Raw genomic sequence first — 72,089 nt, forward strand, 5'->3', positions numbered from 1 at the left:
AAAATTAAGTCAATTGACAGGAGTCGCCACTCCAAAAAGTACAATAAGTATAGGTCGCCACACAAGGAAGTTAATAAACTTTCGTAGGATTCTAAACGGGAGATAAATTTTAATATTTTACGTCCACATTTTCGTAAATTGATAAACTTATTGAACTCACTCGTAAAATAATAAGTAAGCAGTAACCAAACGCTACGCGCGATCTGATTGGTTAACAGTCACGTGTCAATTCTTCTACCATTTGTGTGTTTTATAAGAGTATCCCTGTATTTTAGTTAGTAACTGTTAAATAGCTTATTGATACTGATAATAGAAAACTCAACTCACTACATCCGTGCCAGAGAAGAACCAGGCATTGTTGCTTCATCAACAGTCCATCTTCGTCAGTCGTCTTTTGTCCATAGTCAGGCAGTCTATGGACAAAAGCATTGCCATATACAATTAGCAGTAGCTGTAGATAGGTACTTTACTGGGCAGGAATAATATTACTAATCGAACGACCTGCGTTTCTAGCCCTTTTGTTGTTTTTAAAGAATATAGGCTATAATATGTAACTAATTTTTGTAAACAGCAAGTCGTCCTGTGAAATTAGTAATGGTTTTGACTTTATTAATTTTCAGCATTTCAGTGGAATACACAGCCTATGGAATGTGGTGATGTAGCACTTGAGCCTGCCATCTTGAGTATGCCTCAGCCAAAAGCCAGCCCGCCTCCGTCAAACCCACAGTCTGTATCCGTAATGCTCGCCAGCCAACACAGTCAGAAATATCTCGCCAAATATTTCTGAACTGTGATCGTAAGTGGGGGGTGTTAGGGAGAGAATACTTGGGCTGTATAATAATATAAAAATATAATAGGTACTGGTTTATTTATGTACAACGGATTACAAAACGGTATGAGAAAAATATGAGAAAAAACAAAATAATAATTTTGATGCGCGCGACGCGTACATGTGATGCTTACAGCTGCTCGGGCGAAAGTGCGAGTCGCGATCCTCCCTCTGATGCCGTCACTTTTTCAAATTCTGATGCCGTCGCTAGCCAGCAAACAAAAAGTATTTATGTTCGAGAAGTTTTTATGTTCGGTTCGGAGAAGTTTCCGAACAGGGGGCCTTAATAGAGGAAAGGGAACGCGAGCACTTACGGATAAGGGAAATGGAACTTCAGTAGCAAGCTCGATGGCAAGAGCTATTTCAACAACTGCTCGAAACAATAAATCAAGCCATTGATATCTTTAAAAATAAATAAGTATGTTTTTTCAATTTATCTACTTTATTATTATACATTTATTCCACTAATTCTCCTGGCAAGTTGGTCTCGCACAGCTCTTCCCATTAATAAATCACTATTGGATCATTGACAGATGTGTCTGTAAATAAAACAAATATACATACAATCGTATTTCATCAAAAACTTGTGCATTATTATAACATCCGCGGATGATGATGCGGATGCGGATTCCAGGGGGTAAACATCTGCGGATGCGGATGCGGAAGCGGATCTTTACAAAAATCAAAAGTTATGGGAGAAAAATTTAAAAGACAAGTCATATAATCAGTAATTATATTATATTTCATAAAAAGTAGAATGGCTGCCTTTTCGGGATCCAGTCTGTTTCGCAAGGGGTCGTATATCAACCCAGAGCTCCTAAATAATTGTTCACTAGGAACCCTGACTGGTGGAGCTGATAAGCATTTACGTGCTATTTTATTTAGATAACAGTTTGAACTCGTTTCGATTAACACTCCACCATTTAAGAGGACTCTCATCTACATTAACTCGCTTCTTATTGCGAAAAGCAAGTAACTTCTTTTTGAGAATCGAGTCAGGACTGATAATTTCTGACGAATCATGACTCTCATCTTCACTTGATGAATCGAGCATCATGACAAGATCAATCTTTAGGCAATTAAAATAATTGATTTCTTATTGGTCAATTAGCACGAGCGCGCGACAGGCGCCACTCGTCGGACCCCGCCACTTTCTTTCTTGTCCTGACCTGCAACACATTCGCATCCGCATCAGCTCCGCATCGATTTTTTGCGGATGCAAATGTGGATGCGGATGTCTAAATCGATGCGGATGTTTCGCATATGCGGATGCGAATGCAGATATTCGCAACATCCCTGATACAAACACGTGCATTTTGCAACTAACCTGTCAAAGCAATGTCGCCTTCACTGTCCTCAGGGTCTGGAATGTTATAATCGGTGGCAATGTTGTGCAGTATTGGCTGGTACTTGGCTGGTTTATAGTGCAAAACCCTATCTTTGCACACACACTGCCACCGATTTTTCAATTGACCAAAAGTATTTTCTATTACAATTCTAGTCACACTATGTTTTTTGTTGCAAATTTCTTCAATTGAGTTAGATGATTCTGCATAAGGCGTCATCATCCATGGCCTTTGTGGATATGCAGAATCACCTGTAATAAAATATAATCATTAATTTTAAAAAAAAACATAGCATCAATGAGTTTTTTATTGATGGTACTACTTTGGTACATTTGATACACTTACCACCACGATGATTCATTATTTCTATGCAATCATTGTATGTAATCATTGACATCGCTATTCCCCCATATAAAGGCATCATGGGTTGCTCTACCAAACTTTGCATTAACAGACATTATTCTACAGTTAGAATCACAAATCTGAAATGTAGCAACAACATAAGAATCAACAGTGCCAGGTGATTTAATATGTATTACATAATATATATCAAATTTAATACATAATTAAATAAATACTATTTGGACATTCAAGGAGTGATAATGTTTTCTGCAGTAAAACAGATGCTGCACGTCACGGTTTAAAAAAATTAAAGTGGCTGCCTGCCATCTATGCAACCAATGACTCCAGGAATTTGATATTTCCTGTAAAAACTAAACAGAATCCTTATTTAGATGCTATAATATTAAAACTGTGTGTACCAATGGCAAACCTGTAGTAATAGTTTTTTACCCTTGTTTAACCAAATCTCGTTCCTGGCGCGTCGTAGGGAACTTTATGAAAATGTTTGCGATAGATGAATGGTTTAAAGCTGTAGTGACTTCTTGAATGTATACACTCATGGTTTCTTGGGAAAAATGGTTTGCCTCCCCAACAACACGCTTATAGACCCCGTGAGCATAAAATAGTAGAGCAACCTGTAAAAACGATTAGGAAACTTACTAACCTATTTGTTTCTATGGGGTTATCAAAGCAATTTTTCTAAGATCTAGGTTAGGCTTACCTTGGATTCTAATGAAACCCTCTGAGATGATTTCAAATCCGTGTGTTGGCGTAACAAATCGCACAATTTTTTAAAAACTTATTTTGTGAGCTGATATAATTTTATAAATTTTGTATCACTAATATTTTCGAATTTATTTTCAAGTATTTCACGCATGTTGCTTTGAAATTTTCTCTGTTCCTGTCGATCATCTTCTAATGCAGCAGTTTCTAACATATGGTATGCAAAATATGTTCTACCAAACAAAGTTAAAGCTAGTTTTAAAAAAACAAACAAAAGTGAAATCAAAAATATTTATTATTGAAAAATATAAATAGATGCTTTCACTTACGTAAAAGTCGGTGAGTGCTGCAACTACGATAGTAATAGTTTGTCGCTATAGCAACTGCTAAATTTGTAACTCATGGTACAGTACCGTTAACGTAACTTGGCGCGTCTGAAGTTAGGCTTTGCGAACTTTCGCGCAGGTACATTCGTGAAAACTATTACTGCAATATTATTTTTAAAAGCCTACGGTCTTACTAATAAACATTTATACACGCTGTATACACGCGTTATACCTTATTCATTACTAATAAACAATGAATAGGGATTGTCATCTTATACACCCGTTATAACAGTTGTGTAAGTGTATGTCACTTTGTACAATCCTTATTCAGTCGTATCAGCTTGTTTAACGTGTGAATAACCTACAAATTTCTAATTGACATGTCTCATCTCGTGACGTATTTTCTTTCATTCAGTGGTTATTATCACGGAATAGAAAATATTATGGATTATTTGCATTATTTCGATTATCTGCGTCATTTTGATACTCTTGAGTTAGAAGATGAGGAACCACCAAGAAAGAGAAAAGTTTATAAGACACGGTTTGATCCCTTTTCTTTGGAAGAAGATGAATTTAGAAGTAAATATAGATTTACTAAGAGGTATGTCAAATATGTAGTGGATTTGATCCGAGAAGACATAAAACAAACGAAGAAGGGTGGCGGCATCTCTGTGGAACTTCAAGTTTGTACAGCTCTCAGGGTATGGGCGCGGCAAGAAGTTCAAGACGATGCAGCTGACATTCATGGCATGAATCAACAATCGATCACTGTTGTTTGTCGCCGCGTTGCCGTCGCTTTAGCAAAAAGAGCAGCGCAATTCATTTATATGCCACGAACACTTGATGAAGAGGAAGTAGTGATAGCTGGATTTCGCAGTATTTGTGGGTTTAGACATGTGGTAGGTGCAATTGATTGCACTCACATAAAAATAAAAAAAGTTGGTGGTGACAATGTACAATAATACATTAATAGGAAGGGAGTATCCTCAATTAACGTGCATGTTGTCTGTGACTCAAAATTGCAAATTAGAGATATTGTAGCACACTGGAGAGGTAGCACACATGACTCTCGAATATTTAGAGAAGCTCGTATTCGACAAAGGTTCGAAAATGGAGAATTCCATGGTCGTTTACTCGGAGATGCAGGTTATGGGCTAACTAATTATTTATTTACACCTGTCCAAAATCCTAACAATATAAAGGAAGAAAGCTACAACAAAGCCCATATCCTTACCAGGAACCCTATAAAGAGGTTCGTCGGAGTATGGAAGCAGAGGTTCCGATGTTTGTTGCATGGATTTAGTGTTTCTTTGCAGAATGCAAAAACGTATTTAGTTGCACTTGCTGTACTGCACAACATTGCGATGAAAAATCCGGAAAATGCGGAAATTGAACATTTTTAAACTGGTAATCAACCACCACATCATCAAGAACAGAGACAGGCAGCAGACAATACAACTGGACAAATTGTAAAGCAGTTGTTTATAAGAACTCATTTTTAACAAGTATTTCTATTTTTTTTCTATCGCTTTGACTGAATATTAGTTTTACATTGTTCTCACATAGTTGAAGCAATCGAAACAATGTAACCAAGAATTGTATTGTGAATCTGATTGAAAAAGGGTAACCTATGGAGTTTCTTGCTCGTTTTTCTCCATAGGATTCTCCATTTAAGTGTGGGAGAGCCATGCTTCAGCATGAATACCGGAGGCCCAATTCCCCCCTTCCCAATCTTCCCCATCCCCATTCCCGAACAACAACCCTTTAAATTCCTAACTCCCAAAAAGCCGGTAACGTACTTGTAAAGCCTCTGGTGTTTCAAGTGTCCATGGGCGGCGGCGATTGCTTACCATCAGGTAAAAAGTCTGCTCGATTACATGTTTCATAAAAAAAATGTGGCATGTTTCATAAAAAAAAAAAATAGGAATCTACACTTTGGAACGAGCAAATAGCTTCACTAGAGGGCTGACCGACATACAGACGTTATTTATATTATTATATTTGCTTTGACGTTCAAAAGTGCTTTCCTGATCTACAGGGTGTCCCTGAAGATGATCGGCAAGGTTCCAAATGTTACAGAAAAATATAAAAAAAAATCTAAGTAGTTTTTAAATTACAGTGACTGATGTGTTATCCACGAAAAAGTACACCCTGTGCCAGTCTTTTGACCTTGTTGCCCAAGTCTTCCTTACATTATCCTGTATAGTGCTCCCATAAATTCTTAGCCAAACTGCTTTAGATTGGAAAACATTGTTAGTTTTAGAGGAACCAAATATTCTGAATAAAATTTTCACCCCTGTACTGAATAAAATGTATGGCGCTAGCAGTGGCAAATTTCACCAAAGTTGGCGCATTTAATAAGGATTCTAAAATGGTATAGCACTTTGCACATTATTTCCGACACAAAAAAAGATTTTTCAACGAAACTCGGTTTCGATGAATTTATTTGAACTTGCTAAAAATTCTTCTAGTGTACTCAAATCATACATTATAACCTCGTATGCACTAGACAGTACTTTGCACGCTATTTGTTATCATCATGTTGAAAATCAGCGAGGATCTCTTGTCAAACAACATTGTCTGTTTACCCGTGATTTCGCTTGCAGCATTCGTCGGCAATATTATCGCTAGAAGAACTGGTGTTGTGCATCTCGAGCCATCGTACCCGGGCTTCGGCATTTTAGCTGAGCACTGGCTTTTTTGCGCCGTGTTGATTATTTATTTTTTAAATTATTTTTTGCTTTACCTGCAATTCCTTGTAACGGTGCAAATAACTCTTTCTCGACAAACTAAAAAATATTTGATGCTTCATCCCGCTTTTGATCACAAGGCACACGTAACTTAATCGGAGGATTCACCCATTTTTTTTTTATGCGGATATGACGAGTGTGCGTAAGGGCTCATGTACACCATACCACTACCGCGTCGATATGCTGTGTACATGAATCTGCCGCGTCCGTTCCTTTTCATTTTACTACATTTGTTAATGTGTTTGATGCACTATGAACATCATATTGCAATCATTCAATATTATTTAGTGAAACACGATACACAACATCAGTTCCTCTAGTAAGTCTATTAATATTGCCAACGAAAGCTGCAAGCGAAATCATGAATAGACAGACAATATTGTTTGACAAGAGATCTTCGCTGATTATCAACATGATGATAACAAATCGCGTGCGAAGTGTTGTTTAGTGCATACGAGGTTATAACGTATGATTTACACTTTGGAACGAGTCAAATAGTGCTTCATCCTAGAGGGCTGACCGTACAGTCACTTAAAGTAAGGTGAAAAATTTATTCAGAGTATTTGGTTCCTTAAAACTAACAATATCTAAAGCAGTTGGCTAAGAATTTATGATTCCATATTACTGGAGCACTATACAGGATAATGTAAGGAAGACTGCAGACGAAAAAATAAAGATTTGTAGCAACAAGAGTCAAAAGACTGGCACAGGGTGCTTTAAGTCACTGTAATTTAAAAACTGTAGGACTTAGATTTTTTTTTATATTTTTTTGATAACAGTTGGAACTTTGCTGATCATCTAGTGCCCGTTGGACGTCGATCTATATGAAATAAATAATTTTAACTTTGACTTTAAAATAAAAGAACAAGTTTTTACTGAGAATTTATTTTATTAATTTGGGTTGTAATAAAATATTTTGTAATTCTAAATTTTTTAAGCGAAGCTCATGTTCAGCTCGTGCTCACTCATGGGCTTCTAACATATTATGTTTTATTTTTACGTCATTTTCAGCCTTTATAGCATCAATGTGTTGGTTGGTTGGTTGGTTTTGCATTGTCTGCACATCCTTATGCTGAAACAAATGATAGTAATTAAAACTAGTAATTAAAACTGTAGCAGAACTTGGTAAATAAAACTTACTTTAAATGGTAACTTCTGCTTTTCTCTTCGCGTAGTTATAGCACCTTTAGGTATTTCACATTTATCCACCATCTAAGGAAATGGAATTTCAAATATTATTATTATGTGAAGTCAGAATCAATAATGAAACAATGGTATGAACATAATTTCTTATTACATAATATTAATTTAAAAAGGGAAAGAAATTAGGAAATTATTTAATAACATTTTTTCTAAATAACAGAAATGCCACATAAAAGCTGCTTTTGCAAGCGAGTTCACCCATAATACTTTAGGAAATTGTACATATTTTGTACATACTTTAAATAAATAAATAAATCTCCCTCTTGAATCACTTGATTTATTTAACAAACTCATCTAAATCTATTGCATAGTTTTAAAGATCTAAGTATTCATACGGTCAGACAGACATATTACAGGAAGCGACTTTATTTTATGCAATGTAGATATATAATTATATTTATATTTCTATCCTTCAGTCTGTTGATACAAACTGTAATAATGACCAACAATGTAATAATGTAACTGTAAACGAGGCCCGCGTTGCTCTATGACAACGACAGTCACTGTGTAGGGTTTGGCATGAACTTTGTGCTCTGGACACACACAACACTTCACAGTACAAATATTAGATTCTCTCTTTAGTTGTACGTATCCCACGGCATCATCGCCATAAGATTCTCTTGATGATCTGGAATAGAGGAAATAAGAGCTTAGGTTAAACTACATATTATAACTTTGTTTACAACATAGACAAGGTACATAACCTTACTTATAATATTTCTTGGTTAAATATGAGAATTCGTTCCATATGTTATAAATTTGTATGTAATTCGGGTAAGGTGTATTTTGAATGATAAATAAATGTAAATGGGTCATACACATACGGGTGTTCAGATAAAATAACTTGAATGTCCATATTTGAAGATTTTTATTTTAAAAGTCTCGTCGTGTGGACTGTTCGGATTCCTGGTATGTGTGTTTAGATAGATGTAGGGAATTATTTTGTCACATATTTATAAAACATGACTGTTGTATTAAACTAATATATAATGAATATTATTTTTCTAGATATTTTTTTTTTATTTCCAATAAACATGGTGTTATAGGAATTTAGGTCATTTTGGTGGACCTAAAAACCCACTAAATTTTTGTGTCTACTAATGCTACCGTAAAATGAATATTTTTTAAATTGACAAAACCAGATAGCCGTCGTTTGTTGGAGTCGTTATAAGTACAAGTACGGATTATTTTCTAACTTACGAAATTTTAAAATAAAATTTAGTTTTTTTTTGTCCAAGATCATTGCGTCTTTTCTGTTCAGGTTGTATTTTGGAGAATTATTATTTAATATTTTAGTAAATATTTTGCCGATATGTGACTTATTCGTCAACTCGGCCGCAATAAACTCGTCCGCGAGGTCGAGTCGGGAAATTCAAACATTAATTATTTTTCTCTTCTCTCTTGTTTGTCTATTGTTTCTCTTCTAACCTTAAAAACAAAATGTCTGCTTTAAATTTAGTTTAAAATCTCTCTTTGGTGGTCATCTTTCCTGTGACTTTAAATGTCCACAGGAAAGAAGCACGTCCACAAAACATAACATTTTCACTGGTTTTCATGCTAACAAAGCTACAATGTTGTTCAAACAAACGGATAAGTGGTGTGGCATGATTTAAATACTGCATTATTGGCATCGACGCCCAAAACAAGTGCTTGATATCTATTTTTCCAAATGTAGGGCGCTTAGCATGGTGTGGTTCGTTTTAGGTATAATGGGTCGATTAAACTGAACTAGGTCCTTAACTGAAGAAGAAAAACAACTACACCATTGTAAACAGACATCTTTCTGTACGGTTTAGACACGAGAGAGACATCCCGTTCTTATTTACGTAAATCTGACGCCTATAATTGAAAACAATTAAATGATCTCGCCACACTTAAAGGAATAACATATTTTAAGTGCCTACAACATAATTTCGGAACAAAACTATGTTTCATATAATTTTAAGTTGCATAAGCAAAATTTCCAATGCAGAAAGGATCGTCTGGTCACGGTAGGGTAACATATAATAATTTTATTTCCATAGAAAAGAGATCTAAAATATTAAAACTTATATCAGTTGTTTTAAGGATAATTATGTAAAGTATTAAGTGTATTAGCATTAGTAAATTATACCTATTGATGTTACCCATGTTTCTGAAATACAATAAATAGCAAAAATAGCAAAATAAATAATAAAATATAAACCTAAATTAAGAAAATAAAAACAACCCTAAATGATTTATGTACCTATTTTAGGTAATTTTTATTATTAATTTATATACCTATTTTTATATTTGTTAAATTATATTTTAAATAGTTTGACGTTGTATTCATTCAGATTATGATAAAAGACTAAAATTATCGCAATATTTCGAATATTTTTAGTTTAAAACCTTTATTTGACACAATATAATTTATTTAGAATCTCCAACAAAGGATATGTTAATATCCTTTGTTGGAGTTAATTATACATTAATAAAGTATATTGGGTAGTTTGTAGGTGTACTCCTTCATTTATAGGAGACCACAGCATGCGCTAAGATTACAACTAAGATGAAGTACTTATAAGTAATAACTAACTATCAAAGAAAATGATAGATTTTTTGTTTGTATTTTCCAAAGTACTTATATAAGTACAGGGCTGAATAATTTTTGTTAATTATAACAAATTTAAAAAGCAAATAAATGAAAAATCAGACTAATAACTTATCTTCTGTGGAAATGAAACTTTCCTGTGGACATATAAAAAAAGTTAAATAACTTACTGAAATTTAAATAACGATCTGGTTTTTGACTAACATCTTATTACTTGTAACATTACCCAACAAATGAGACTATTTTGAACAAAAAATAACGACTTTTTATTTCTAATATTTTTTTAAGCCGTTTTGTGTATGACCCAAATCAGCATACAATTTAATACTTACAAGGATATTTTCACGTTTCTGAGCTCCGATGCACAAAAGTCTTTGTTTGTTGCAAAGAAATTTGCTACCGTCAAAGAATCTATCTTCGGTAAATTACCGCTATTTGCTTTGATGAAACCACTCTCCATTATACGAACAAAATATGAGGTTTTATAGTCGTACTATTCAATAGTAAAGATATAAACAGTTTGCCGGTCGTACTTTTAGTATTGAATAGGACACAGATGTCAGCTTGTTTTTCGACCAGTGACGTCACCGCGCTCTGATTGGTGTTCGCACTCGGGTGATCACCGATAAAAATTAAAGCATATTAAATTATTTTTATTTAATTATTTATTAATAATTAGGTTCTTAAAATTTTATTTTAGGTTTTATATGCTGTATTTAATAAGTGAAAAAAGAATTAGATGGATTTGTAACCTTAGTGAACATACTTATTCCAGACTTCGTGCTATGACTGCGAAATTTTTGAAGAACTGAAAAAAGCCCAGCAGTACTTTGCCGGGAATTGAACCCGAGACCTTTTGACCACTCGACCGAAAGGACAAAGGACAAACATCACAGCTTTACCTTATATGCTTAAGCTTACATAAGCGACATGTTATCTTAAAAGTTACAATATGTGTAGGTACATTGTCTCTATTCCAGAATACCTTGTATTGAAAAATAAATATTTTTATTTCTCAAACCTTTGAGTAATTTTCTGCCATGCTCTTAGTTCGGCCTTGTTGGTGTTTGTATCTGTATTTTTATTTTCAATCACCGAGATATGTTCTTTAGTGCAATTAAGTAATAAATTCTAAAATAATGCAATGTTAGGGAACAATTGTTGAAATAATATTTTGTCAATTTTTGTTTGCTTCCTCTTTTTGCTACAATATAAAAGTTTTCAATTTCCATTGCTGAAAAAATTGTTTAATAAAAACAACACGACCTGGGTTTGTCTATCTTTTTACATTTCTTGCGGAAAATGACATTTGACGTTTCAAAGCGCGTTCAAAACATTAATTAAGATTACATTACATATTATAGATAAATATAACAAATAAAATAATTTCAATATCTACATGTATGTACACTGAAAATATTTTGTAATAAACAGAAATTGTTCATTTCTTATTTTCTAGTCACTGGTAAATAAAAGCATGTCAAAATGAAAGAAAAATAGAAATAGAAAAGTGTGGTGTTTTTAACGTTTTAAGGTTTCGGAATAGTTCTCAAAATGTTACCAGCGGTTAGTGTTATAACAATTAAATAGTTACACAAGGCTTACACACTGTTTATTAGTAAAGTACTGTATATCTAGCTATTCACGCCTTAAACATTGAATAAGTAATTAAACGTTAAACAGTTGTTTAATATATTCTTATTAGTAAGACCGGAAAAGTTTTGTAACCGAGTGCACTCAAGACAGAGATAGTGACACTAACACAACGCCGATGCTAACGTGTGACAGAGACATAGTACCGGGTACCGAGTATTGCCGAACAAGCACGAAGATTCACGAAGTAACCAAAAAGGGATGTCCAAGTGGCGTGCGTGAGGGTGTTGTTTAATCGATTTTCTTAAAATCGATTACTACGAAACAAATTACTTATCACACAAAAATATATTTATTTTCAATGATATATTGATGTTTTAATTTTTCTTAAACAGTCGTTACTCAAATAGTCGTTAATGATAATTGATTTGATATTCAAGTAAATCATAACTTTCAATTGAGAAAATACTTTCTTTTAGTTTTATTTTCATGTCGAAATATCGTTTTTAATGACAAAATATTTGTAAATTTTATTTCGTTTACTATATCATATAAAAAAAACAATAAACTCTAAATAAAAATATCGATTGCGATTTTAATCGATAAAGGGTCTATTGTACTTAGACATGGTCAATCTCTAGCCTAGATCGCCGCCCGCACGTCGCTTCACGCCACCATTTCGTTCTAAAAAAGTCTTATTGCGCAGCCTTCTGGACGAAGTTCAGACTCGCCAAGTTACGTTGACAGTACTGTACCAATATTGTTTGAAATTAATGAACGATCATAACCAAACTACAGTCATTGTAGTGTAGTAAACTATAACTAAAGTCTGCCTTATAAAATTTCCGCAGACACTGTACTTAAAAAAATGTATGCAAACTGGAACAGCGCCTCTAGTGGATAGTTGAAGTACCAAAGTAAGTTGGTATTATGAGTAGCTCTAACTTTTCTTTTTTTTAAATACGTTTCCCCACACTAGGATTTCCTCCTGTGTCGTGGGTACGTTTACAAACATACAAGTTCATACACATGACACCCAGACCCGAAACAATTTGTGGATCACGGAATGGCAGCAACGACTGTCGCAACCGAGGGCTGGGCTCGCTGTCATTGCAGCGACATGTCCCCTCTTTGAGGAGTGGCTTGAGAGACGCCACGGCGTCCTCAGCTACCGCCTGACGCAGGTGCTTACCGGACATGGAAGTTTCGGTAGGTTCCTGTTTCTGATTGGGCGGGAGGAAACGCCCGGGTGTCATCACTGCGAGGACCGTCCGGAGGACACAGTGGAACATACGGTGGCGCTGTGCCCTGCATGGGCTGAGCACCGCCGTGTCCTCAGGGATGTAGTCGGCGACGGCGACCTCTCGCGTCCGGCATTGGTACAAGCCATGGTGCGGAGCGAGGGGGACTGGGATGCCGTCTCCTCCTTCTGCGAAGCAGTCATGCTAGCTAAGGAGGAGGCGGGGCGCGTGAGAGAACGAACCTCCTCACGCCCCAGCCGTCGCGAGAGACACTCCGGGCGTCGGGGATCGCGCGACGATCTCCGACCACCGTAAGTGCGGGCCTGCGGACGGTGAGTAAGGGTAGTTCGCCGCCCGACCAGAACCAGACCCGTGCGTGCGGCGCGTCGCGTTCCGCGCGCGCCTCAAAGAGCCATCAGACCACCACAGATGGGGCCCAGTAGGGCTGAAGGCTGATCCGGAGCTGCGGACTACCTAGCGGGTTTACCGGGGCTCCGGCTCGAAAAGCAGGAGAAGGAACGGGGTGGTTTTTAGCCAGTAAGAGTCTGACACTCCCCCTCGCCTCGCCCAAGGCGAGTAAAGTCATTGGATGACTTTCCCCACTCAAAAAAAAAAGTGTGGTAGAGATTATTTTCGAATAACTAACACTATATTTGAAAATTTATTCATGCCAAATTTTACATATAATTTTACATGTTATTTATTAGTGTTATAAGTAATCTGAAGTAGTAAAAAGCTCGTATACTCGTATACCAAAAAACATTAAATATACATGTACATAAAAATTTGACTCAGTATTATTTATGTCAAATGTGACATTATCTACATTGTTAAATTTGTTAATAACAAAGAGTATAAACTGTGAATGAAAATGGTGCTGATTGAGCAAAGATCGGCCCTTATTGATTACCTAAAAAACAACCATGATCTGGCGCTTGGCCACTGCAGCCGCACCAATGAAGGGCTGGATGGAGTGTGCCCAAATTTTAAATGCGGTATCGGTGGACTGCCCTAATAAAACGCCGGCAGAGTGGCGCTCAGTGAGTACCTAACGGTATAATTAGGGATGCATTATAAAATGATAATTGTACCATTATTATAATTTTTGTTTTTTTTTTAGTTCTACAACGAATATAAAAGTAAGGTATTAAAAAAAATTAAATCATAGAAAAGTGAAATGAGTGCTACAGGTAAGCTATTCTTTTTTACCCGACTGCGCCAGAAGGAGGGTTATGTTTTTCGAGTGTATGTATGTATGTGTGTATGTATGTATGTATGTATGTATGTATGTATAATTGTTTGGCACGCTCTACAGCCTAAACGGCTTGATGGATTTTGGCTTGAGAGGTGTCGTTGGATTCGTATTTACTGTGAGAGTGACACTGGATATATCAAAATAGTAAAAAATCAAAATGGCGGATTTTTGGCGCTAAATTTGAATATTGCTCACTCTTTAGCCGGAACGACTCGATGTATGTCAGCTTGATAGGGGTCGTTAGATTCGTATTTACTGTGAGATTGACACTGGATATATCAAAGTAATAAAAAAATAAAATGGCGGATTTTTGGCGCCAAATTCAAATATTGTTCACTCTCTAGCCTGAACGACTCGATGGATTTCAGTTTGATAGGGGTCGTTTGATTCGTATTTACCGTGAGAATGACACTACATACCTATAATTATCAAAATATAAAAATAATAAAACTAAAAGAAAGTAAAATAAAATAATGTAATTTAAAAAACTAAAAAACCCGACTGCATTTCTTCATAATATGAAAATTAAAAAACCCTAAAACAAGAAAGTCATCGTAAAATTAAAGCAGTCGGGACCCATTCTAGAAAGCAAGCCGTATGTGCCCTCACTAAATCTTCATATTTAGAATGGGTCCCGACTGCTAAAATTTTACGATGACTTTCTTGTTTTAGGGTTTTTTAATTTTCATATTATGAAGAAATGCAGTCGGGTTTTTTAGTTTTTTAAATTACATTATTTTAATTAAATTCATTATACCCCAAGCGGTTACCGGGGTTCGCTCTGCTATTGCAAGATTCTAGTGTGAAGCATTAGTAATCATTTTATAACACTTATTTAAGGTAGTGGTCCTGTAAAAAAAAAAATATTGATCCCGCTCCAAGAGCGCTTATACAACATCCTAGGGCGAGATGTAGGAGAGCCACTTCAAGGTGTCCGACATAACCCACTCAGTGTAAGCATTAACATTCATTTTTGCACATTTGGAAGTTATTCTAACTTGTGTAACTAATATGTGACAGTTGTATATTATGTTCCAATGTGTTTTTACCCGACTGCGCCAGAAGGAGGGTTATGTTTTTTTTCGAGAGTATGTATGTATGTATAATTGTTTGGCACGCTCTGCAGCCTAAACGGCTTGATGGATTTTGGCTTGAGAGGTGTCGTTAGATTCGTATTTACTGCGAGAGTGACACTGGATATATCAAAATAATATAAAAAACAAAATGACGGATTTTTAGCGTCAAATTCGAAAATTGCTCACTCTCTAGCCTGAAGGCTAGAGAGTGAGCAATTTTCTAAATATGAAGACTTAGCGAGGGCACATACGGCTAGCTTTCTAGAATGGGTCCCGACTGCTTTAATTTTACGATGACTTTCTTGTTTTAGGGCTTTTTTTTTTCATTTTCATTTTGTGAAGAAACGCAGTCGGGTTTTTTAGTTTTTTAAATTACCTAATTTTATTTATTTGCTTGCTTGTCTGTATTATTTTTTCACTATCACATATTGTTGATTCACTTGCATTATTAATTGCATGTTTTTTTTTTGTTAATTAGCCAATTATCACAATTCCTTTGGTGGATGCTAGTCCTACTAGCAACCATTTGAACAACTCCTGCTCGTAAGTTTTGCTAGCTTGGTACTCTGTGCTTAATTTGCTTAGCTTTTATACTTGAATAAAATAACCTTGTTTCTTTTTTAACTATTATGATAATATTGCATTTATTTTAACAGCCTATTAGACAATTATGAACATGAGCTCGTGGAAACTGTGCTACAACAAGAAATAAGGTATACCTACTACAACTTTTTACAGATGTGTTGAAATAATTAGGATAATTAAAAACTAGTGTGATTGTAATTATTTTATTTTTCAGCTTGGATCAGGAAAACTTTGCTCAGACTTCCACCAGCAACAGCCTCCGAAGCGACGCAAACGCCAAAAATCCACACGGCGTTACGCAGCAGAAGGTAAAGATCTTGCAATTATTTGTTATGACCATTAACTCCCTACCCTAGGGTAAAGTATATAGCTTGATGTAACAAAATATTATTCTTTTTATAGATACAGCAAACCATGCAGCTCTTGAAGCTGCTCAATCGAGACTGGAGGCTATTGAAGCGAGGAACGCCAAAGCCAGTTTAAAAACTGCAGAGGCAATTAATAATTTAGCTGCGGCCATCAGTAGACAAAGCTCCACCACTGAAAAAGTCGTGAAACTTTTGGACCGCTTTGTGACGTCTGTGTCAAAAAAGGTTATTACTGTTAATTTATAGGTAATTAAATTGTATGAAATGGTTTCACTCAAAATCTAAACTTTTACTTTTGTTTTCATAGAAACTCCGGAGGTTGTTATCATCATCCGATTCTGAGTCAGACTAGTTTCTAGAACTATGCTAGAGGTAATTTGGTCAGATTATTAAGACTATAAAGATTGTAAAGTAAATGAAACAAGTGTTTATAAAAATAGTATTATGTTAGTAAATAGGAACGCAACCATATTAATATTTTGTGTCTGTGGCGCTGTCTACATGTAATGTCATTGTCATGTTAACTTTTTTCATTTCTGCCGATATGCTATCATTTCGACGCGGTTTAGCAATCAGAGGAATGAGTTCGTCAATTAACCCCCTGACTGAGTCTTTTCCAAGGCGAAACGTTTTTACAAATTCCGCCTCAGGAACATCAGTGAAGGGGTTCATGTCGATTCTCATCAACCGACGGGCTAAACGGCGTTTTCTGGCTTCCCTGCATCTTTTTTCTCTAGCATCCACTGCGTTAGCTAGTATCAGAATATTTGTTCGCAGTTAATACATTCTTCGATGCACGATTTAAAACAAAGTTTTTGATTTCGATACTAAACAATGTCTAATTAGGCAATGTCTGCACAATGACGTTCCAATGGTAGGTCACTGATAAAAGGAACTGTCAAAATTTTAGCAGATTACCGCATAAGTCAGACTATCATCTGCCATTGTGTACGAGATTACCATTCTGTGCCACTTCTTTCAATGGAGTGTCAGTGGTTGACCATTGGAAAGTCATAATGACGCCATTATATTAGTAGACTACCAAACTTGTCAAAGTCGACAATTTTGAAATCAATGTTCGATCATTCTGACACAATTGTGATAGCAGCAGACTAAGGCCCCTGAATCAGTAATGGGACCTAAGTTGAGCCAATCCGCGTCGAACAAAAAAATAATCACGCAAATCGGTCCATAAACCACGGCGTAATGGGTGTACATACTACATAGAAAAAAAAAATAGCGGCCGAATTGAGAATCTCCTCCTTTTTGGGAAGTCGGTTAATAAATGAACAGGCCCTGGAGAGTCCTGTATAAATACTTATATAATACTAGCGGACCCGACAGACGTCCTGTCTACACGTCTTTAATTTGAAAATTTGTCGGATCCAATGTAAAACATTCCAAAATCAACAACTACTAATAAATTAAAAATTAATTAAAAAAACATTGTCCAGCAAACAAAATTGTGAATCTAAACCATTCTCAGATCCCCTTGAATACACACAAAAAATTTAATCAAAATCGGTCCAGTCGTTTAAGAGAAGTTCAGTGACATACACACTTACGGAAGAATTATATATATAAAGACGGTCATATATTATTATAATGTTATTTTGTACCTTACAATGATAGTGTGAAATAAAATAAAAAAGTGTAACGTGTATTAAAATAAATAAAGGTTTAGTTAGGTTAAAGAAAAATGATTAGGTATGTGAAAAAAAAATATAGAAGAAGAATAAATTGGTGTTTCCCAAATATGAATTAAAAGTTTTGTAACAATTGTCAACAACACGATTAATATTATTTAGATTACTATTATTTCCGTAACGTCAGGTTACTTTTAATCATTAATAGTTAAATTATAATATTTTACTTGTTCTCTAAAAACGGGGAGGTGTAATGTGTGCGATACCTCGCCCTAATAAGTAGTGTAAGTTAGTTGTATAAGATACTTAATTAAAGTTATAAGTACGAACAACACGTCTCCTTATTTGCTCTCGAAGCCTCGTAATTGCACCAGTACCTATATAATAATTCGTATGTTGAATAAAAGAAATATAAAAGAAATAGGTACATATTTTACAAAGGAAAAAAGAAACAGCAGAAGAAGAAATATTTGTTCAGGGACCCCGGGTAGCACAACACAACAAAAAAATTGTCATGTGATCGATCCATCACTTGCTTGCTTATTCAACGCCATGCTTCACCCCCTCGCTCCAAGGGACGCCACCCCTCCACCCCACTTTTTGACGCATGGCGTGGCGAGCAATAGCTTCCGCTTAACCAAATATGGTAATGCGTCATGCATCTATCCGACCAATCAGAGTGTTGCACTGACAAAGACAGATTGTTAATAATGGGTGGAGTTAGTGTGTGTTTGTGTGAGCGAGGGGAAAAGGTCCCGATGATGGTCCCGGGAAGCCAGTGGCTGCTAAATATGTTTTTGAACTATAAAGTTCAAGAAAATAAAAGCGTTATTTAGATAATATGTTTACGAAGACCCGTACGTCATGATTAAGACGTATATTTGATAGGATAACAAATATCATATTATAATAATGTAGGATTCATTAATTTTGTACAATAAAGTAAATTTTAATACAAAATCAAATAAGAATTACAAAACATGTTAATATTATAAATGAAAATATACAAACAACGAAACAGACACAAAACATATTGGCAGCTATTACTACTTTATTATTTCAACAACGATCTAACAAAAAAAATGACAAGTTGTTCTTAAAAATATGTATGCTACTGCTATCTTTTATATTTTTTGGAATTTTGTTATAAATCTTAATTGCTATATTAAATACATATTTTTTTTATACAGAGTGGTTTTAAGTATACTGCTAACGTTATTATATAATCTACTTCTATTGCGAGATTTAGGTTCTAATGTAAACAAAGTTGTTGTTTCAAGCCACACGTGGCACGGATGCATTTCTTTTGACATTTAAAACCCTCTCCCAATTGGTATCATTGCCCCAAAAGAGTATTGCATATCTAAGCCTGGAGACTGTGCCGGACTACCGCCGTGGGATTTGGAGGCGAAGGTGCTCGCGCGCGTCTCCAGTATGCCCGCCGACGCGCGTCTCAGGGCGAAACTCCACTGCCGCGCCATATTAGAGCGTGAGCTCCGGCGCGATCTCATGGCGGAATGGCAGCAATGACTATCGCAACCAAGGACTGGGCTCGCTGTCATTGCAGCGGTAAGTCCCGTCTTTGAGGAGTGGCGCGGGACGATCTCCGACCACCGTAAGTGCGGGCCTGCGGACGGCGAGCAAGGGTAGTTCGCCGCCCGACCAGAACCAGACCCGTGCGTGCGGCGCGTCGCGTTGTGCGCGCTCCTTAAAGAGCCATCAGACCACCACAGATGGGGCCCAGTAGGGCTGATGCCTGATCCGGAGCTGCGGACTACCTAGCGGGTTTATCGGAGATCTGGCTCGAAGGGCAGAACTAGGAACGTGGTGGTTTTTAGTCAGTAAGAGTCTGACACTCCCTCCCGCCTCGCCCAAGGCGGTAGAAGTCATTGGGTGATTTTCCCCCCTCAAAAAAGGCCCTCGACACTATATAACCATTAATATAATTTTTATTATTACAAACAATTGTACAGTCATCGGCAAATAGCACCATTCTATCATCGATTGAGTTGGGAAAGTCGTTAATGTATATAAGGAAGAGGAAAGGACCGAAAACACTGCCCTGAGGAACACCAAATTTAACTATTCGAGGGCTTGATCTGTACTCAGTTTCATTTTTGTTTTAGGACACATTTTGCTTGTGATCTGAGTTATGTTAGTGAGATATGATCTGATTTAATTGAAAGTATTGCCTCTAATGCCATACATCTCCAGCTTATTCAGTAATATTAAGTGGTCAACAAAAATAAGAAAAAATATAAATTAACGTAGAAAAACATATAAATAAACATAGGAAGGTGAAGTGAGTACTTATCATCATCATCTTAGTAATTTTGAGCTAATTGATTAAATTTTGCTAAAGTCTTGTCTTTAGTGTTTCTGTGGAATCAGGAATGTGCATATACTTCACATTTTGATAAATTTAGGTCAAGGTCAATTCAAATTCAGTTTTTATTTTAATACATTAAGTCTTTTATAACAACGTCGATTTCACCTCCTGGAGTTCCGTCAGCTAAAATAATAGGTGAAAACGTCGTCTACAGATCGTCTCTTTGACATCCGCTGGCCGATTCTATGAAAGTGCCCTTATAGAGTAATATTGAAAGGTATCGATTTTAAGAAATTATCAAATTCGGCATTGCAATATTCACCTCTGTTATCGCTTTAAAGAAATTCATTTTTCATTCGCGTTAAGGTGTGTCTTAACATAGCGCGGCATTTGATTGCATGTTTTTTTTCCACATTATTGAGTAAATAAATAAATCCATCGAGACAACGTTTTTCAATAAACCTTTCCGAAGCCCGAAATAACGCATGACGCTCGCGGTCAGCGGACAACCGAGGTTCTCTTTCAGAAGAGGTTTCTAAAGACCGAGGCAATGCATGGCGTTGCCGCTCTTCACTGAGTCGCATTTGTCTAGCTATCTAACTAACCTTCTGCTTTTAGCTATTCTGGAATAATGCGACAAATTAGACCGTTTTCTTCTAGGCATTATTTTACTTAAAATGAAATAATTAAGAAACGTTACCACACGACCATTTTATGTTCTGTCGAACAAATGCTGAACTAACTGTTAGATTAGTTTTATACCAAAGCCAAAACATCCAATCAATCAATTCCAATTTTTTTTTATTAACTATAGGTTCTCGCTTGACCGCTATCTCACCTGATGGGAAGCGACGATGCGGTCGACGATGGAGCGCGCTTACCTAGAAGTAACCTATTCACTCTTGATTTAAAGATTCCAGGGTTGTAGCTTTCGGGAAACACAGACTCCGGCAGGGAATTCCATTCCTTAGCTGTACGTATGATGAATGTACTTCCAAAATGTTTTGTGCGTATAGATGGGATATCCACCATGTATCGATGACGCATTGCCGTACGCCTGGTCGTCCGATGATGGAACGGGCTAGGCGGAATTAAATTGTGCAATTGCGACGCACACTCCCCGAAATGCAGCCGATAGAAAACCGACAGGCTAGCAACTCGGCGTCGGTGCTCTAGACTATGAAGCTTCGACTCGACAAGTGCATCATTGCCAATGATCCTCTTGGCTCGTCTCTCGATTGCCTCGAGTGCATCAAGCTGGTATCGGGCTGATCCGTCCCAAAGATGAGAGCAATACTCCATACATGAGCGAACTTGATAAAGCTTGAGCAAAAATTGAAGTCGGTTAAATATAGAACCGAATCAAATCATAGACAACTAACGACCGACAATGATCTATGAACCCCAGGGTAGTCATTACACAACCGAGAATCTTAAAAACCGCGATCTAGGTTGATGACTTATTTCATCAACGCCATCTATGGAGCATAGTGTTCAACACTACAACCGCGCCCGCGCGCATTGTATTATTTGTTATTTTATTACCTCTTATAACTTTTATAAAAGATTAAGATACATATATTATTTTTCGTGACTAATATTAACAAATAGATATATTTGTAGTGTTTAAAAATTTTAAAGCAGTGCTTGAAGTCAGTTTTCAGTTGGCCATAAATATGTATTCATAACACCTTCCATTGATCTCATTAGCCAGTATTTTTTTTTTTTTAAAGGGACAAGCCCGCCACAACCTCCCACACCGCTGCAACTCCTGTAAGCCAGGATCTACAGTAGATACAACCATGAAAACACCGGAACATTGAAGTCCGGCGCGTCCCAGGGACATGAATGACTGTCTTGGATCCCGCAACGAAATAAATCAGAAGATATTATTAGAGGAGAAGAAAAGAAAACGATAGTTTCCACTTCCCTCGGTGAATTTAATGCAGGAGACAGAATGACTTAAGCCTTAAGGCACAAAGAGACTCCACAACTGGGAGAAGCCCAGTCGCCAAGCACCACGGAAATTTGACTTAAAACTAAGTGGGTCCTATGTGTGAGCTGTTATACTTGCTTCCAATAATAGGTATGGCAAAAACGCCTAAACGCACGGAAATTCGTTCTAGACTCCACAAGGTCCGTATAATAGACTACACCTGATGAAACAATTAAATTATCTAACATAGTGTTACGCTCAGATTGCCAGAGACCACACTCCCAGAGTATGTGATGGGCGGATTGCTCATGTTGCAACTCCGCTGTCGAACATTGGCACCATGGTGAATCAACGAGTTTAAATGAGAACAATTTGCTTTTAAAGTTGCCATGGCCAGTAAGAAACTGGGCAACACAGTGATCCACCTCCAACCATGTCCTCTCCAGTCGCTCATGCACGGATGGAAAGAACTGGTAAAGGTGACGGCCCTTGGTGGAAGATTCCCATCTGCACTGCCATTCAATTAGAAGCTCATCCCAGACGTCCGTTAATGGCTTAAGCAGTCTAGCAATTTTGTTTCGATCACGTTGTGCTAGAAAGTTTGCGGAAAAGTTAGGTCTCGCATTGTAATACATAGCAGCACGTCGCTGCACCTCAAGATCGACTGGAAGTAGTCCCGCGAGCACAGGTAGGGCCTCTGTGCTAACCGTCCTATAAGCCTTACACAGAAAGATCAAGGCTAGACGCTGACCTTGAAGAAGCTTCCGCCGTACCGCGCCTATTGTGGCCCTATCAGCCCATACTGGTGCCCCGTAGCACACGCATCCTAGGTAGGTTGCTCCATATATGGTTTTGAGCGTAAGAAAAGAGAGACCCCAGGTAGCCTTCGAAATTCGCGTGAGTGCATAGAAATTATTTTTGGCTTTCTCACTAATAGCCTTAATATGTTCAATAAAAGAAAAGTTTTTTTCTAAGACTAGACCGAGATAGCAAACCGACTCCTTTCGTTTTACGGGAACGTTTTTGAATTTAATGGACGGCCATGATTTCAAGTTTCCTTTAAGCAATAGCTGGTAAGTTTTATGTGGTGCAAAAGTTAATCGATTACGTTCACCCCAACGCGAGATCTCACCGAGGCAGTCTTTAGCTAGATTCTCCAGTCCGGCGCGGGTATTTGACTGTATTAACAAAAGGCCATCATCCGCATATCCAGTCAATGTACAACCAGAAGGAAGGGGGATCGCGAGCAAATCATCAAACCCTAGATTCCATAGATACGGGCCAATAACCGAGCCCTGAGGACATCCCATTGACAATGACTTCGACCGCGAATAATGACCAAGTTTCAGTTTTACAGAACCGTGAAGAAAATACGTGTATATTAGTTTGTATATGTTACTGAAACAGCCACGCCCTTTAAGTTTTAGGAGTAACATTGGCCACCACGCGTTATCAAAGGCACCGGAAATGTCTAGAAAAATACCTACTACATATTTGTGCTCAGATGAATTCACCGTGGTTCGGACAGAGAGAGCCGCGTCAACAGTAGATTTACCTACAGTGAAGCCAAATTGATTATTGTGAAATTTCGGTCCACCGGGCATTAAACGAGGAACGATAAGCCGCTCAAGGAGTTTTCCTAATGATGGTAAAAGCGTAATAGGCCGGTATGACTTAGGGTCATCGGGTGGCTTATTTCCATTCTTAGGTATTATGCGAATGAATCCACGTCGCCATATACGAGGAAAGACGCCCTCCGCTATACAACGATTAAACACGGTCAGGATCGCATCAGCCGCAGATTTACACGCTTCTATTATCATTTTATTTGAAACCTTATCCTCACCAGACGATTTATTCAAAGGCAAGGTTTTAACAACAGTTACGAGCTCGTTAATGGAAGGAAGATCAGACACCGGTGAATCGGGCGGTATAGCTGCCCACGACCTAATCTGCTGATGATAATCATTGTCTGTCTCGGATACATCGTCCGGGATGAGTTCATCGAGTAGAACTTCCGTTGTCTCCTCAATACCAATGGTGTGAACATTGTTGACTTTTATGTTCTGTACGAATGCCAGATCGACGGATCTGTTGGCTTTGAACTCATGGTACAGAGGCGACCACGGACCCTCGCTATCCAGTCTCTGCACTACTTTCCGCAACAGGTTACCCTTGGCTTTCTCCACTGAAGCTCTATAGCGTGACCTGGCAACTCTAAACGCAATCAATGCTTCATCAAATGCAAAACTGTGACTTTACGTTTCTTCAATCTATTTAAGTGTTTGCGCGCTCTACGGAAGCATTTACGCTGTTCAACCAGATAATTATTCCACCAGTCACATCTGCGCGTACTGGTCAAGGAACCCCGACCAAACGCAATGTCGGCACAGTAAGTAAAAGTATCCGACAGATTTCATTAGCCAGTATAACAAAATTACTGATAAGTATTTCATAACATTTAGGACTAACATACACCTGCAGTTTCGTAAGATGTCAGCTGAGTACATTCACCCCTCGTGTGGTGGTCCCCTTCGTCTAGACACTTCGACCCTGACCTTTCTTTAGAAATTTCACATTATATTTCCCCCTCACGATAGCTGTTTGCTTATACTCGGCCTTAACCTTGGCTTTCGTTTAAACTGTTATGGGTGCTTTTATGGAAGTAAGATTTATGAATAATGTCCAGATGACCAGTAACATATAAATTAATTACGTAAAGTCGAATGTTTTCACAAATTCAAACATCAATCATTATATAGGTATATTACTAGAAGATTTTCCTGTTTTAATGAACCATCCCTAAACCATCCCCTAACTAAAAGTTGCCTACCTTAAGTTGCTCATTAACTAACCCCTTACGAAAGAAAAAGGATAAAACAACCATCTAGAGTCTGCTTGTGCATAACTTGTTACAGAGTGTTGATCGGCTATGTATGTTTACTTGCTTGGGTGCTGGGAATAGATGGACTCACCGACATGCAATGGCAAAAACAACACAAAACACACTATGTAAAATCGTGTGCGATGAGGCGTAGGCTGCCATTTCCATACACACACCTAATATCTATCTTTGTTTACCAAATCGAATATATGCAAAAATAGTAGGTACCAAGTTCCAAGCTCTACCGCTATACATTTATCTTGACATTTAAAATTATTAATTTGAGAATTTCGAATCCAAGATATAATTCATAATTGTGTCAATAAGATGTTATAAATGAAAAATCGCTGATAGATATAACGTTCATAATATATTGAAATGATATTTTAGGTAAAATAAAAGATTAGTAGATACTTAACGTCGTATTATAGACCACGCTGGTGTAGGGGTGAGGTCGCGGGGAGAGCACGACTGCGCGCGCGCTGCGGCACACCTTCGAGACACTACTTTCTTCGGCTCGACAGGGTGCACGCTAGCTCAGGCATTTAATTGTTTAAGAATATTCGGAATTAAACAATTGTAATACGGTTCATTTTGTTTTAATTATGAATTATGAACATTATATTGTGAATTTAGAAAATAAAAAAATAATAATTAATGAAATATAATAAATTAAACAATAAATTACATCAATTCTTATTGATTTCTATTTGGTGATTACGTATTTGTTAAAACCTTTTGCAACAAAGTACAATCCTTAACAATTATGTCGATGCGCAGGTTCTTTCTTGCCATTATAAATCCTTGCCTGAACTAGGCGACGAATCAGAAACTTATTTCAAAATAAAATATAATCCATATTCATTCCTTGTAAAGTTAAAGTCGTCGTCTAAAGGTTGAGAACCACTGACTCTGAGTTGGTCAAGCGTAAGTGCGTTATATACGTTATTTCGATAACTAATGAGAAACAGTTCTAACTACTAGACGGCGACTAATTAAAAGGTAATCTTCTTCGTTTTAATATTTTTGATAATGACAATATGTATTTCTATTTCGGTGTTATAAAATTGGTCGGTCCACTTTACGAATTGATCGCGCATGCGCGTATGAAAGACGCGTCGCTCGTCCACCCGATCAATTACTGCGCCCCACGGCAGTTGCCCTCCGTGAATTTACTGAGGCGTTCGGTTCTCTCTATCCCGATTTATTTTTATCATGTAAGTGAATCTTTATAAATTATTTATATTTTCTCGACCAAATTTTTTCCGTTTCAACAAAACAAGTGAATGGAAAATGTGATTAAAAGTCGTAAAAAGTAGCAACCATCTATAAGCAGTACCTATAGTATTTTTTCCATGTATATTTGCAATATATATACGTGTGTGTCAATAGGTTGTTTTGTGTTTTGATGTAATTGACTATACTTAACTGTATACTCTAACAACGACTCTTCCAACCGGCAAATCCGTCCACTCAGACGGACGCCATTTTAAATGTGTATTCTCCAAGTTACATTCTTTGTTCATAATTTTTATACTTTGTTTTAGCCAAGACGGGGCAACCAACATCAAAACCAGGTGTTAGAAGGCGTAGAAAGTCCGTGTATATAATGGATCAAAGTAAAAGAGCAGCGATTCGAAAGGTATGATAGCACTGTTTATAAGCTTTAATAAGGAACTTACTAAATCTGATGCGAAGCGTAATAAAATGTATTTTAAGTTGCTCGATAGTAATATAACTATTACCTAGTAGGTGTAAAATTTTAAAATTAAATTTCCGGACAGAATAGCTATACATTGCTTTATGCGTCACTTGTTTAGGAGAATAGGATATTTATTAATAGTTCATAAGAGTTTAAGCTTAGCGTCCTAGAAATTGGGCTCGCTGTCATTGCAGCGGTAAGTCCCCTCTTTGAAGAGTGCAAACACATAATTATCTAAATGTTTGTTATTTCTAATTATGCCGTATTGAAATTATTACAATGGCGAAATCTTGTGCTAAGCAGATTTATTAAATAACGCATTGTACGAGTATATCTGAACAAGGTCCTAACATAACATCGATTGCGACTGTTTTTAATGACAGCAATGCAGCAGCGCTTCTATTGACAATGCAATTGGCGTCTATTGTAACCTATACACGAATCAAGCAGAATTCTTCCTAACGTTGATTTATTTCTTTCTAACGTTAGTTTTCTTCTTTATTTATTTGCTTGTTTTATTGCAATGTTATAGTACATAGGCGGATATAATGCCACAGTCATTTCATCTTGTCGTGTTGAAAAGAGTTGCCGAGACAATTCTTTGTCGTTAATGACACAACTGTCTTATTTTAGGAGCTGGTAAAACATTTCCTGAAGGAGTTGGGGGTACGAACCGATCCGGAAGAGGATGCTGACGAAGAAATGGAATGTGAGTACTACTCTACAAATACACTCATTAAATTGCTTACAAATAATGTCTGAACTCTGAAGTATATTAACCAATATTTCTACAAGATAGCCCCTTCATTCAATGTTTGGACTATTCTGGGCTGGCCACGGTATAGGTCCACCTCTTCGAATCCACTTATTGCGATAATTAGTATCTAGACACCCTCTGGCACTCCTTCTGTAATCTGCATCCACCGACATTTTGAAGCCTCATGTGACGAATGTAACCGCGCAGGAGTAGCTAGTCTAATATAATATTATGATTTCCTTAAAAAAGTTTAACTATTCTGTTAATTAAATCATGTGTTTTATTTTTTTGATAGACCAGTCTGCTTCGCCGGTACAGCGAGAAGCCGATTCGACTGAGGCCAGGCAAGTGAGTGAATATATGAAGAAAATCAAGTCTTTCTTCATAGAACACCGTACAAGATCTGAGCTCCAAAGCCTTAAACGCAGAAGAATGTCATCATCGTCTGATGATGATGCTGATGATAATGATGCTGATGATGATGAGGATGATGAGGATGAGGATGAAGAATATTTTAAGCAGCGGGCAGAAAGGCGAAAGAAGCATAAGGCGTACCCTCCTGGGCAAGTGAAACCGCGCCGCATCATGACTGCTAGGTCTACTATGCCTGTTGTAGTCACGAAGGTGGACGATCGTCCGTTACCATCTCGTTCAAACCATTAATAAGGGTGGATAAGATATCGTCAACATAGATGGAGTTCACACGAGATATAATTTTTGTACGTTCTTCACTCTGATACATTCTTGATATGGCTATGTAGGTACGGTACTTGGTTTGTAACTTAACAAACAAAAGACAGCCAGATTTAACAATACTATTTAATAAAAACTAAGCTGGTGTTTGGAGTCGTCTGTAAGAAGTTAGGTTGTAAGATTTCATTCGCGAGTTCATTCTTCGTCTATTTACAAATTGGTATGCTTCATAATTAAAAACGTAAAACAGTACGTGTGTTCGTTTGTAACCGTTTTGTGTGAATCCAGTTGGGTGAGAGTTTTTCTATTTACCGCTCACCGTAAGTTTAACAACAATTGGCGTTTTTTTTTCATTTTATTTTGTCATTGAGATAAAAGTTATATTCGTATATAAAGTAATATAATATTACTTTATACGAATAGTTTGAGTAAAAAGAAAATGTATTTGTGAAAAATATTGTGCTCAAAACAGGGAAAGGTTAGGTACCATTTCATTTCAACTTATGTATCATCATTGTAAGGAACCCTGTAAGACTGAAGGTCAACTTGTATTTTATATACATATGTAGTGTTTACGGGTGACACGACCCATGCCTGTGCGAGCTTTGTAATAACAGGCGAAAATCAACAGATTTTCTCTGCTTTTTACCCTAGACATAGTTACTGGACAAAAATTGCACGAAATTTTGATCTCAGACTTTTTTGTATAAATTATTATGAACTTTTAATGCAGGTGAAATATTTTATTCGGATTAAATTTTACAATGTAATAAAACGTGTCGACATCTTGAAGACACTGTAGAACGACCAAGTAGAACGTTAACAGTAGGTATTGTAATATAAAATTGTTACACAATTGAGTATAAGTATCGTCATCCGGTCCGTACATCTTTAAATAATAATACAATATCTCATAATATGAATTTTAGGGTACAATATTATCTGAGATAATTTAAAGGTGATGTGTCATGTAACCTGTAACTCTGCATATAATTTATAATATCAGCGCAAAGCTGTAAACTTTTAAACAAATGTAGGTATGTGTGGGACTGAAAGTTTAGGGCTTAATATCATGGCGGTATAGGTGTTACTTATTAGGAAGGAAAAGGCTGATTTTTCGGAATGAATGAATTTACATTTACGTAGGATATACTCAGGGCAACCACTGAAACGTACTTAGTACTATTACGACTCTGAGTGTTAAAGCCGGTGTGCTCGTTGACTTCTATCAATCACATCAGTCCAATGATTTACAAACTCTCAAGACGGCATACATATAATTGAAGTCCATAAAATGTAATAAATTTAACACAAAACCTTGCTAGTACTAGTACAGGCCCCGAAAATAAGCAACTTTTTGTTTTATCTCACTAAAGCAAAAAGAAAATATGTTAGAAATAAAACTTTTCTTACCAAGTAAGTATTCGGGTAAAACGAAATTTATGATAAATATTCTGACTTTTTCATACAAATTGAAACAGCAAAATTTGTTTGTAAATTTTCATAAATACTAAAACGATTGTTCCATTCCGTGGCTTGGCCCAACACCATATACTTCGTGTACCTAAATACTGGTTTATAGGTAGATGTGTTGTTTCCGAAAATATCAAAGCTTTAGAAACAAGCTTGACAGGGGCGGATTAATTGAATTTCAAAATTATAATGGCTAGTAACCGTAGACACGCATTAATCCAATTATTGACAGATATCAAATGTTGGAAGATCGGTTTAGACAGGACTCAAACGTAAACCCTTTGGGTCTGGTGTCAGACACAAGCTACCTAGGAATATTGGATTTCAATAGAATCAGCATTAAATCATATACACCGTGCGCATAGTGTCCACTTGCTTCCACTTAACACATACATAAAATTGATTAAAACGTCTTCGGTGTTGATAACCTTAGTAAACTTGAAACAAGAAGTAGCTACGTTGACGCACGCAGCGCGTTAATAGTAAAATGAAGCACAATCTAATAATCTTGACCAGTTTATTTTATATTCTAAGATTAAAGTGTGTGTGTAGATTTAAATTATTTTTTTTTAGCAGTAAGTAGTTGTAGATGAGTAATGACTAAAGGACTTAGATTGTAGATCAGTGTATCAGGTATAATATCATGTATTAGTACGTACTCTATACTGAGTGATTCTCTTTTAGATGTGTGTTTGTGTAACAGTGATACGAAAGGCTAACATCTAATTTCATCATAATTCTTAAATGATATATATACAATATAATGGAAACATTCTTTAACAATGATAATAATAGAAGAATAATAAACTTTTGTTAAATTTAAAAATGGCGACGTTGATTTAAAAAAAAATACACATGCGTGAATATTCCGCTCATATATTATGTAGTTATCAAAAAATACATATACATGTACTCTTGATTTAGACAAAAACACAAATGTAAATAAAATAAAAATTGAATGCTGAAAATTAATTACAAATACTGCTGACAATTTTCTAAAGTAAAAAATTGGTGATATTGAATTTTAGGATTGATAATTTTACAGTTCTAGAAAAAAGCTGGTATCACGAATATCTATATACTATGTATGTGTTACAAAATATGTATGAAATAAGTCGAGTTTTCTTGCCATAATATTGGATGGCTACGTTTTTCAACTGTTTTGTTCTAAAATGTTTGTATCATCTGATTTATTTGTATAATGTGCTCTGATATTGTGCATGTACGTATACATTCTTTTTAAAATGCCCCAAAAATTTGTGATTGGCTAACAATGCTGTAAAAGCGTATATCTAAGGACTTATTGCCCTTTTCTAGACGGAATGCAGGATTATGATTGTATCCCTTAAGGGGGGATTATTTTTATGGCTATATTTCAATTTCTATTTTTGTAAAATGAAACATTAAATTGAAAGGTCATTAATGGCCTTTCCTGCCTGCGTTCCCTTCATATCAAAATATTTTATACTAAGCAAGCAATCTTAATTATGTATTTATATTTATTAATAATAACCATGCAATTGTACTACTGCGTATTAAATTTTTCTAATAAAATGATGTATTATTTATTAACTTGTTATGTAGCAGTAGTTCATAAGTGTTGAGGCGGCCTACGACGGAGCACGTCTGACCATTCATTCGGGCAACCTATTCACTCCGGATTTGCACACCCAGGTTATAGGTAGGGATCAGGAATTAACAGATACAGTTATGTACCTGGTGTATGTAGGTGAGTTCCGTTTACCGTTCGTCGATATACTTATGTGATGGTGGATAGCGGCGCGACGCGGTGCGGTGACAAATCTTTCGTTAACATTAAAATTTACCTAAATTACACACATGACATCACCAGCCGGCGACGTGTCCTAAACTTGCTCGCGTCCTGTTAAAAAGGATGTTTAGACACGAAAACGAACGGTGAGTGGCGGCAATCCTTTGTTCCGCACCGCCGCTGTCTGCACGAACTTGTCTCCAATGCAACAGTGACCGCGACGTAAGCCCGGGACAGGAACGATTTGTTTGCGCGGCCTGCTTATGAAAGAATCCCTCCTTGAGAGACGTCCTCAGTCTTGTCAATGTACCGCCAGGTTGTGTCAATTCTCAAGTGTATACGTCAGTATTTGTAAAGTCGATTTAGTAGTCGTGTAAACAAGTACATATTTACTAATTTAATATACACGGTGTAACAAAATGGGGGTATACATATCAAATGCACGGTTTCTAGATAACATAATAAACGATACAGGAAGGGTTTTTTAAACTCATGTTTTCATGGATCGAAATTATGAATTTTTCTAATACATAAAATTCCAGAAACCGAACATCAAAATTAGGTAGATACAGGTACAGAAGAAATGTTTCGTAATTAGCGAGTGACCCCTGTAGTGTTGTGACACGTTTGTATGATTTAAAATCAAGAGCCATGCGACACCAAGTATTTGATACCGTTTAAAACCCATATTTTTTATACAACCTGTGATCTAAAATAAAGATATAAAAAGGGAGGGAGGATTGAAACAACAAGATTTTACTTTAAAATAATCTATTACAATATAATTAGGATGGAAATAAAATTACAGTTCGATAAATATATTTATATAATATTAGTTAAACCAGAGATAATTTTTTAGTAAGTAATGAATACAAATGATTGATAAATACTTAGCTTACCGATCTTGAAATGCAACTCTTCCTAACGATGACATTACCTTACGTTACAAATGATTAAATGCCAAAAAGCTTCATAATCTCACCCTGTTCCCTTTCCTGTTCAGTGTGCTTGGTCTCAAAAGACCAACCATCCAAGTCTTAACCATCTCACTCATATATTATAGATAAATAGATACTTCACGTTATTCCGATATAATAACTTAACAAAGATAAATTAGATGACAATATCTCTTGGATATCTTGTCTACTACACGTCTGCTAAATACCTACATTTATCTTTTATATTAGTTAATATAAGAATAATATAGTTTATAATTATGAAATCTTAATTGTTATTACATTAGTATTAATGTATCTTTAGTTTTATGACACACACATATAAGATATTCGTTAAATATAATTATTTATCAATAGATGTGACAAAAATAAATATTTTTGTACACACTACAAAAGTGCCAAGAAGAAGAGACGAAGTCGTTTAGGGATGGAATTTAAGTTTTTGTGTAAATGGCATCTATTCCTTATATGGACAAAGATTAAGATTTATAAACACCCAAGCTAAATTCTAGTAAAAGTGTAGTAGATGCAAAGGAGATAATTACGACTCCATATATTTTTGGCTCTTTTCTGAAAGAGCCGACGAAAAAAGTTATGTGTCGATAGAGTTAAATTTCATTTGGAGCAAAAGTTGTAGAAATCTGAGGTTGTCATATCATACCCGAATGGTGCAAGACTTGGAACGAGGTGATTTTAGTAGGTAGCGGTCCTTCCAGCTCCCCCCAAGACGGGAAGAGTCCATAGAAGATACTTTACTAAAAAAATGTAAATTGCCTCAGAAACTTTATTCTAGCAATATCGATCATTATTTTACGTATAGCGCTGCGCACCTTTTGAGAGCACTTACAAACCCGGCGAACTCGTTACAAACCTCATGGAGCCCGAGACCTTTCCAACGAAGGCAAAATTGTGGAAATCGGTTCGTGCAGTCTGGAGTTATAGCGTCAGGAAGGAAAACCCGACTTATTTTTATATAATAGATTAAACGTATAAAATATGATGAATCTTCGAACTCGTATAACTTCTACCTCCTGTATCCTACATTTTTTACGCAATATTAATATTATTGCTCTAAGTGACTTGTTCTATCGATACGTACCATTGTTTTTTCGTCGGCACTTTCAGAAAAAGCCTAAAAATAATGATATCTTTTTCTATTTACTGATTTTTGAACGATTTAACTTTGTTCACATTTTGCTTTTACAATACACAATTATACGTAAGTAACTATGCATGTATATCTAATTTGCCTTCGCGAAAGCATCAGGATTTTAGTTGAGTTTGGTTTTAATGAAATCTAAACATAGTTCTTAATAAACATCTGTTCATCTATAATAATTGTCTTAGCAATTATCTTTGAAAAATAAAACATAGGTAAGTCTTAATTTATACCTACCGACAAATATGTATTTAGAAATATATTTAAAATAAATTTGCTGGCATGAGCTGCCCGCCCGTTACTTAAAAGTAGTTTCGTATAGAGATATCCGAGCTGGCAACGTTCCCCAACCGCATATTTATATATACAGAAAAAACCCTTAATATATTTATAAGGTTATTCAGCAGTAACAAGGAATAAACTGAATAATCAGAATTTTTAGATTAGTTATTTATTATTGTAAAGAAAGTTCAAATTCAAAAAGACTTGCACTTTTTCTTTTACCTACTGGGCCTATTTCGCTCACTTTTCGTATAGTGTCGGCCAAGATGATTTTGATATGGTTTAAATTAAGTCATATGAATTTTCTCTATGCGGTATATAGATTGATAAGTTCTTGCCGTATTTATCAATAATTTTAAAATCATTGTAGACATATCGATGACAAGTGACAATGATTTAAATTTCAGTTGATAATGATATTATCAGTCAGTTTACAAAGTTTGTTGACTGAACAGAAAAGACCGATGCTTTAGCGGGAATTAGAGCCGTAACGGGAGCCGGTACCGTGACGAGAAGCGTAGCGAGCGCCGTAGCTGTAGCGGCTGTCCGAGCAGTAACGAGAGTCGGGGCCATAGCGGGGGTCGGGGCCATAGCGGGAGCCATAGCGGGCACCGTAGCTGAAGCGGGAGCCGTGACCGCGGGGAAAACCGAAGCCATAGTTGTAGCGGACACCAGAGCCGTAGCGAGAGCGTGAACGAGTATTGGACTCGGTTGCGCTACCGGAACCAGAACCAGATGCAGTACCAGAAGCGGTGCCGGTATCAGATTCAGACCCAGAGCTGGTGCCAGGGTCAACCAGTTCAAACTCGTATTCCACCCGATTAGGCCTCTTCAACAAATACATCATCTCCGCTAGATATGCCTCCATATTGGCATCATCTTTCATTTTCAAACGGATCATGTGGGTAAGGGTCTCGTAGCTGGAGTCCGGGGAGATGAACCGATCTCCTGTAATCAATATAAGAACCCGAATGAACTATACCTGGTTAAAAAAGAAAATTATTCGCACCACCGTTATTTACTGCTCACACAGTTTAAACAATATACAAACTAAATCACTGTTGGATTACGGTATCTTTTTCCTTTTTGCTTATTAAAAATAAAAGTGAAAAGAAAAAAATAATGTTTTATGATAGGTATTTTGTGTGATATCTTTAATGACGAGAATGCATTGTAGTGATAAAAAGGAAGTAGAGCTAGTCATCGATATTTTTTTCCGACGTGAAAGAAAAGTTATCGATTTCTCTTATCTGGGACAGTAAACCACATCAGATAGGATATTTTGGTCAACACGAGATGAAATTTGAGCCGACCATACAGCAGCAGAATACCACTACTGAGTTCTTACAAACCCTTTCAAAATGTTAAGTACAATATAGCAATAACTCCAATATGTTTTTAGATAAGATTCAAGGTTAACAATGGTGTCTGCAGAATAAACATTCCATAAAATTGAAGAACATAATGCTCTTTCTGTTGTAATCAGGAAATAAATATTACTTACGGAGCATCTGGATCTTAATGAGCGCCACAATCCTGTTGAGCACGTCCTGCAAATAATAGGAAACCATATTGGAACGTATTCACTGTTACTGTTGGAATGAGTTTACAAATATCTTCAGACTGAATGAAATTTTAATAATTTTATCGTTACACGCGGGAGAACAGTCGTGGTGTCTTAGCCTTATTTATAAGTAATTTACAATCGCAGAAATGCAGATATGATTTAAAATAGAGTGAATTTTATGTTGCGTACATATTTGGTGAATTTGAATACAAGAAAAGCTTGCGCGTAGTTCGCGAGTTGCATGCGTTCTAGCAGTGCATTCCCTTGCCCTGATCTGAACGCACCGTTATCTTGTATCATATCATATAACATACAGGTTTATTGAATGAAATATTGAATACTTACAAAAACTTGAACGACGTCTACTTCGTAATAAGCCACTTTCTTGGGAAAGCGTAATTCTTCCGACTGGTCTAGTGATTGTTGCCTGGTGTGGTCATGGAGAGCACAATGGCAATTGCACTGTGCTTGGTGTTCAGCCATCTGAAAAAATATTTCCACTATTGTTTAATATTTTAATAATAAACAAAATGCCTTTTATATTTATTTTCACTTTGATAATTAATCATCAGATCATCAATTACATTTACATTGACGCGTGCGCCATTTTGAATGCCACTAATAAAATAGGTACATAAATATTCAAGTCATCATTCATGAAAATATTATTAATGAAAATATATAGATGACACGATATGAAGCTTCTTTACTCTTTTTAATCCACAGATGTAATGTTATTATGTTTTTGTATAAGACGAAGATTAATAAATTGAAACTTCGTTCTATTCATATTCGCACACAACGACCGTTTTCGCATTTATTCACCAAAACAAAAACAAACAATGATGCTTACATTGTAAACAGACGCTCCCAAAGCCACTAAACAATTACGACAACAGAAACAACACTCAAGTATACAGCAAGCAGTTAGACTGGGGTGGGCGTCCTGAATCTAGTCCTTTCGATATTCAGTCAGTCATGCTGTCGATAAAGCTACGCATGCGCTTACATTCTCAACCCTTTGTGAAAATTAAAACTACTGACTGTGTCTATGCATGAAAGATGATGTTTGTATTGCATTTTTTTATTTTATTTTTTTTACTGAGCACAAATTTATAGCCTTAATAATTTAAAATTCTTATTACAATCAGTTTGCTATTTTAAATGTATGGTTGGTGTAGTGGCTGCTGCGCAATATGCTACGGGCTCGATTCCCGCACTGAATAACCATTTGTGTCATCCACAGATTATTGTTCCGGATCTGAGTGTCTTGTTAATGTGAAATGATGGGTCTGTAAAATCACCCACGACACTGGAAAAAATTATAGCGAGGGGCAAGGTTAGATTTTGTAGAAAATGAATTCATTTTATAATAAATTTATACAGGACGATCGTAAGAGTGCGTCCACATATGGCGTATGTGTCGCGAATGAGCACATCGTGAACCGTTAGTTAGCTGCTCGCGAGCTGCGCGTGTGCATTTTTGTTCATGTGTTGCTTATGCGCCGCCCGCACGCAACCTATACGCCGTACGTGAACAGAGCGCGTGCGTTTTTTTGTTTTCTTTTAAAAATAGGATTTTGGCACCAACGCCTTTGTTTCTTCCTAGGAACCTAATGATGCAGCAATAATATTAAAAGCACTAGTGTCGTCCTACATATTCAAAAGTATTAAGTCAGTAAACGGAACTATAAGCGAGAATTGAGTGCGCGCAGATGGCGCGTCGCACGCACGCCTCTTACGAGCCTTGCATGCGTAGCGCTAAGGAGGCGTACCAAACTATTGCCGTCACTGCACGTGTGCAGTTCGCGAGCAGCTCGCGCACATTCGCCAGATATGGAAGCACCCTTAGAAGTGCTATCAAACTAAAAAGTTAGGAACTTATGAGGTCAATTTAGCAGTCATTATCACGCTTACACTCACGCTAGATTTTAAATGATTGAAACCCACCCCGTTCCTACTCTCACCACTGCATCTGACACTCTGCATTGCTAATCATCTTTGGTTATAAGCAGCAGCAACAGTTCGCCTCATTTCTCGTTTTAAAGTTTACCAGCCAGTTCACCAAACACTTGTCTGAGGGATACTTTGCATTTAACAGGCTGCGTTCCTGCCGCCGAAACCCGTCGCGATGTCCCTGTAACGACCCCACTTCCCTTAACGTTGCCCAATGAGCCAACCCTCGTCGCTGTGGCGTTAGTGATAAATAATCTCATTCATAATCCGGGGGAGCGTTTGCAGCTGTTTCCATCTTGCTGTCACCCCTCAATAACCCTGTTGAGCCGAGGTTCAAACTCCACAGAGGGTGCACAGCGATGCGGACTTTATAATATAAGACTATCGCAAGTCATTTCCTGTAATTATGTAGTATCGTGTATTGGCTATGTGCAAAGCGAGTAATGGCGGACAGATAACGACCGCAGCGCACAGCACTGCAGAAATTGGAAACAAATGCGGATGATCAGCTGTCAAGTGTTGATTGCAGTACAAAATCAAAGCAAAGAAATGGGCCATGGCTGTCGTTGCGTTGTTCTTCGCAGTTCTTCTACATTTCTTAAGTGCTCGACTAATACTAATTTACCTACCTACCCTACTGCCTTTTGTCTCAGTTTGTGGTTTGAAACTAATATTATGTGTAGATAATAATTTTATTTCAAACCCGGTTTTTATTATTATATTCATTTTACAGTAAAACTATTTAATAAACTGCTCTTAAATAATGTCAACAGTACTATTAAAATTTTTGGTTTTATTTATATTTGCAAAGAAAGCTAACAATGTTTACATTGTTATTGACATCTTCCGCAAATGTTGTAAACGCTACGCGTCGTCACCGTCGCGCACATCGCCAATATATTATTATACGGTACGTAGTTAGTATACGGAATCTGTCAAAAAGGTTATTTACTGGGGGGATAAATGAAATCATTTCTTCGTCAAACCTTTATTAAAAAATGCATTAAGTGTTAACATAATATAAAATATAAGATAAGATAGAATAATAATATCCACAACGATATTTTAAATATTGTTATTAATGCTTCATTATACCATAATTATATAATCGTACGCACTATAGTCAAGTGTGTCCAATGATAATAGTAAAATAGTTACAGTACTTCAAAATTTTTACAGAAAAATATTTCAAGACTAAAGAATCTACGTTAATACATAAATTACTTTTGCAGACAAGAGTCTAAATATTTAGTACAATGCGTTTTAAGTTTTCCCAATAACACCAGTCGAAAATCCTAAGTTCAATTAAGACACAGATGCTTAGTCTCACATTTCCAGTCAATTTTAATCCAACATTTTGGCACACCCCTTTTAAAGAATGACGGTAACTTCTGAAGTAGCAAGAGAGACAGAAAGACAAAGTAATACACGTTTATCAGTAAAGTACTTTTGTTAACCGACTTCCCAAAAAGGAGGAGGTTCTCAATTCGGCCGGTATGTTTTTTTAAAGTTATTCCATCATAGTTATTACGAATTACATACAAAATTCACATCAATACGACGATGTGTCATCGAATTAGATATACATACAATAAACATATTTCTTGTTAAAGGATCGTAAATAAGTTATAAGAATAAGTTTAGTATTATGCTTACATCGTTCTTTCTAAAGTAGATATGTAGGTAATGAGTATGCATTGTCTGAAAGATAGAATATTTAAAAACAGTTACCACTTTGTTGAAACTACTAATCTCTAACATAATAAGTGTTGTTTTAGTGTAAATACGATGATATAGGGTTGCCCGGAAAAGGTGAGTATTGACGGGTACCGAAATAAAAAAAAAAATGTTATGCGACTGAGGACGTACTAAGATCTAAATAAACCCAAGAGATGAAATGTAAAAAATACCAATTTTATATTTTTTATTAATTATACCCTCAGCAAGATTGTTCCAGGCAATCCATTTTTTTACAATGTTGATTAAACTAAATTATTTATCGAGTAAAGAGCTTGGTGAAGGTCGATGTTATATCGTATCTTCTACTATTATTACATGTATTATAGTTTTAAAATCGGCTTGTGCTTTTTTGAGATTATAGTAAAAGTGACGTGTGTAAGTATTGTGTACCTATAATTTGTTCTGGTTTGTTAGAAAGTAAGTTTAAAATAATATCATGCCATTGTTCAGCTTGACCGTTGCAGCAAGCTGCCGCTCCTGAATTTGCAGCTCTGTTAAACCTGGCGTGTTTTCCTGCAACAGCACCTTCAGTCTATCGAAGTATAAGTCCAGTAACGCATCCTTTTCTTCATACTTCTTCAGAATTTCTGCAGCCATATTTTCTCCATTCGGACCAATCGGGCCTGGATTCGCCACTCTTTGTTCTGAAAATATTAAGAACAAATATATTAGGAAAATGGGCATAGAGTAAAAGAAACTGTAGTATTAATTAATTACATGAACAGGGAACTTACTCATGAATTCGTAATTGACATGGGTGACGCGAATGATCTCATCCATCAACTCCTGAAAATATGAAACAAGAAATGTTAAATAACATAACTTTATATTGGCAATATTACAGTACGCCATGGTTCATTCGCGCAGCAGTTCCGTTGGTACCCGTCTTTTGTATCGGATGTGGTTTCAGGTTTAAATGTTTGGCAATGATTTGATATACAGGGCGATTTGTTATTAGAGCAAAACGTCGTACGAGGTTATAGAACAGACCATTTCCAACATTTTTTGTCGAAGAAAGGGAAATGCATAGATAATAAAATATTTAACTTATAGTGTTGCGAGTATTAAAATTCAGTTACTAATTGTAATTATCAAATAAACAATAATAGTGATATTGTATTTTAGAAATAGTAATCCCAAATTCACGGACCATAGAACTATTTTTTTTAAATCGGCTGAACATGCTTTTATGACATAAAAAATTACTATGACACATTTGTGTTCTTTTTAAAAAACATCTACATTTTCTAGGCTTTCATGTAAGGTATATAACTTCAATACACCGGGACTAAGAATCTGGTAACGAAATATTGAAGTATGAGTCCGAGGCAGAAGAATACCAACTATACCAAGAAAGTTCTACTTAACTGATGTGGATAGTTTTTATGGCAATGTTATTTGGAATCATATCTACAGCTACAATCGACAAAATAAATCAAGGTAGGCTAGTAGGCTACGTCATTATTTAATTTATAAAAATGCAATGGAAAGACATACGAACTTATTTAAAAAAAAGAGCCCAAACATATATTGTTTTGCACAAGATGATCTTCTTGGACGAAACCTGGCTTAACATTGATGTTACCGTGTGATTGATCACTCGGTCAGTAAAATATGGACCGCTGATACAGGAGTATCATCCAATTATACCTTCAGTAAGGATGGATTGGTCTGTTTAGGATTTCAGTCTTTTATTTGCTAATGTTGGAGGTTTCTTCAGTTAAACGGTTCTTCTAAATTGTTTAACATGTTTTTTTTTCAATAATATCCGTGAATACTTTCGCATTCATATCTTTGTGATTGAACAATATCGGTACATAGTCCTATGAAGCCAGTGATACTCGAATGAAACGCAGTACCTCAGAGCGAGACAAATTTATTTCTGTCAAACCTAGTACCCTAATGTTTTGCCGGTAACGAAACCATATCGCGATTTAACTCGATCCCAACACCATCTATCGAGCTATATGGTAGTTTTTATTATATAAATATTATTCTTAATAGTAGTATGGTGTTGGAACCGAGTATATCCTCATAAGAAAGACTTACAACTTGAACAGTGATACAACTTGCCCATATGTTACTTGAGTGATTCGAGAAACGGTATTCCTACCAATATCTAATGCGTTAGCTAATCGATATTTTTTTAAGAAATATAATCGTAACCGAATTACAAATTTTTACTAATTACATATTTTAATATAAATGAATAATTCGCTGAAAGAGTATTTATGTTGCTAATTGATATCTGCTGAGCAATAAGATCATAACAAGTAAGTCGCAAGTAGGCAAAGTTTCAATTCAAATGGCATGCTACATATTGCAACAGATTTAGTTTGTCTACTACGCTTTTATGTTAAAACTATTGAACTGGTTGTTATAAATTATGCAACATTATTAATTTCACAAGAAATATGAATATAAATATATGCAAAGTATGTTTTATTTACCTACATATAACGAATACATTAGCTAAAGCATAAGCTTTTTAGAAAAAAAGTTTCTTACTCACATTGGCATCAGCCGTTTCTAAATTGAACTCCTTCTTCACAGGTTCCGGTTGGCCTTGTGCTGCTTCCGAATCACCCGCCTGAAAAACAGACAAAACCAGAAATCTTTTAATAAATCGTGTAATGACCAGGATTCTTGGTGAACTGGATATAAGAAAATACGCAGGGTTAAATTTAATTTTCAAAGTCTAAAGTACAACCAAATCGTGGACCTGACTCTAAGGCAATCATGGTATTACACTGTAAAACAACATGATGTAACAAATAATCACACAGAAAGTTATCAAATCAAACGAAAATAAGATTAAATATGGGTACACAATCCCACAAATAGGGGCTTACACTCGATTACACAAATTACAACAAAATTAAAATTCATAGCACCTTGCAAAACAAAAGATGACGTTGATTGAGGTTCAAACTCGAAGCCAGGAGTCTCTCTCTATTCTAATTCAATGAAAAACGAAGTTTCTTAAAGGAAACTTCGCATTCGAGAACCGGAGTAGCCCTACTGATGTCGGCAGTTCGCACTTATGCCACTTGCCTATCTAATAGCTTCCAAACAGTTGCTAATCAGCGTTCTATGTCTTTGAAGTGCCAGTCAGAGCTATTACGCACTAGTTGTCGACGGCGACCGCGGGTCGCCTATGCGTCGCCACAACGTGGCGAGTCACCGAGTCTGACTGACTGACGACTCAGTGCGCAATCACCAATTTAAACTATAGTAAGTTACAGTCGACGGCGTAGTGGCTCTTATTTCACGACCGATTGGTCTTCAACCTGTTGATTTTAGCCACTTGCCAATAAGGGCGTTTCGCAAGCTGAGAACAAAGGGTACGGTCAGCTTTGCAAAAGAAACGAAAATCAAATTGTCCAGCTTACACTTTCTAGAATGGACGCAAACACTTACTCCTCGTTTCTTCTGCCCTCGCACACAAATCACTTCTCACAATACTTACTATGTGGAATTACTTAACCGATCATTATAATCGTATGAAAATCATTCTACAACTTCTAATAAACAATTTTATAATAACAATATTTGTTACTTTATGGGGTCTTGTTAACAACAATGCCGCAATACGTAAATCGCCAAACGTATACACTGCATCCTGTTTAGTGGCGGCACGAAATATATACATAGTATAATATATACTAGTGGACCCGACAGACGTTGTCCTGTCTACACATCTTTAATTTGAAAATTTATCGGATCCAATGTAAAGCATTCCAAAATCAACAACTACTAAGTAATAAATGAAAAATTAATTTAAAAAACATTGTCCAGCGGACAAAATTGTGAATACCATTCTCAGATCCCCTTGAACACACACAAAAAATTTCATCAAAATCGGTCCAGTTGTTTAAGAGAAGTTCAGTGACATACACACTTACAGAGGAATTATTATATATAAAGATATCAGTCCTCACAACATAAAATATGAATAAAATATTAATGATTTAAAGTAAATAATTATTTGTTAAATACGCTGGCATTATCAGTTTCTAACTCTAACCCTCTACCTCCTCAGGATGTTCATCGCGCTGTGTCGGTTCTGCATCGCCTTTCGTTAGCTCCGAATCGCGCTGCGTCGGCTTTGTATCGCCTTCCGTCGGCTTTGTATCGCCTTCCGTCGGCTTTGTATCGCCTTCCGTCGGCACTGCATCGCGCTGCGTCAGCTTTGCATCGCCTTCCGTCGGCTCTGCATTGCCTTCCCTTGGCTCTGCCTTGCTCATCTGATAAAAAAAAAACATTAATAAAAATTTAATTAATAACATTAGTAAACATTTGTTGTTTACCAATCCGAACGGCCGTCGTTCGGTTTGGTAAACATTTGTTCCAGAAAAATATACATAAGTTTAATGTATGTAGAGTATGTCGAGTAGTCAACAGCTACGCCTATATTAGATATACATATTACATTGGCACCGCTTTTTTTAATTTTTTTATTATCTATAGGTTCACGCTTGACTGCGATCTCACCTGATGGAAAGCGACGATGCGGTCGACGATGGAGCACGCTTACCTATAAGTAAACTATTCACTCTTGACTTAAATCCATCAGGAAACAAGTTGAGCGTTGAGCCAAGCCCATGATGTTCAGGACTTTCACATGGATAAAACCTCAACATCAGCAGTATATGAATAACCCCTGATTACTAACAAAAATCAAAGCGTGTCATGGCGAGAAAGAAACAACTCTACTTGCATCCTGCATCTACCCCTAGCTCTTCCCCTCAATAGCTATTCATATTAATCCATTACAATAGCCAATCACAGCGTAGCAGAGCGATAAAACTGCTTTCGTGTGCAGCTGCGTACGGATTTCGTCTCTGGTTACTATTTTAGGGTAGGTTTAAGTTTTTTATTAAAATAACAAATGTTATTCAAAGGTTATATTTTGTTTATATTTAATTCTAACAGTATTTATGTCTGCCTATGTAAATAATATTATATATGAATAGTAGGAGAAAAGTTATCTTAAGGAGCAACCGTCTCTCAAAACCATAATATATATTATAAACCAAAATAATATTCTCAAAACTATAATATAATTATTTAATTATTAAATACTCACGCTGATATTGGCCTTTTCTAACTGCAAGCTGTCAGTATTCAGAGAATGTTTATAGCGCTGCGTTGGCTCTGCATCGCTCGTTTGAAATACAAACACGATTTACTCGTATGTAGTATGTATACAAGAACCGCCGGTTTATAAATTTCCTAGAAAATGAGACGGAAACTCTTTCATACATATTAGAGTTCATTTATAAATAGATGAACATTGGGTAAATTCTTAATCAATACAATAAATACTATAAACAATCATTTAAAATATTTTTAGCGGTTTTTTCTCACAGAATAGATTTATAGCAATTTAAGACGAGCTTATTTCAAATGACCTTATATTATCTTGGTTAGTAAGACCGAGAGACTTCAGTTTCCTGATTTCATGCAATAATACATCCTATCTAACACACAACTTAAGATTTAATGTATATAAAATACTCACACGCACACTTGTCTTTTCCTGTTCGAAGTCGGCCATATGCACAGGTTGTAAATGGCTCTGGTACTTTTACGTCGTTTGTCTGAAAAAATTAAGATGGAAGTTATATTTCAACATGATTATCATACTACTGTGAAACCTTGTTAAGTGAGACATCAGGGGGTCTTTAAATTCGTATCACTTATAGAGGTATTCCACTAAACCAGTGTCTCAGATATCCAGGTATAAATAAATATTTGTCTCATTTACAGAGGGTTCCATAAATAGAGGTAAAAATACAGGTTATTTCAGATAGCGGTGTGATTCTTAAATAAGACTATGTGTTATGTGCACATTGTAATTGAATAAGAATAAGTAAGTCGGCAAACAAAACGATGTATCTCAGTTACTGAGGTTTATGTATTTAATATTCACTTGCTGTCTCAGTTATAGAGGTAACTATGATGATAAATCGAAAGAACGAATCCCAGATAAAGAGGATTGTTTTTCCCACTAATAGAGGTAATTCAGTGCCAATGTGTTGGGACCTCAGTATGAGTTCCAGTTGTGGAGGTTTCTCACTTATCCAGGTCCCACTTAACCAAGTTTCACTGTATTTATACTATATTTAATATCGCTATAATAAAATTAAAAAAAATCTTGACTACATGTAAACCCGGTGTGAGCTTCGATCACAAACGGGAATTACGTCTATATCTACGTAGACTTTTTAATAAAATTCTCATTAACACCTTATACGTTATTTAAGTATTCACGAATTTCGTATTAGTTAAGCAACAAATAACTTACAGGAACACACAAACACTTCTGATCACTTATTACGGCTTTCGAGTACTGCCGACCGACCGGCCGAGAATTAAAGGTTATACAGAGTAGTCGATAGACTGACGCATGCGCGTTAAATTCATTGTATTGTATACTAGCTGTGTCCGCGACTTCGTCCGCGTGAAATAGTTGTTTTGGGCATTATATTTATTTTTGTATAAACAAATTCCTCAGCCTTATAAATTATAGCTGTTATCCACGACTTTGTCCGCGTCATTTTCTGTTATTATTTTAGATTTTAAAAGAACATAATTATTTCAAAGTAGGTACTTCTGCATAAATTATATTTTTAAATTTTTCTGTTTGTATATCTTCACATGAAGCATTACGTGAAGATATACAGGGTGACTTTGAATTCGACGTATTCCTCTCGGGAGGTGATAATACAACTAATTTCCTACAAAAATAGCCCTGAGGTCTTTGGGCGGAAAGTGGCTAGTTTCTGAGATATTCAACATTTTTGGTTTTGGTAAAAATATCCCGAATTGATTACAAAAACATCAATAAATAAAAAAATACTGGTTGGATTTTAATTATTTTAGTTTTAATCAGTTGCCAATACATCAGTTATCATTTATAAATACTAATAATGGCAGAAATATCATTCGTTTTAAAATAGCAAGTAATTTCATATGAAATTTTGTTTTGTTTCACTAATTTGGTCAATAGATAACTGGATTTATTTTGAAAAAAATATATGACACTAAGCGTACAAACTATTAGAAAAACTTTCTTGGTTTATTAGCTACCCAGAAACGTAAAATTATTTACAATATTCCCAAAAACAAATTAATTAATTGATGATAAGTAGAGTGTAAAGAGAAAAGCGCAATTTCAAAAACATCTTAATTTGCAAAATTTTGTTCAAAATTATCTTCCCTACGACGAATACATGCCCGAACCCACTTCCTTATCCCTATGACGTTCACTCTTGGGCTGAATATGCGTTTTATTTCGTCACTAAGTTTTGGAGAAGAATTTCGATATTCTGCCAATTCCCTCTGCATAAACAAGGGACTTCATGTAAAAATTAACCAGCGTTAGATTCTGGACACCGCGCTTGCCATGTAGTTGGACCCCCATGTCAATATAACGCCTGGGAACCAAGTTATCCAACCATTGCCCCACAGTAGTTCGAAAGTGCGCTGGATAAACTATCACAATATCCATTATTAGCCACAAAAAAGTCAACAAAATCCGAAAAAAGTAAACCATCGTTAGCGCATCGCGGTTTTAATTCAAATGTTTGCAGGGGTATCATAATTAATTATTTGATTGGACCCTACTTTTCATCCAACAATTTAAATGGTGAGAATTAAGGAATGTGCTAGGGTCATTGTTTTAAATTTGAATTTAGAAACAAGATGAATGAACTTATTCTACTTATTGAATTAATTTATTAATTTGATTGACGAATTTATTCCACATGACGATTGTCAAGTGCATTATCGAACTACTGTGCGGCAATGGTCGAAAACATTGATTCTCAGGCATTGGATTAGTAGGGCGGTCCAACTACATGGCATGCACAACAGAACCTAACGCCTGTTGATTTTTACATGAAGTCCGTTTATACAGAAGGAATTGGCCGTGTATCGTAATTCTTCTCCGAAACAGATTTGAAGATAATTACGAAATAAAACGCATATTCAGCCCAAGAGTGAACGTCATAGGGATAAGGAAGTGGGTTCGGGCATGTATTCGTCGTAGGGAAGATAATTTTGAACAAAATTTTGCAAATTAAGATGTTTTTGAAATTGCGCTTTTCTCTTTACACTCTACTTATCATCAATTAATTCATTTGTTTTTGGGAATATTGTAAATATTTTTACGTTTCTGGGTACCTAATAAACCAAGGAAGTTTTTCTAATAGTTTGTACGCTTAGTGTCATATATTTTTTTCAAAATAAATCCAGTTATCTATTGACCAAATTAGTGAAACAAAACAAAATTTCATAGGAAATTACTTGCTATTTTAAAACGAATGATATTTCTGCCATCATTAGTATTTATAAATGATAACTGATGTATTGGCAACTGATTAAAACTAAAATAATTAAAATCCAACCAGTATTTTTTTATTTATTGATGTTTTTGTAATCAATTCGGGATATTTTTACCAAAACCAAAAATGTTGAATATCTCAGAAACTAGCCACTTTCCGCCCAAGGACCTCAGGGCTATTTTTGTAGGAAATTAGTTGTATTATCACCTCCCGAGAGGAATACGTCGAATTCAAAGTCACCCTGTATAAATATATATTTCATAAATCTAAGGCCATTACATTTTGCCGATGCCGACATCCGACGATGGTTGGCAAAGTGTAAAGATGATGGTAAATAATTTATTTTAATTTTGTGGCTGGCTCGGACATTACAGCATCTGACATTGTATTTTGCCAATGTTCATCTCTCTCCAGTAAACCTGATACCTTGCAAATTCCTTGATAGGTTTGGCGAATAACACCATGCATGGTCCTTAGATGTTCAAATGACATTAGACAGCGTACATGTTGAAGGGTAATATGGTAGTTCACTACTAGTCAAATTCAATACTTTTATCGAAATGTCAAAAACGTTACTTTTTTATTAATTTTTCATTTTTTTTTGCGTCAAATACCATACTTACTTTTCTAAAATTAGCTAGAAAAATTAAATAAATAAGTATATCGTCAAATTAATGAATGAAAATATCATAATAATTTATTTTTGACCTAGGAAACTACCCAATTAATAAAGGAACCTAATTATTTTTACCTGTATTTGTTACTTACGTAAATCGGATAAAATATATGTCAAAAGAATAACCGTAAAACGGTAACTGTATGCTTAAACTGAAATCTAACCCTAAGGGCCAACTCACACCGAAAGAGCGGCGAAGGGCAGCGGAGCGCAGCGACCCGCTCGGTAGAGAAGGCGCGAGGATTCCCGTGACTGCTCGAGAAGTCGCTGGAATGCGCGAGAAGTCGCGGGACACCGCGCGCCATCTCGAGCCCGCACGCGATGAATTCACGGGTCGTTCTATGCGCAGTTCACTTTCAATAAAACTCGAGGAAACTTGTGTTTATGCAGTGAAAATGAGTATTTTGGATTTAATTATTATTGCACATATAAAAGAAGAGGAAGAGGCCGAAGACATAAGGAGGGAAAGATTTAAAAGAAAAAGAAACTTTTGGGTACACGACGTGTGGAAGAAAAGACATTTGTTTGGCCAATTTCGTACATTTTGCACAAATTTACATCTGTATCCTAGCATTTATTATGACTATTATAAAATGAACTATAACAAATTTGAAAGTTTGTTGGAAATTCTCAGGCCACATATTCAAAAACAAAATACCAATTATAGATTGGCTATTCCCGCTGAAGAAAGACTATCGGTCTGCCTCAGGTGAGTAAATAAGTAAAAAGTATATTTATATTCAATTGTATTGTTATATATTGTTCAACATTAACTCCAATCAACAACACTCCAAAAAAAACATTGTTTGAAAGAAAATTTAGGCAACAGTTCTTTATTAGTCAAATGTCGTATTGATAAAATTGGTTTCATAATCCTCTTCAGAGGATCTTTGTTGTGATTTCGACACAGCGTGTGGTATATAAGGCGACGGAGGTGGGTCGAATGAGCTTAGTGAGGAGTTTGTCTCGTAGATATTTTCTGTGTTCGTTTCTTGATAACTTGTTGAAGTCGACGGTATTTTGGATGGTTTGTATGAAAAAGATGTAATAGTTTTGTTTTCTGCAGCCGGTATTATTGATGGTGTGTATGAAAAGGATGTGGTTGGAATGTTTGTTTCATTGTAATTTTCTGCCACAGATCTAGGACTGATACTGATTGTTTCCAGTGGATACTCTGAAGAAGGTGATATGGTTGTATTATTTCCTGTGGCAGATAAGTCGAATTCAGCTGTATCTCGTGTCATGTTACCACCGGTGTCATCGGCAAGTCTTATTTCCGTTTCATTTATGAGGCGAAAAATTTCTCCTTTTAATTTGGCTTGAATATTTTTAGGCATTGTTTTCACAGTTCGGCCCATGGTTAAGAAAAAGCTAATAGTTGGGTCATCTTCCATTTTCTTTTCTTCAATATATTGTTTGAACAATAAATTTGACATTTTGAGAGGCTGTTCGTTGGATAAAGAGGTCCGGTTTGATAGCTGCGACTGTGGCCGTGGTGACGATGATAACTGCGAATGTGGCCGTGGTGAGGGTAGAAGCTGCGACTGCGGTCTTGGGGACATAGACTGATATTCGCCATCTGTGGTAATATCTGTATCTTCTGGCGAACTCGTTAAATTTGAAATTTGTTTCCTGCTTTTCATGAAGGGTTTTATGAATTCTAATTCTTTTTCAAATTTTAATGGGCGTTCTACTTTTCTAGCTGACCCACTTCTACTCTCTCTTAATGAAATGCCCTTTCTATAACTATCTCGTAATTTCTTCCAAGACTTTTGGCAATCATCCACTGAAAATAGTAGTAATATACTTATTAATATAACAATCTTGTTATGTTTTATGGTTTTTAATTTTTATGATGGTAACATAATAATATACACACACGGATAAAAGTAGACAAACTACCGGGGCTGTTACTCTTGATTTGTCGATATGTGTAACTTATACTGGTGATAATAATTAAATTTTGTTTCAGATTTCTAACTACTGCTATCAGTTTCAAAGCGCTAGCTCACGAGTATCATATGGGATATAGTACTGTACTTCAAATTGTTCACGAAACTTGCTCCGCGATATGGAAGTATTTACGGCCGCGTGTTATGCCCAAACCAACAGCTGAGTTATGGACCAAAATAGCAAAAGAATTTGAAACTCAATGGAATTTTCCTAACTGTATAGGAGCCATAGATGGCAAACATGTTAATATAAGAGCACCTTGGAACAGCGGCAGTCAATTTTATAACTATAAAAATTTTTTCAGTGTAGTTTTGCTAGCCATTGCCGATGCAAATTATCGATTCGTTGTAGTCGACATTGGAGCATATGGTCGCAATAGTGATAGTGGCATTTTAAGCAGCTCCAGATTAGGACAATCATTGAATAATAATACACTGGATATACCACCTAATAAATGTTTGCCAGGTACGACAGAAGCATTGCCACATGTTTTTGTTGGAGATGAGGCTTTTCCGTTACACAAACACATAATGAGACCTTTTCCTGGAAACCAAGTGTCGACAGACGTCGAGAAGAAAATATTTAATTATCGCCTGAGCCGTGCAAGACGTATTGTAGAGAGCAGTTTCGGAATACTAACACAAAAGTTTGAGGTTTTTCAAAAGAGAATTAGAATGCAACCCAAATACCTAGACATTTTGATATTAGCGTGCACTTGTTTACATAATTACCTAAGAAATGATGAAATATTTGAAAACATAAATGAAACAGTGCCAATAAATAGTATATTACAAAATATTCAAGAGGGTTCAGTTTCCCAAGAAAATGCTATGTGTATAAGAGATAAATTTAAGACTTATTTTAATTCTTGTGGTGCAGTTTCTTGGCAAAACGAAATGATTTCCCGTAGTTAAATAGATTTAACATCAAAATGGTGTCAAGTTTTACAAAAGACTGTGCCGTATGTAGGTAAACTAACGAGTTCTACAATTTGCTGACGACATCGCAACAATTTAAAGTTATTTTTAATTTTAATTAAAATATAAAAAAATGATTTATTTTAATTTTCAAATAAAAATACATACCTATTTATATACGTTTTTCTTTTGCTCCCAGCTCAGCAGTGAATCAAATAAATGGGATATTATTAATTGCACATCAAATGAAAATAATCTCACATCAATTTATTCTCAAATATGTATATGTAATGAAAACTATATTTTTCATTAATTAGAGTTTTTAAGTGTTTTTAGTTATTACCTACGTTTAAGTTTACTCTTTGGTGGAGAGGAGTTTAAGTTTATTATGGACGTCATGAAAAAAGTAACTGTCATTGTGTATAAAATGAATATCGATTTAATTAAGAAACGACACAATAATAAACATTAAATGTTGTTTCTTAACAACAAAGAAACTCAATTGTGTTTTGTGTCGCAAACCTGGGAAAATACCTTATATATATATATATATAAATATATATCAAATAAATTACTTCACAACAAATAAACTAAATGTTTAGCAAAACTAGTATTGCAGATAATTCGAAAATGTACATCAATACTACATTACTTTTTTTTCCTCTATTGCGAGACAAATAATATATGACTTTTGCATACAAAAATTACTTTTTTTGATGTACGTTTAAATACCTACCACCCAAATAAAAATAATTAAACTAATATATACCAGACATATTCATTTCAGCGGCCACTTTTTGCCAAGCGTTATTTTTCATATGTTTATCGCTGTAATGCCTTGATTTTATATTGTACAGGCAGTCGTACTTTTGCACCAAATAAATAAGCTTTTCTTCATCCATTTCCATTACTTCTGTATTCGTTGCACTGCAAGGAATGAATGCGAAATAGCGAATGCCCGCGCACAACAGACGCACGCGGCGGGCGTCGGGGCGAGGGGCGGGATATTGCCAGCGGCCGCTCGTGACTGCTCGAGCATTCTCGGGAATTCCCGAGAATGCTCGCGCAGGCGCACGGCTCCGTTTATGGAATTCGCCGGAATTCCTGCGGCTCCGCGGGCATCCGCGCGCCTCGTTCGAGTTTCTCATGCGATAATAGTATTTATAATAATAAAAATTAAGTTAAAATTCTCATGACACTGAAACTGCGCTCCGCTTCGCTGCCCTTCGCCGCTCTTTCGGTGTGAGTTGGCCCTAATAAGAATGTTTAATGTGAATAACACCTATGTACAAATATTATATACAACAAAACAAAAAATCCGAGTCGGACTCGCCGTCGAAGGGTTCCGTAGCAGCAAGTAGATGACATAATTTAAAAGTTATAAGATAACTTGGTTTAATATAGGTATAGTGTTTGTATGAACGACAAAGTTACATTTGCGGTTTTTGAAAATGTTTTATTTCTTAAAAACTAATAATGATATCTTGTTCATAGACACCCATGACGGATATGTTAGATGAAAAAAAAAAATGGACAGACAGACAGACATGACGCATCTATAAGGGTTCCGTTTTTTGCCATTTGGCTCCAGAACCCTAAAAAGTGTTTATTGCTAAATTATTAGAACCAAAATATTATCCTTAAAACAAAATGAAATAGTATTTAAAAAGTATTTGCCTAGCAGGGTCATGTTTAACACATGCGGCGCAGGTGAATTTTATATTGGTGTTATTTTAAAATTGTAATATCTTCTAAGATGTTCATTGAAATTAAGCGATGTCAAAAACAATTTTATTCACAATTAAATACTCTTAATCAAAAACACATTTATTTGGATAAAGATTTATATTATTACGTTGATAGAACTCTTACAAATGATGCATTAATTTCGACCAAATTTGATTACTATAAAAACGGTTCTTAGTAAGTTAATCTTAAAAGATAGACATGTGCTGTCGCGGGCATTTTTTAGATCACTTTAAGCGGAATAATTATTTCATACATATATTTTTGGTATCTTGACACGTTTTCGCAGCGCACGCAACGGAAGCCCTCAGGATAAATAATTTCCCTCGTTTTTTCCCACATTTTCCATTATTTCTTCACTCCTAATAGTTGCAGCGTGATGTTATATAGCCTAAAACCTTCCTCGGTAAATGTTTTATTCAACACAAAACGTTTTTTCAATTCAAACCAGTAGTTCCTAAGATTAGCGCGTTAAAACTAACAAACAAACACTTCAGCTTTATAATATTAGTATACCTGGTCTTGCCATAAATATTGTAATAAAGTAAAAAAAAATTTTATAGCAAATAAAATTTATTACTTAGAAATAAATTTTACTTTAGTAATAAATTTGGGTACTACGTCCGAATGGCCCAAATCGAATGGCCCATGGGCCATTCAGACGTATACAAAAATCAGCTACGTCCGAATGGCTCACTAAAGGAAGAAAAAAAGGAAAACAAATGAGGAACTACATAATGTACATTCGGGTGCAATGTATATTTGGGTACGGTCGGTGTATTTTGGTAGTAATAATCAATCTTATTTTAAAGAGTAAAACAACAAAATATTAAAATAACTATATAATATAATAACAATTATAACTAAAATAAAAAAAAAATATTGAAAAGGTTGAAAGAAAAAAAAGTTTTTTTCAACATCGACAGGCACTAAATTAAGTATATAGTAATTATATATTTTATGTCGTAAATATTAATAATATAATTAAAAAAAATATATACATAAATACAGTAGAGCCTCGATAATCCGAACTACCAAAAAATTACCCCTGTTCGGACTCACGGAGCGTTCGGATTATAATATGTACTATAGAAATAAATAATACAGTAGGTATATAAAAAAAATTAGTTATATTTTGATATAAATATATTTATTGAGGTTTAGTAAAATACACATTTAAACCACATTTTACACAAGTTGCTTATTAATAAGTGAAAAGTGCTTCTTCGAGAACGGGATTTTCTGGCAATTTAAGCGTTTTTCTCAAACCTGGGCCTTTCTCGGTTTGAGCTACAAACGACCGTATCTTCTGTTCTTTTTTCTTTAAATCAGTAATTGTCGATTTTCCAACACCATACTTAAGGGAAAGAGAAGTTTCAGACACTCCATCTTTCAAACTATCCAGTATGGCACACTTTTCAGTTATAGATAAAGACAGCGGCAGTTCGGATTACAGCGGCGTTCGGATTAGCTTGAGTACGGATTATCGAGGCTCTACTGTATATATCAATATATTAAAAATATTAATAATATTTTTTTTATGTTAATATAATGTTTGCGAATGTACTTTCTAATAATTTTTCATTTATTTTAACTACTCCTTTGTTTTCCTTTTTTTTTTACTTTAGTGGGCCATTCGGACGTAGCTGATTTCTGTTTACGTCCGAATGGCCCATGGGCCATTCGATTTGGGCCATTCGGACGTAGTACCCATAAATTTATATTTACATAAATATACAACAATAAAAAATATAAAAAGCTTATTTGATGGGAAAATTCTTCACTGCCAATCGTATAGATTGTTTTAGGGACTCCAAATTACCATGACGTTTAGAGCAAGCTGTACTCTCTAAAACTGACCATAAATCATAATCCAGTGGATTAAGATCTGGACTAGACGATGGCCAGTCTTCAGCTCTGATGAAGTCCGGACCGAGCTTTATGACCCGGCGTCGAGCCTTGCTGGAAGGACCATACTTGGTTATTGAACATGGTGATGTTAAGAGGCTTAACTACCTTCTCAAGAATGGTATCTTGATACACTTGTGCCGATGTTTTGATACCTTTTTCACAAAAATATGGCTCAGTCACTCCTTCATAGCTAACACCCCACCAAACCTTCACTGAAGTCGGATAATGTCCGTTGCACTCTGTCTATTAATTGAGAAGCTTCCTTAGAGCTTTGAGCATAAACACGGTCATTTTGTTTGTTAAAATGTTGCTCAATTGTAAAAAAAAAATCTCATCCGTAAACAATATTTTTCTGTGACCTCCCTTTGCATACCGCATCAGTAGTTGTTTCGATTTTACCACCCTATTCTTCTTTAAATTATCAGTTAAGAAATGACCAGTGCGTCTCTTATAGGCTGCAAGTCCTAAGTCATCTTTTAAAATATGCGACATGGTTCTAGGTGCTATTTTCATTTCCCGAGATAAAATCTTTTGCTTTCGGACAGGATTTCTTCGAATTCTTTCCCTTACTGTTTTGACCACCTTTTTCCTACGAACACTTCGTGGACGGCCAGATCTTTTTCTGTTACAAACAGAGGAAGTCGAATTGCACCTATTAATAGCCCGGTACACAAACATTTTACTAATATATTTTACTAATACACTTGGTAAAATGTTTACATGGAGAGTTTAAAAATGCAATCACAGTGATTCTGTTCTCTTTATCACCCCACTTCATTTTAATATCGCAAAATATTGTACAATGTATTGGCGCCAAAATGAGAAAACACAATTAACAATCGTATAAAAATAACAGAGTCGAAATTCAAATCTAATATTTTTGTATTTTTAAGTGTAACAGTATTAATGGCCAGACTAAGTATATGAATATTTTATAAGATTTTTATTTATCACTTTTCACCTAATATTAGAATATTTTTTTTAAATCTAAATTTTTATTAGGGCTTTTTTCCTAATCGGAACATGACAGCCCCATTATATGATACAAAATATATATAGTACATAGAAAGCAGCTAAACCATGTTTAGCTTGCCCTTAAACTTAAAAAATAAATGGTCAAATGAAACAGAGATCTAGCCTCGGGTGATAATGGAGATGCCAAAATACTATTAAAAAACCAATATTAAAATTATCTAAACCAAAATATTACTTCTTTAAGACTTCATTCGTCTACACTCGTAAAAGATATGATGCACATCCTCTATCACACACACAGCACAGTTGGGCGACTCGAATCTGCGCATCAAAAATCCGTATCTGTTAAGCGGCATATGTCCAGATCTGAGCCTTAAAGCCGTTACAATTTCCTGTCTGTTCATCCCACCCTTACTGAACCAGAGAAATATTAGAATCATAGAATTCTGGTGCATTCACATCTGGCGAATGTGCCAGTATCTCGACACTCGCAAGCAGCTCATGAGCAGCCGTTTCCGATTCACATGATGTGGCTGCTGAAATAATATTAATTTATTTTATTTTCGTTGGGTGCGTCTCTTGGGTGGGTATCAATATTCTCTTATATTTTCCATTGAACATATTACTTATTACATGTCTTTCATGGATTTTATAAGAATTACACCTGTATAAACACATAATTAAATGTGTGTTGGTAATTGAGAACGCAACCTTTATTTTGTAATGTTGTCCATTTCTTTATTTAATCATTGCTATTGTTAGGTTGTTTCTCTCTGTTTTGATTTTTTCGGCAAAGGTGTTGTGTTTGTAAAAGTTTAGCTCAATATATTATATTATTTTGCGTATTCTAAACAGTTTTATTTATCATCCACCTCTTAAAATCATCGAAATTAATAAAATCGATGAAATAATAATAATTAATATATTAATCGATTAATGATTAATAAATTAAACCGTCGTCTAACTTTGTTATTTAGAAAAAAATAGAAATTGCAGCGGTTAAATAAACTAAGGATAAGATCGACATTGTGGTGATAGATTTATTTATTTAAGGGTCTCCAACAAGGAATACACATTGAAAACACGAATAACAATACAATCAATATTAAAACTATGTGCTTCCTCAAATATAGGAGGCCACATCATGCAAAAAAAATATATAAAAATATACACAATATCGAAAACTAAAAAAAATACAACATAGAAAAGTACTTTCATAGAACAAAAATAATGTGAAATATGGCACATCAAAAAACAACATAATCGGACAAATGCAATCACAGTCAAAATAATATCCGAAAAATAATCAACTTAAACAAATAAATAAATAAATAATAGATCGACCAACCCGTCGCACAATGATAATAATTGATATAACAATTCCACATGACGAGAATCTCGTGAAAGCTGAAAATGATAAAGCCAGTAAATATTTTGATTTAACTCATGAGGTTGTCGACATGTGGGATGTAGATTCAGCAATCATTGTGCCGATAGTCGTATCTGCCAATGGCCTCATAGCCAAAAGCCTCGACCAACACCCGAGTAGGCTAACGGCAGTACTTTTGGACACAGCGCGTATTGTCCGGAAATTCCTCTCTCTTGAGCCTCTCTCTTGTTACTGGTGGGCTACTGCATTTTATATTTTTAATTATTTTTTTAAATTAAATATTAAAAAATGTAATCAACAAGTATCACTACATAGTATAAAACAAAGTCGCTTTTTCTGTCATGTTGTATGTCCCTATGAACGCTTAAATCTTTAAAACTACGCAACGGATTTTGATGCGGTTTTTTTAATAGATAGAGTAACTCATGAGGAAGGTTTTTATGTATAATACAGGTATAATATATCACCATTGCACCCATGCGAAGCTGGGGCGGGTCGCTAGTGGTAAATAAATAAATGGAAATAATAAAGATCGAATATTTACGAATTACAATTGAGCCAATGATTTAGTTATTCGTGCTTTCCGAGGCACGATGGGGTCTTGATATATGTAAATTAAATGTTAACCTATCCACCAATACCACCATAAGCACCAATTATAAAACGCTTTTACACTATTCATAGCATGTGCTTTTTTAACAGGAAAACAAATTTCTTGACAGCTCTGTCATTGACCGTTACATTTTTAATGTCTCACGCAGCCCTGACAGTGTGTGTAACGACGCCTGGCCTGCTAGAACATGTGATAACACCTCACCGCTACAGTCTCCTCCTCTAACCCGAGCGGACGTCTCCTCGATCGGGTTAGCTTTTGCACAGTCTACCTCTCCTACGTTTCTCCTGCATAGGAGATTGGATGGGACCAACGAAGGTCCAGAAGGCTAGTACGTCCAATAATGAAAGTGGTGGGACTGACAATCGCTTGAACTCTATATATGGTCCATCACGACGGGGAATGAACGACGACACGAAGCTACGAGCGGACCGTAACATTTACAAAACGTGCAACAAACGCGCTTATCGCGTTTCGAATTTACGTTAGAGTTACAAGTGACTTTCGAGTCCGTAGTAAAGTCGTACCCAGTGGTAGTGGTAGACTCGATCTTATTGCTATGGTGATCGCGTAAAACTTGCGAGCAGGAAACGTTGGATTTTGCCGTGTTGTCGCTATTCGGTACTTGATGATAGTTCGGAGATCTCGTCTTCGATGACCCTCACCTTCTTTACAAAACTATCTATGTCAACAAGCACTGCGCTGTAACCATTTACGTACTCGACGGTGTAACAAACCATAAAGTATATATAATTGCATAGGCAAAGATACTTCGTATGGTCATTTTACAATTAGAGTTAGGTAGTTAAAGTTAGGTATTTTACTCACAAACACTTCTGCACGTTCGTCTTTTTGTTCCTGGCTGAACATTTCACGTAATATTTTGTATGCCGGCTTCGGCGTCCCGTACATGGAGCGAAGTCGGAGCACTACGTCATTCCAGGTGGTGACGGAGTGCGGGCGCCCCGCCACCACACGGCGGCGTCGCCCTCTAACAGCATCGGGAGTACCCGCAGCGCGCGATCGTCACTCACGTCATACTCCTTGCGCCCCTTGGAGCAACATTATCTGGTATAGAGGTACATTTGGTCTATATGATAAAAATAATCTTGTATATATGTAAAAGTATTTTATATATTATATAAAATACTTTTTTTTAGTGGGGAAAATCATCCAATGCCTTCTCCCGCCTTGGGCGAGGCGAGAGGGAGTGTCAGACTCTTACTGACTAAAAACCACCCCGTTCCTTCTCCTGCTTTTCGAGCCGGAGCCCCGGTAAACCCGCTAGGTAGTCCGCAGCTCCGGATCAGGCATCAGCCCTGCTGGGCCCCTTAACGAAAAGACTTGATCCGTACACCCCATTCCCTTTCGAAATCCCGCTTGCACACACACTAGTGGTATCAATACTAGATAATTCTGATGTTGATGTTGCAGATTTATTTTCAACAATAGTGGATGTTTTTTTATTGCTTTTTCTGAGATTGGAGATAAATATTTCTTCGGCAAAGCAGTAGAACATATTTTGTAACATTCACGATGGTAAACACTTTCGTACAAATCATCTGGTAAAACTACGTCTTTGAATTTGAGGTTATAGATTATTCTGTTTTAAAATAGTTTAGCACTTTTTTAATGTCTCTATTGAAAATACATTTATTTTATCATGAGAGATATTTCGCAAAATACACATTTCCATGATGGTTCGCGGATTCTTCCATATTTTCTATTGAAAATAACTTGATATCACGCACAAATCACACGATATAACTGACAAAACATGTCGCATAAACCCGAATATAAGTATAATGCATAATAAACAGTTACTCGATCTAAAACGCATGTATAGTGCGCTCGCGCCATACTTATGGTTGAGTATTTTTTGTATTAAGGGGATGTTTGGCAATTTGTCTGACTGATTAAATATAACATTGTCATAGTTATCTTAATACAAAATATAAAAAACAGTCAATAAAAAATAAATTATGTTAATTTATTCTAATATTAATTATTATATAATAATAATATTAATTACGTCGTTAGAAGTAGGGAATTCTGCAATTTGATGAAAATTTATATGTTCAAATATTTATTCTCCGATAAACTTTCGTAATATTTGCACCATTATTAGAAGAAATTGTCTTCTTTATTAAAAATCTTTCCAGCCATAATTCAATTGACAATTTTAGCCACTTTGTACTCGTATATCTTAATTATGTCACTTGATGGATATACGAGACCTCCTTTATCTTTGCTTTGACGTTCAAAAGTGCCTTCCTGGTCTATTTGAAATAAATATGTTTGACTTTGACATTGGCCATGATAAACTTATGGCAAGGGTTGCTATGCTTTGTGATAAGTGCTCCAACACAAATGTCACAATTAATATTTTTAATTAATATTCGTGCAATATGTCCTGCAACGTGTGCTATTACTTGACTACTATATTCTGTTATGTTTTCTAAAAGCTCTCCAACTTCTTGCTCTTCTGTAATATCTTCTGACCAATGTTCTGATTCCAATCAAAACAAGATGTTCCATTTATGCGCTCCACTGCGGATGAACATTTTAAAATGGATTGATGGATGGACAACCATTTCCAGATCCATAATCCTTCAATTCTAGATGAACCACGAGTTCTTTATATGCTGCTACAAACTGCGTTGCTGGTGGATTAATATTTGATCCACCATGACTTCTTAATTATATTACAATAAAAGTTCTGAATGATCTTGGCTGAGCTTATAAAGTGGCAAATATATTAAAACTTTTTCCTGGATGAGAGTTGGATAGAGATGTTTTAGCGCTTCAATGCATCCTATAAACCGTAGAAATCCATATTTTCGAGGACTTTCAATGCATCCTAAACCGTAGATATAGTCCAATTTTAGAATCTTTATTAGAATCCATGTTTAATTAGTCGTAAACCTGAATTGCGTTGCGTTCATTTAAAGCTTTCTTAAATCCATGTTAATATAGGCTTTTTGAATTAAACACATCGAACATATTACATATTAATTAATATAAGAAAATGTTCGGTAGCCTCACTTTCATTGAATGCGGCAATTTACAACTTTTCTACAGAATCTTCTGCTTCTGTTACGCTTAAGCTAAAGAGCTGTGTAGCCAACTTTACCTTCATTCTTTGATTGTTAAAATTGATATGACGGTCTTTTAGTTTATTCGCCAAATTGAACTTTTAATTTTGCTGTATATTGTTTAATTCTATTAAATATTGCCACCTTAAGATTGTTCCGTGATTGTCGGTAAATATTTGAGAAGTTTGGAAAGTATTTCTAATAAGTTTTATCATATGGCATGGGTCTAATATAACCGCTAACACTTATAGAATCTTTCGTAAAAGGATGCTTAAATTTAGTATTATGGTCTTGCAAAGAACAACCCAGATGTTTGATCATTGATATGTTAGCAGCACATTCATCAAATATTAATGCCACAATTTTGATGCCTACTTCATGAACACGTTCAATGCATTGCTTAACGGAAGTGGCAGGACAGAAGAATAGCCAGCCACCTAACGATTAAAAAAATGATTGCAAGAGTAAATTACTAAAGTGAATTATAATATTGTAGCGACATTGTGTTAATATCTATTCCAACTCTTTTGATTGTAGCGGCACTGGCCACTCAAGCAATGATATGTTTGTCACACCTTTTGTTTTTTCCTATAATTTTATCTTAGGGTCAATTTATGCTAGCGCAGAGTCAAAGCGCGAACCATGGCATTGAACGAACGTATTTTATTAAATAAAATGGATAATGAAACATCACTTCGGTTCATTGAAATGTATGGCTCCCACAGTCCATTATGGGATACCAGACGCAAAGAATACCACGACAATACTATAAGAGAAGATCTATGGGATCAAATTGCTCAAACATTTATACAACCAAAAGCAGCGTTAAAATTAAAAGCCTTTTGAGTTCCTATAGAAGGGAGAGAAACAGGGAAAAAACCAAGTAATGTTACCGGTTCTGGTAAGTTTAATCGTATTACATTTTGTAACAATTGGTACTTATAATTATAAATCAGTAGCTGTTTACATATTCACTATACTAATTCTTAATTATCTCTAAACGCGTGGACCGCGACTCGTGGTTTTAGACCTGGACCTTTCATTTGACACCATAATCGTCAAGATATCTCAACAAACAAAACATCTAATCTTCAAGTTCCCTCGTGATTATCCAACATGTATGAAACGCGTAATTCAATTTTTAATAAGACACAAGACCAGCTTATGGTTTAGTTATTTTAATGTTCTTTTTTCTGTTTCAGGTAGAAACAAGGTCTATAAATCCAAATGGTTTGCTTATGAAGCATTTAGTTTTTTACACGACAGGAATAACCCTATTGATGCAGTGGTAAGTACCTATTTCTCGCCAGATTAGTGCGTGGCGGGATGAGCTCCGGCGCGATCTCATGGCGGAATGGCAGCAACGACTGTCGCAACCGAGGGTTGGGCTCGCTGTCATTGCAGTCCCCTCTTTGAGAAGTGGCTAGAGGGGCGCCATGGCGTCCTCACCTACCGCCTGACCCAGGTGCTTACCGGACACGGGAGTTTCGGTAGGTTCCTGTTTCTGATTGCGAAGACCGCCCGGAGGACATGGTGGAACATACGGTTGCGGTCTGCCTTGCTTGGGCTGAGCACCGCCGTGTCCTTAGGGATGTGGTCGGCGACGGCAACCTCTCGCGTCCGGCACTGGTACAAGCCATGGCGCGCGTCCCCATGCCTCAAAGAACCATTAGACCACCACAGATAGAACCCAGTAGGGCTGATGCCTCATCCGGAGCTGCGGACTACCTAGCGGGTTTACCGGAGCTCCGGTTCAAAAAGCAGGAGTAAGAACGGGGTGGTTTTTAGTCAGTAAGAGTCTGACACTCCCTCTCGCCTCGCCCAAGGCGAGAGAAGTCATTGGATGATTTTCCCCCTTAAAAAAAGTACCTATTTCTTTTATATTTTTATTAGACTACTAGCTTGTGTCCGCGACTTCGTCCACGGAAAATTAAAAAAAATAGGGTTGTACTACCCCTGACATTTAGGGGGATGAAAAATAGATGTTGGATATGGATAGAATAGATTCTCATAGATACCGGATAACCACAAAAAATTTCATCAAAATCGGTCAAGCCGTTTCGAAGGAGTATGGCAACGAAAACTGTGACACAAGAATTTTATATATTAGATATCTTTCCGCAAGCGGCTTCGCCCGCGTGTTCTGGTTGTTTCTTATAAATTATAACCTAATGTTACTCAGTGAAGATGTAGCTTTGTAATAGTAAAAATAATCAAAATCGGTCTAGTAGTTTTTGAGTTAAATCCAATGAAATGAAACAAACAAAAAAATATTTCGTCTTTTTAATATTAGTTTAGATGTAACGGCCACATCATACAAACAGCCCGCATACTACAAAATCTATGAGATCAAATAATGTTAAGTGGCTGTTTATTAATTTCGGTCATTTATAACCTAAGGTTATATAATTACATATTTAATACATTGGCTGCCAACAAAAATCTGTTGAAGGCAAATCCTCCGCTAGCGCCCGTCACTTCTGCCCCCCATGGCGTTTAATGTGTTAATATCTTTCTTGCCAATCAATCGATCCGTTTGTCATAAAATATCTTGACAAAAAATACGAAAATCAGAAGAAGTGGTAATAAATTGATTTGGAGTAAAGGTAGCTGTTTCAATCGTTGAGTAATTTGTTTTTTTTTTTAATAAACAGTCTCTGCGAAGTAAATTATGCAAGTGAACAGTAGCCAGAACTATAGTTTTGGCAGTTTTTGGGCTTAAAATCATTGTACTTCTCAATACTCTAAATTTTGCCGACATGATTCCAAAAGCATTTTCTACTACTTGGCGTGCCATTGATAGTCTATAGTTGAAAATCCTTTCTTTTGACCCTTTTGGATGAATTCCTGCAAATGGTGTCATCAAATGTGTACTTAATGCAAAAGCTCGATCTCCTAATATTACATATGGTATTTTAGTTATGTAGGGTATTTGTAAATTTTCTGGTGCTGGTACATTAAGTTGATTATTTTCTAGCTATATAAACTCCTCCATCTGAAATTCGAACTTGGCTTCCTATGTTAACATACATAAAATTGTAGTTTGCGTCTACTAATGCTAATAGCACAATACTAAAGAACTTTTTATAATTAAAATATTCAGTGCCGCTACGAATAGGAGCTTGAATAGTAATGTGTTTTCCATCTAACGCCCCAATAGTGTGCGGAAAATTCAATTTTTCTTCGAAGTCTTTAGATACTGCTTTCCAGTCTTGATCTGAAACTGGTAGCTGAAAAAAATTAAAAAAAAATTGTTCCAGGATTGTGGCTCACACTAAGAGCCAGGTAATACAGAACAAGGCATTTCAGAACAAGGCACTTCAGAACCAGAAACTTCAGAACAAGGCACTCGAGACCAAGACACAAATACCAAGAAGCCAAGAAAAGAAATGCCCGCTAACAAGAGGACATATCAAGAGTCAGAATATAATGCTGAAAATCAAATGATAGAAGAGCATTAGAAGTAATGCGAAAACAAAATGACAGTAGTAATGATCCTTACGTTGCTTTTGGAATGCACATAGCAGCCGAACTAAGAAAATATGATGCCACAACCTTAACGAAAGTCAAACATTCAATAAGTAATATACTATGCGAAGCTGATATGGGGCTCCTCAATCGATCATCAACACAAGATAACAGACGAGGATATTTCACTTCACAGTTTACCGATCTTGACTCATCATTTTCTAGTAACATGGGTACTGGTCTTACACAATTGATTCACGATTTAGATGTAGATAAATATTGTGATTTAGTTGAAAACAACTGTGATTGACGTATGATGTATAATTATAAATAAAAACAAATAAATTGATCTGTTCTTTAAAATATTTCGCCAAATAATAAAAATAATATAAGTAAAAAAGTTCAAATAATATAAAATTCAAATAAAGTAAAATAATATAAGTAATTTACCTGTACCATGTCCTTAAGAGCTTTCGCTATGGCATCGCACACTTCTTAGTAGGGGAGCCCATGAAGGAATTTCGGTAGTTACTCGAGCGCGTCAGAATAGTAAATGGGGAATACCTAGTGTCATGTTGAAGATTTAATCAGAGTGGGAATGTGGTGGGTACCACATTCCCACTCTGATTAAATTGGGGGATTAAAAAATCAAAAAAAAAACTAACTTACTCCAGTCAGTTCGTCAGATTAGGAGAAGAGAAGTGGACAGCATGCAAAAGGTAGCGTATTTAAAAAAAAACTTCCCATTTGAGCGTGATTTCTAAGAGTGGGAGGGTTTTGAAGCGTTCTCGTTAATACCGTCCCGATCATTCAGCCCCACCATGCAAACTGGCAGATTAATGATTTCTCATTATCAGAGACACATGTAGCATATACATTATCAATATCTGACACGCTCCACCGCTAGAACAAAAGTTACACGTAACAATTTTAAAGATCTGTGGATTCCCCCTTTCTCCACCGATGAAAGAAAATGTCACTTGACCATTTTTACTTTCTACCACCATATATTTAAAATCCAGTAGGTCCCTACGACGCTCGAGTAAATAGAAATTTAGCATCGTGGGCTCCCCTACTATCTGGAATTATTGTTAATATTGTTTGCTTTGATACATGAAATGTGTATTGTAGGCTGGAATAGGAGTCTCCTGTAGCCTGTTAGGCCAGTGCAGATAGGTTTTGAAACACAAAAAAAATTGTAGTAGAATGAAACCTATTGGAACTGGAAGAAAATATGCTAAAAATGGAAAAAAAAACTAAAATTCCACTCCATCCGAGTTTGGGAAGTGGGGAGAGGGGAGGGTTTAAGAGAAAAAATCGGTTTATCGAAATTTTCGGTGAAACTACTAGTCCTATGGAAAAAAGTTGAATGGCAAAGTTGTAGGTAACAAGAAGATCTACAACTTTTGTATTTACACTTTTTTTATATTACCTCAAAATGACAATGCCAGAATCTCTATAGAGCTATTACCCCACCATAAAATATAGTTTACAAGCATGCCAAATGTAGCAAACTATTGCTACTCTATTAGTGATAACCATGACCCTCTGGGACGTGAGCAGCGTCCGAGTTGGCCGCCGCATCAAGTTCGGCGCCCACACAGGGGCGCCGTAGAGGGCCATGGACCGCACGACCCCCGCATACAACCTCCGGCAGGAGGCATTTGGCCCTCCGAGGTTGGGCAGGAGCCGCTTAAGCGCAGCCCCCGTCCGTTCCAACTTAGGAGCCAAACGTCGGAAGTGTTCCACGAAGTTCCATCGACGGTCGAGGACGAGTCCCAGGTACTTCATCGTCGTCTCGACACCGATGGTAACCCCTCCTACCGTTATTTGGGACCCACCTGGAGGTGGCGCGTTCCCGCGGCCATGAAAACACATGGCTTCGGACTTGTGTCGTCGCAACCGCTCTCGTCATTAAACTAGCCGCCGCCTGGTGCGACCTCCTGTGCGCTAGCACCAGCAGTCTTTAGACCTTGCGGTTTCTATATAAATCTAATAGTCCAGTCATTTGGTAGTTTTACCTGGAAAGTTTTCTGGGAGTTTTGAAAATTGGTGAATTTATAGATTCGGGTATGCTCTTTCCGAATTTCAACTTTGCCACCTCGTACACCCGCCGCTCGCGCCGCCATATTGAAAAAATGGCGCCTAAAAACGGTTTTTTATTAATATCTCCGTGCCGACGCATTTTACGAAAAAATATTTATCTACAAAATTTAACTAGAAAAACTTGCCTACAATTTATGTATTGATAACTTTTTCATAAAATCAATAGTTTTTGGCGTACGAGCGCCGCAAAGTATTATTCATATGCACCACCACGTGTACAAACAATGTGTTGACAAGTAAAAAAAAATATAAATTAAAATATTCTACTATAAATTAACAATCAAATAAGTTTAGTTAGATACTCATTTATTGCTCTTTGAAGATAATGTTTATGATCATCTGAGTGATCCATGTTTATTGTTTATTCACATGTAAACTTCACATGTGCAATATATTGCAAATATATACAAGATAAAGAGCAGTTAACAACATCGTTATAAAAATACACGTGCAGGCTATTAGGTTAAGAAAGTGGGCATTGTTCAAAAAAAATACCTTGTGTTTTTATTGAATTTTTTGATAATATAGACCATTTAAAGAAACTAATTTGGATATTTTGATAAAAGGATCAGAAACCACTTCAAAAATATGTTTTTAAGATATTCCACTTTTTGATATGGGTGACGTCACCATTAGGCACAGAACGATAGTATCTGTGCCATAGTGTGGTTGCATTAAAAAAGTACAACTGTCAATAATAGCTGTCTGAATAGAACTGTCAATAATAATAACCTTAATATAGGATGTAAACAATAAAACCTGTGATAAAACGTAATTTAACATATGATATGGACAATAATGGGACTGACAATATCATAGGAGTATATTACTTCTGTGATACTTACATTAAAATGATCTTCGCGACAATACATAGTATAAACTTTGTAACATTTCGCACCAGCTTCTCGACACCACTTCTATCGTAAGTCTTCCCTATTGCGAACGAAGATTTTGTTTGGAATATTTTTACAATTACTGCTGCAACTTGGAACAAAGCACTTTCTGTATTCCATTTTCACTTTATGCAGAAGAAACTTAGAATTTGAAACTTTGTATTTTTTGTAAACAAAACCGAAACAAACTGATATGACATTTAAATTTGACAGTTGTAGGCTTGATTCAAAACTTTTTAATTTTTGAAACATGAGGCAACGATCCTAATGTATACGTCCTTTTATGACACCATTTGAAGGACAAGCAAGGTCAACCGTATTTTAACGAAATATCAATAAATAATAAATATTTTAAATTTTTAATTAGTCCATAATGATTAGTAAGTCTATTCCTCGAAATGGTTTTTCAATTACGATATTTTATAAATTATGAATAATGCCCATTGTGACTAATTAAGTCTAAATTAAAATATTGGAGTCTACATAGGAAGGTAAATATTTCTTGTATTTTAAGCTGTATCAATCAGTTCTAAGATAAAAATTTTAATATTTTCTTTCATTTATAGTGTATTTACCGTAACATACCTTTTCAGATTATCGGTATGGATAAATCTGTTTGTATAATCTGCAATAAAGCAGATGATAAGCCAATATGTGAGATAAAAAAAACAGCTTTCAACCCTTTAGTGGAGATTTTGATTCTTTTCATGCTAGACATGAAAAGAATCGACAATAAATACAAAAAAATTGAGAATATGACGTCAGCTTTTATTCATCGAACTTGTCAAACTACATATAATAAGGAAACTGCGATAGCTGCATTTTGTAGCTCAAGATCTAGAAAATCAAAGGAAAGCAAAGAAGTAAATAAAAATGCTCTTAGATTTAATTTTCATTCTTATTGCTTCCTCTGTGGTGAATCTTACGGAAATATTTCGAAAGAAAAAAATCTGTTAAAAGTAACGATACAAGAGATAATATATTACAATATATTCACAAACAAAATACATTAACTGATCTTGATAAAAACATCTCAGCCCGTTTGGGAAATGTGCCTGACTTGGTCGCAGTAAAAGCGCATTATCACACTGCTTGTATGTCTGCTTTTTATAATAAAAGAACTGAAAGAAAAAGGGGTCGTTCAGCATGTGAAAACACTAATAATCTTATTAATTACATCGTTGACAACGAAACACTATGTCAATTTTCTATCAATGAAATAAAAGAGAGTTTTTCAGGAAATCTACCAGACTTCATTACTATTAAGGCCAAATTGAAAGAACACTTTCAGAATGATATCGAGTGTCATTTAATTAATATAGACATGATAATTATATATAAAAATGGTACTGCAAGTAAGAAACTGTGCAAAGACTGGTACGAAAAAAGATTAGAAAATGAACGAACTAGAATTGTTCAAATGGCCGCTGAAATTGTTTTACTTGTTGAAGGTTCCATACTACAAGTATGTGCCCGATCCAGTTCTCGAAAACGGCCATATCACGTTGTACTGGGATCGATCTATCATTACTGACAGGACTATTGTAGCCAATAAACCTGATATAGTGATGATAGATCGGCAAGCGCGCCGCGCGATGATAATCGCCATTCCTCATGACGAGAACCTCGTGAAAGCTGAAAAAGATAAACAAATAAAATATCTTGACTTGGCTCACGAGGTTGTCGACATGTGGAGTGTGGATTCGGCTATCATTGTGCCGATAGTCGTGTCGGCCAACGGATTAATACCCAAATCGACAATCACCTTAGGAGGCTGGCGTTGGGCAGATGGATCAAGGGCCTGATTTTTAAGGATGTCCCTAAAACTTTGCAAGTTTTTTTGGATATTTTGTGTAAAAATAATAAAGAAAAGAGTACAAATAATCTTCGTAGAAAAGATAAAAAAGTGGCCACAATGTCTCATTGCATTATCACATCTGTAAGGCCACGTACTTTTTTATCTCCAATTTTACTTGGTCTGTCGTCTACGATTCACAAAAAATATGCCTCTAACAGATTGATTGATTCATTATCTAATTTGGGTTTGTGTTTCTCATTATAGAGAAACGTTGCGTTTTGAAGCATCGATTATCAAGGACCCTGTAAATTATATGATTGCTCCACATTCATACATTCAATTTATTTATGACAATGCGGATCATAATACATGCACAATTGATGGCAAGAATACTTTCCATGCCATGGGTGGAATAATGGTCGTTACTCCAGGGTCTGGTATCACTTCAAAAAAACCATTATTAGATTAAAAAAGATTCCAACTTCTGAAGAGATAGGTGAAATTGGATTTGTGAAACTGAAACATTTTGAAAACAAAAATTCCGATGGATTAAAAACTGTTCACATAGAAGAAATATTAGATCATACGGACAACTATAAAATTTCTTCGGCAGATTTTACGTGGTCTTATTCGAAATTTATAAACAACAAATCTGATGGTTGGGATGGGTTCATGGAGAAATTATATACTAATTCGACTTATCAAATTTCTAAAATTATTCCCGTTCCATTTATAAAAAATCCACCGAGTGATTACGATACAATTTTTACATCTCTGGTAGAAGCCGCTAAACAATGCAAAAAACAAGAACAACAAATTGTATTAATTTGACACTTATGACCAACCGCTATAGCGGTATGGTATACCATACAGCTCGTGAAATCTTAGCCAGTATTAATTTAAATAATGATCCCTACAATTTGTCCTCAATACAAGTAAGACTTGGAGGGTTTCATTTACTGATGTCGTTTCTTGGAGCCGTTGGATTCATAATGGATGGCAGTGGGGTTAACGAGGCTTTTTGTGAAATATATGCAGAAAATTCGTCCGATAAGGCTCTTTCCGGACACGCATATGTACGATCTATTAGAGGACATTTTCTAGTACAGCTAGCTTTATCTGAAATATTTTTTTCATAAATAAAGTTGTCGGACACAGAAATAATGGATACAATTTTGCTAAATTTGGGAACAGACCATTTTAAAGATAAATTGGCACGTTCTGTTTGCCATTTTCTATACATAAAGTAAGCAAGCACAAACCTTTTTTTTCATTATGTTAGATATGTTTATGTCACGTGCATCTTGCTGCGTGCACATTCGTACGCAGTCGGTAATGGAATGAATCAAACAGTCGGGGAGGGGAACGCGAGCGCACGTCGGCGGCGCGGCGGCGGCGCGGTGGCGGGCTTCGCGCGACTCGTATATACAGTGTAATGGTGCGGCGACGGCGCGGTGAAGGCATCGTGTGCACGAGCGCTAAATGTTCGAATTCTTCAAAAGATAATTTTAAAAACTGTGGGGTTCGGTAGTTGATTTCGTAACAGAACCCTTCCAGATTCTTTGTCCTTTGTTGAAAGAGTGGTGGCATCCAACACTGCCTTTCTTGAATACCCTTTCTTTTATTCCTTCTTCTACGTAATTCGATTTCGAATAATAAGCGCAGCAACAAGACACGCGGCCGCTTTCATTGTAGTTTGAATCCGAAATAAAGAGCGCGGCGTGTCTCGAACATGCCACGCAGTACTGCCGCGCAGAAGGTTTAAACTAGTCGCGCGGCAAATTTGTGCCCCACGAATGCCGCGCGTAGCTGCCGCGCACTTTGCCGCGCCGTGTTTGGACACACCTTTAGGCAAATTTAAATGGAGAAGCGTTTAACCTGTTGAGTAATAATTCTACAACTGAATCAAACTATACAGATGCATGGAATCTGCTAGTTCGGCGATACAATAACAAGCGTTATAACTGCAATGCTATTATGAGGACGTTATTTGGCACAAAGAAAATTCAAACTGAGTCAGCCACTGCAATTAGAACTTTATTAGATACGACATCAACCTGCCTTAAATCTTTGCAAAACTTGGGCATTAGTACTGAATCCAGCTTTGCTGACGCGTCAATAGTTCACATGGTCGTTTCGAAATTAGATTCAGAATCAGTTAAACAATGGGAACAACAGTTAAATGTGATGTGTGATGAGTTGCCCACTTGGATACAATTAAAAGAAATATTTTAATATTTTAGAGAGTGCGTTATTTGCTTGAGATATTCCAATAGGAAGAATACTCCTCTAATGGGCCTGCTACCAGAAGCAAGGTTGAAACCCAGCAAGCCATTCAAATCCACTGGTGTAGATTACTGTGGTCCTGTTTCTATTCATCACTAGGTCGAGGAGCTAAATCTTATAAAGGTTATATTTGTATTTTCGTATGTATGGTTACACGAGCAGTTCATTTAGAAGCAGTAACTGACATGACCGCCAAAGGTTTCATTGCTGCGTTTAGACGTTTCACTGCTCGTCGAGGTCATTGTCAAGATTTATATAGTGACAATGGTCCTCATTTTATTTGTGCTGATAAACAAATGAGAGAAATGTTTAATAGTGCTCAATCTTCTTTTCACGAAGAAGTAGCCGAGTTACTTTCTTTAGAAAGAATCACTTGGCATTATATCCCTCCTCACTCGCCTAACTTTGGTGGGTTGTGGGAATCTTCGGTGCGTAGTACCAAGACTCATTTAAAAAAAGTAGTAGGAAATAGTACACTTACCTACGAAGAAATGTCAACTGTTCTGGCTCAAGTCGAGGCGTGCTTAAATTCGAGACCAATTTCTTTATTAAGCGATGATCCAAATGACCCTCTACCTCTGACACCAGGCCACTTCTTAGTAGGCGAACCATTGTTAAATATTGCGGATGAAGATTACACTAACTGTAATGTTGTTGGTTTGGATAGATGGTGATTGACGCAAAAAATTGTAACAGATTTTTGGATGAACGATGTGATGAACCAGAAATAGGCGACATTGTTGTGTTAAAGGAAGATAACATGCCGCCAGCTAAATGGCTACTTGGTAAAATTATTAAAAAATATATAGATAAGTTGTATCTGTAAATTTTAAAACTGGAGAGTATAA

The 72,089-nt window shown here is 36.0% G+C and overlaps 5 protein-coding genes, 1 long non-coding RNA gene and 2 pseudogenes across 11 annotated transcripts in view; 5 read left to right on the plus strand and 3 right to left on the minus strand.

Annotated features, from left to right (window-relative positions):
* Positions 1 to 2,189: 2,189 nt before the first annotated feature.
* LOC126912354 (putative nuclease HARBI1) lies at positions 2,190 to 8,375 on the minus strand (annotated as a pseudogene).
* A 7,128-nt stretch (positions 8,376 to 15,503) lies between these two features.
* On the plus strand, positions 15,504 to 17,871 carry LOC118266041 (uncharacterized). Its single transcript, XR_007707062.1, has 3 exons — positions 15,504 to 15,972; positions 16,059 to 16,152; positions 16,247 to 17,871. It is a non-coding gene; the product is annotated as an uncharacterized LOC118266041 (long non-coding RNA).
* An 8,174-nt stretch (positions 17,872 to 26,045) lies between these two features.
* LOC118266634 (uncharacterized) lies at positions 26,046 to 31,186 on the plus strand. Its single transcript, XM_035580102.2, has 4 exons — positions 26,046 to 26,224; positions 26,555 to 26,649; positions 27,343 to 27,418; positions 27,762 to 31,186. The coding sequence occupies exons 2-4, from the start codon at positions 26,617 to 26,619 to the stop codon at positions 28,127 to 28,129; spliced, it is 477 nt and encodes a 158-aa protein (XP_035435995.2). The 5' UTR covers positions 26,046 to 26,224; positions 26,555 to 26,616; the 3' UTR covers positions 28,130 to 31,186.
* A 971-nt stretch (positions 31,187 to 32,157) lies between these two features.
* On the minus strand, positions 32,158 to 36,364 carry LOC118267089 (uncharacterized). Its single transcript, XM_035580869.2, has 4 exons — positions 36,221 to 36,364; positions 35,713 to 35,850; positions 35,305 to 35,350; positions 32,158 to 34,748 (listed from the first exon to the last, which is right to left on the minus strand). The coding sequence occupies exons 2-4, from the start codon at positions 35,848 to 35,850 to the stop codon at positions 34,270 to 34,272; spliced, it is 663 nt and encodes a 220-aa protein (XP_035436762.2). The 5' UTR covers positions 36,221 to 36,364; the 3' UTR covers positions 32,158 to 34,269.
* Positions 36,365 to 38,295: 1,931 nt separating this feature from the next.
* On the minus strand, positions 38,296 to 45,480 carry LOC118266674 (uncharacterized). 6 transcript variants are annotated; one of them, XM_035580177.2, is made up of 7 exons: positions 45,374 to 45,450; positions 44,588 to 44,666; positions 44,153 to 44,298; positions 43,098 to 43,310; positions 41,576 to 41,653; positions 39,798 to 39,849; positions 38,296 to 39,707 (listed from the first exon to the last, which is right to left on the minus strand). In XM_035580177.2, the coding sequence occupies exons 4-7, from the start codon at positions 43,308 to 43,310 to the stop codon at positions 39,487 to 39,489; spliced, it is 564 nt and encodes a 187-aa protein (XP_035436070.2). In that variant the 5' UTR covers positions 44,153 to 44,298; positions 44,588 to 44,666; positions 45,374 to 45,450; the 3' UTR covers positions 38,296 to 39,486. The 6 variants fall into 6 exon arrangements, with proteins under 6 accessions (XP_035436070.2, XP_035436089.2, XP_035436061.2 ...); XM_035580196.2 differs by having other exon boundaries at positions 44,594 to 44,666; positions 45,374 to 45,394; XM_035580168.2 differs by lacking the exon at positions 44,153 to 44,298 and having other exon boundaries at positions 44,594 to 44,666; positions 45,374 to 45,480.
* A 2,753-nt stretch (positions 45,481 to 48,233) lies between these two features.
* On the plus strand, positions 48,234 to 51,203 carry LOC118278184 (uncharacterized). The gene is made up of 2 exons (XM_035597288.2): positions 48,234 to 48,799; positions 50,063 to 51,203. The coding sequence occupies exons 1-2, from the start codon at positions 48,234 to 48,236 to the stop codon at positions 50,955 to 50,957; spliced, it is 1,461 nt and encodes a 486-aa protein (XP_035453181.2). The 3' UTR covers positions 50,958 to 51,203.
* A 10,010-nt stretch (positions 51,204 to 61,213) lies between these two features.
* Positions 61,214 to 64,468, plus strand: LOC118266536 (uncharacterized; annotated as a pseudogene).
* Positions 64,469 to 71,908: 7,440 nt separating this feature from the next.
* The window catches only part of LOC118268223 (uncharacterized protein K02A2.6-like), an 18,020-nt gene continuing 17,839 nt past the window's right edge, over positions 71,909 to 72,089 (plus strand). Inside the window, 1 exon segment of the mRNA XM_050704047.1 lies at positions 71,909 to 72,026. Within this exon segment, the coding sequence (XP_050560004.1) occupies positions 71,909 to 72,026 (118 nt within the window).

The sequence above is a fragment of the Spodoptera frugiperda genome, chromosome 25 (genome assembly GCF_023101765.2).
Source record: "Spodoptera frugiperda isolate SF20-4 chromosome 25, AGI-APGP_CSIRO_Sfru_2.0, whole genome shotgun sequence".
Classification (NCBI taxonomy): Eukaryota; Metazoa; Arthropoda; class Insecta; order Lepidoptera; family Noctuidae; genus Spodoptera; species Spodoptera frugiperda.

What these genes read in the sequence shown, in the direction of transcription:
- LOC118266634 (XM_035580102.2), top strand. Translation starts at nt 26,617, where the DNA reads ATGGATCAAAGTAAAAGAGCAGCGATTCGAAAG. An exon ending in AAAGAGCAGCGATTCGAAAG is followed by an intron (nt 26,650 to 27,342) that starts GTATGATAGCAC and finishes GTCTTATTTTAG; the next exon opens with GAGCTGGTAAAACATTTCCT. An exon ending in TGCTGACGAAGAAATGGAAT is followed by an intron (nt 27,419 to 27,761) that starts GTGAGTACTACT and finishes TTTTTTTGATAG; the next exon opens with ACCAGTCTGCTTCGCCGGTA.
- LOC118267089 (XM_035580869.2), bottom strand. Translation starts at nt 35,850, where the DNA reads ATGGCTGAACACCAAGCACAGTGCAATTGCCATTGTGCTCTCCATGAC. An exon ending in TAGACGTCGTTCAAGTTTTT is followed by an intron (nt 35,351 to 35,712) that starts GTAAGTATTCAA and finishes TATTATTTGCAG; the next exon opens with GACGTGCTCAACAGGATTGT. An exon ending in CATTAAGATCCAGATGCTCC is followed by an intron (nt 34,749 to 35,304) that starts GTAAGTAATATT and finishes TATTGATTACAG; the next exon opens with GAGATCGGTTCATCTCCCCG.
- LOC118266674 (XM_035580152.2), bottom strand. Translation starts at nt 44,623, where the DNA reads ATGGCCGACTTCGAACAGGAAAAGACAAGTGTGCGT. An exon ending in AGGAAAAGACAAGTGTGCGT is followed by an intron (nt 43,311 to 44,587) that starts GTGAGTATTTTA and finishes TTTTTTTATCAG; the next exon opens with ATGAGCAAGGCAGAGCCAAG. An exon ending in TGTCAATTACGAATTCATGA is followed by an intron (nt 39,708 to 39,797) that starts GTAAGTTCCCTG and finishes TAATATTTTCAG; the next exon opens with AACAAAGAGTGGCGAATCCA.
- LOC118278184 (XM_035597288.2), top strand. Translation starts at nt 48,234, where the DNA reads ATGCTTAAACTGAAATCTAACCCTAAGGGCCAACTCACACCGAAAGAG. An exon ending in AGACTATCGGTCTGCCTCAG is followed by an intron (nt 48,800 to 50,062) that starts GTGAGTAAATAA and finishes ATTTTGTTTCAG; the next exon opens with ATTTCTAACTACTGCTATCA.